The sequence below is a fragment of the Heloderma suspectum genome, chromosome 2 (assembly GCF_057233095.1).
Source record: "Heloderma suspectum isolate Gila_16-S chromosome 2, 16-S_ref, whole genome shotgun sequence".
NCBI classification, from domain to species: Eukaryota; Metazoa; Chordata; class Lepidosauria; order Squamata; family Helodermatidae; genus Heloderma; species Heloderma suspectum.
Window position 1 is genome coordinate 37,870,680 of NC_139459.1, and position 72,089 is coordinate 37,942,768.

Sequence of the window (72,089 nt, forward strand, 5' to 3'; positions counted from 1 at the left end):
TGAATTTCTCCCCCATCCCTTGCTGTAACTCATATTTCCCTCTATTGTAGTTTCATGGCTACCTTATTAGGTTTTCCCTACTCTTGTGTCCTCATAGCGTTAAAGAACATCCCTGTGAAATGTCAAAAACTTTTCCAGGCAGTTTCTATGTCTCAATGTGGATTTGGTAGGTATCACTGTGCATTGTGGGCATCCTCATTAGTGATTCTTAAGGCCAAGGAAGAATTAAAGCCTTTAATTGTCTTCTACATAGGAAATGTTTAACGGCAAGTGGCCCTGATACATTTCTGGCTAACTTTGATTTCTGCAGACCTCTGGACTCCCTGGATTATTAACCAGCTAAATAATGCCTCTTTAAGGAACCTGGTGCTGACACTGGCCACTAACCAAAGGAAAAACAGGGATGCTATTCAGCAGCCACATTTGGTGGCCTTAGATAGAAAGCTCTTCCTTCCTCTCTTAAGAATGAATGATTTATAAAATGAACAAGAACTAAGGAACTTGCAGCATGGCCTGTATATGGAGGCAGCAGCTGCAAGATTCCCTGGCCTTTACAGCATCTCTCACAGTGAATTCTCTGTTCTGGCAGGTGATGCTGGTGATTTGGAATACACTAGCTGCCCAGTAACAGGCAAACAACACAACACCATACTGGGATTTTTAAAAATCCCAGTTGTATGAGCAAATCAGTATGTTACCTGACAAGCCATGAGAAATCCCAGCAAAATCAAACTGGTGATTACCATGTGGTTGGCATTATCAGGGCCAGGACAGGGAAGTTCATGCCCAAATATAAACCTGAGAATGTACGTGTGCGTGTGTCTCCAGAGTCAATGAGGTCAGTTGCTGGAGCTGGAAGTAGGGTGGCCATGTCTCCTACATTAAAGAGGACAGTCCTCTGTGAAAAGCTGTCCAGCCAAATTCCGGTTTCAAGATAAAGAATCATAAGAAGGGTGAGCCGTGAGGTTGTCCATCAACAGCACATAGATAGCAGACTGAGCAGGCACTGAGGTCACCTGGTCACAATCTTCCCCACTATGGTGAGATGTATTGTATTTCTATTGAAATTATAGCCATTATTTCAAAATTTTCATCTATATTCACCCATAATTAGTATACGCACATTTTATGCAAATCTGTGCCCTCTTGTCCTTTTTGGGCGATGCATTTCCTCTTTTTTTGGTGCCGCACGAGTGGCCACTGTTAAGTGCAACAGGCAGAAGGAACAGCTCAGTTGCCTAGGCAAGGGCAAAAGGCCAGGCTTCTAGTATTTATAACAGGTCTGGCCAATCCATAAGCTTCATATTGCCTACCAATCACAGGGGATCATGTTCCACACTCCTATACTGTTCTGTGCGTGAAAAGAGCTCTGAGGCCTAAGCACACACAAAACCCCAGGTAGCTCACTAGGCCAGCCCCAGTCTCAGGTTCTTAGCCTTAACAGAGAGTTAAGTTACACAAGGCAGAAAGTAGATCTCCAACTGTTTTGGATTTAAACTCCCAGCATTTCTGACCACTGGCCATTCTGGCAGGGGCTTCTGGGAGCTGAAGTCCAAAATTCTGGAGATCTACATTCTGCCCACCGTTGACCTGGGGAACTTGAGTCAATGACATAAAATGCTCAATGCATTTCAATTTTCATCTTTCTCAGGGGCAAAGCATATAACTGATTAGAGTACTTGATTAAGGTATGTTACCAAGGCGGTGGGCAACTTTGGGAAGTCCAGGGGCCATTTTTGCCCCCTAGACCGCAGCTTCTCCATGCAATGCCAACAAAAATGGCATCTGGAGTGGCTACGGAGCACCAGAATGGTAAAACATTGCAAGCTAATATCGACCATGTTGGTGCTCCCTAGTAGCTTCGGTCAAAAATGGGTCAAAATGGCCACTTCTGGATGTCATTTTTTTCTTTTTAAAAAAGTTTTTTTTCTTTCTTTTTTTCCACAATTTTCCCCCCCACATTATTTCCCCCCACAATTCTTTTGGGCAGTGGGGGCAGCAGGGGCCACAGCGGCGGTAGCAGGGGCTGCATGCTGTCCAAGGATCCCATGCTCCCCACTGCTGTGTTACCAGAACACTGTGAACACAGTAACTGGTGGAAGGCGTAGCTGTCAGCCAAGAGAAGGACACGGGGGGAGGCAGATGGGAGTGTAGAGGAGCAAGGGCATGAAAGGAGAACGATCTGGCAGCATGCACTTTGCAAAGCCATGAGAGGTGGCCTAATCATTTCTGGGGAGCCCATAGAATAATGGTGGGCCAACTTCAAGGTTGCAGGATCATTTTTTACTAGTACCCTGACATCCACCAACCCAAGTCTGCTGCAAAAGATTTACAGTTAGAATTAAAGGATTTTGTGTCCAAGAATTTATTTTGAGAATCAGAACTGAACAGAGCTGACGATCCTACTGTATACACACACACACATAGAAACACACACACACATACACACACACAAGACTTTGGGTGATGACACAAGCTTTTTTTATTCTAGCTCTATAATTTAGAGCAGGGTGCAGGGGGTGTAATTTTGTTTCTATTGTTAAACAAATGGGAGTCAGAAACCCTTGGTGGTCTACTGCAGATCTATCGGTAGGTCTAGATCTACCTTCTGCCCACTACTGCCATAGAAGGAGGTCAGGTGGCAGCCAGAGACATTGGAGAAATCTGTTTGGGAGGTATAGTTTGATGGGATTTCCTAGGCTCGGTCCTGTAGACTTCATTTTGGTTCTTGCTTCGGCACCTGACTCAATATGCAGTGAGTCAGGCCAGTTCGCAGATTTTCTGGGAATTTTGCACATTTTTGAAGGTTTTACAATTTGTGCCCATTTCTGAGCAATTTGCGCAACTTATGATTGAATTTGCACACATTATGGAAATTACAGTTGAAGTGGTATAACTTGCACAAATTGCTCGGAAATTTCTGCAAATTGCAGAAACTCCCCCCTACACCTGCAATGCACAAAAAAGTTCCCAGAGTTTGGGGAACAGCCTGCAGCTCTTCTAGCAGGCACAAAGCTGTGTACATGCCGCAGAACTCTGTCAAGCCAAAACCCCAGATTTCTCAGTGATGGACATCCCTACTGGCAGCACCTGCTGCTGCTGTTCTTACTCGGGGGTTAGTGGTGTGTCCTGACAGACTGCTGGGTCCTCAGCAGCTCCCCACAGATGCTGGTCCTGTTCATGCTCTGGTTCCCATCTGCAGAACTGCAGGGGTGCTGGGATTCTTGAGTTGACCCAGTGACTGTCTCTACCTAGGTACTGCCTGAGTCAACTTCTTGCTCTCTTCTCATCTAAACAAAAGGTCACATAACTCTGCTGTACTCAGAGGGAATGTTAAACCTGCCCCCTACCCCCCACATGCCTGAAAGGAAAGAAAACACATAATACACAATATGGGCATGGGAAAAGGTCGTGCAAACTCTACCAGTGTTCTTCTGCCATAAAAGCAAGCATGGAGTATACAGACACTCGGATGCAAAAGGAGAGTGGGCTTTTCTTGGCGTCAGTCACAATGAAAGTGTTTGTCCAAGCCAAGTATGTGGGGGTAGCCAAGGGATAGAGTGGACGGGTGTGTTAAATGAAAGGGTGTTTCTTCATAATAAGACATTGTGGGGTATATTTTTAAAAGAGAGAGAAAGAGGCAGAATGGTGCCTATGAAAGGACTTCCACAGTGAAGCTGCCAAGAAAGTGAAATCTGGGGTTTCCATCATATGCTCTAAGATGTGCCAGATGTTATGGCTTGACCCGGACAGTTTGGGCTTGATCCTTCATTCCCAACAGAAGCATCTGTTAGGATTTGGGTCTGGCTACATCCTGCAAATTAAACCAGTTGTTTAATTTAGATGTGTGTGCATGTGCATGTGTGTGTGTATATAAAGGGCTTGGGCTCAAGTCTGTCTGGGTGTTGTCTCATTTGACTTTGAAAATCTGTACATTTCAATCTGGGTTCAGGCCCGGTTATGAGGCAGAGACTACTTTGGACACCCTGGTCAGTGATCTACACTGGGAACTGAACAGGGAGAGTGTGTCCCTGTTGATTCTGCTCAATCTGTCAACAGCTTTCGATACTATTGACCATGGTATCTTTCTGGACCACCTGGCTGGGCTGGGACTTTGAGGCACTATTTGACAGTAGCTCTGGCCTTTCTTGGAGGGGTGGTTTCAGAAGGTGGTGCTGGGAGACTCCTCTCTGGCATCATGACCTATGGCATCCCTCAGGGCTCCATCTTGCCCCCACCCACACCATGCTATCAAACATTTACATGAAACCGCTGGGAGAGCTTGTCCAGAGTTTTATGGTTTGGTGCCACCAGTATGCTGATGATGCCCAGCTCTATCTCTCCTTCACATCTACACTTAAGAAAGCTGCTCAAGTTCTAAACAGTGTCTGATGTTGGCAATGTATAGGATGAGGGTAAACACACTGAAGCTTAATGCAGGCAAGATGACAAGACAGAAGTGTTCCTGATCTGTCAAAAGGCAGATCAAGGAATAGGATTCAGCCTGTGTCGGATGGGGATATATTCCCATTGAAGACTCAGGTTTGCAGTTCGAATGTACTCCTGGATTCAGCCTGGAACCTGGATGCCCAGTTTTTGACAGTGGCCAAGAGTGCATTAGCACAGCTGAGCCTAGTGCACCAACTGTTCCTGTTCCTGGAGAGGTTGGACCTTGCCAAAGTTACACATACCTTAATGACAAATTAATACCTTAATTTGGACTACTGAAGTGCCCTCTATGTAGGGTTGCCCTTGAAAAGTCTTCAGAAACTTCAGTGGGTCCAGAACTGTGACCATCAGATTGCCAGCAGGCAGCAACCTGGAAGTGGTCCTTCTCTGTGGAGACCCCCACCTTATGGATTACCTTCCTCATCAGCAGCAACTGTGGCATGTTTTAGGCATCTGGTAGAGACCCATCTCTTCACCCAAGCCTTTCCGGAATGACTTGGGGGTTGGACTCGATGGCCTTGTAGGCCCCTTCCAACCCTACTATTCTATGACTATGCAGCCCATTTAAGTTTGTTTAGTACTTGAGCATTCGTATTTATTATGATATATTGTAATTTTTTATTTTGTAAACCGCTTAGAGCAGGGGTCAGTTATATGGTCCCCGTGGGCCAATACACTTAATGCTGCCGCCAGACCCCTTTTGACCCCCACAACTCACTTCCTCCTCCTCCCATCTGTCCACTGTATATCATCATCATCAACAACAACAACAACAGCAGCAACAATTAGAGAGGAGGAGGATCATGTAAGACACTTTGGGTTGCTTGCTGGGGCGGGGAAGGCAAGATACAAATGTTGATGCTGCTGCTGCTGATTATATCCTGCCTTTTTCCTCCTGCAAGGAACCCAAGGTAGCTTCTATGATCCTCCTCTTTTCCATTGTATCCTCACAGCAACCTTGTGAGAAAGGTTAGGTTGAGAGTCAGTGACTGGCCCAAAGTCACCCAGTGAGCTTCATGGCTGAATTGGGACTAGAACCCGAATCTCTTGAGTCCCAGTCCAACACTCTAACCATTACACCACACTGGCTCTTATCACAGTTGCTAGTTACCCGACAGTTTCACTTCCTCCCCTTGTCTCCTCCTTCCCAACTTTGCCTGCTAGGCTCCCTCTCCTCACTCTTCCTTACCTTCCCCTATTCCGGTGCCTGGCCAAAAAACGGCTTTGGGGGAAGTGCACCCCCCCCCCCATCAAGGACCCTTGGGGCAACTGGGTCCTTGGCAGTGGGTGGGCTTCCCCCCACTCAAGGCATTTTTCAGCAGAGCCCCTTTTCCCCAGCAATATTATTCCATAGACCTTAATAGAGATGGGGACAAAAGTCTCCTACCAAAACACAGCTGGAGAGGGGCAGAAAGAGTGAGAGAATCCAGGAAAGGGGTGGCAAGATGAGAGACTCCAGAGGAAAAAATGATAAATGCACTGGCAGGCCTAGAAAAAAATGACAGATGTGCCCATGGGCCTGAAAAGGTTGCCTACCCTTTGCTTAGATAGTTTTTTTTTAAGCGGTAAGCAGTATATAAATTAATTAAATAAAGAAATACATGCTGCCAGACTCCCGACCAGGGCCTGTTATAGGGAGCTTTATGACTCCCAGCTTTATGGGCTACCAGTCTGTTTCTGGGCACAATTCAAAGTGCTGGTTATGACCTATAAAGCCCTACATGACTTCAGACCAGGCTATTTGGAAGATTACATTCTCCCTTATGAGCCTGCCTGGGTTTTAAGGTCCTCGAGAGGCATTTCTCGCTGCCCTGCCACCATCAGAGGTGCATTTGGTGAGAACGCGAGAGAGGGCCTTCTCAGTGGCTGCTCCCAGGCTCTGGAACTCCCTGCCAAAGGAGGCAAGGCTAGCACCACCTTTGTTGCCCTTCTGCTGACAGGCAAATACATTTTTATTCAGGCAGGCTGTTGGTTGTTAAGCTGTCTTGTCCCTGAACTAGGGTCTTAACTGGCAGGTGCTGTTTATTCCTTATTTCTTTTTAGAAATATAAAATACACACATTAAACACAATGTGTTTAATGTGTGTGTTTAAACACACATTAAAAATACACACAATATATTTTTAATGTGTGTGTTTTAACTGATGTGTTTTAATGTGGTTATCTCTTACTTATGCAACGTTTTATCTGTATCTTACTGTTAGCTTCTTTGAGCACTATTTTTGATGGAAAAGTGAGAAAATAAATAAATAAATAAATAAATGGTCTTGCCATGGTTACTCTGTAGTAAAGGGAAGCCATTCTGTTTGTATATTCTCTGGCCTTGAAAATCTAGCTCTGCAGGCTATGTTCTCCAGCCCAACATCCCTGAGGGCAGATAGAGATAGGACTGGAGGCCTAAGAGATTTTTTTAATTTATTGTGTATTTGATTTATATTCCGCCTTTCCACCAAAAAATGACGTCCAAGGTGGCTAAGACCAAGATGAAAACATAAACATAATTAATATAATCATAAAAAATAAATTAAAGGAATAATAAAAATATAACAATAAAAGAAATAAACAGCACTCAAGCAATTAAAAAGCCATTCAGCAACAGACCAGCTTACTGAAGCTCATTCAGGTGTGCCTGAATAAAAATGTCTTTGCTTGCTGGTGGAAGGACAACAGAGTGTGTGCCAACCTCACCTCCCTTGGCAAGGAATTGCTCAGATTGGGAGTAGCCACCGAGAAGGCCCCGGCCCTCTTGCCCTCACCACCAAATGGGCTTCCAATGGTTGTGGGACTGAGAGAAGGGCCTCTCTGGAAGACCTTAAAACCTGGCCAGGCTCATATGAGGGAATGTCTGCTTTCAGATAGCCCACTTCCAAGTTGTATAGAGATGCCAGGGATTGAACCTACAACCTTCTTTACAGGGATGTCAGAGGAATCCGTTGGGGCCGGTGGAGCTTGCTGAGCTTTCATCAGCTTGGCCCCCCAGACTTTGGCTCGTTTCCCTGTGAGCTGGCCCGACTCGATCTGTACCCAGTTGAACCAGTTCGTGGATTTTCTGGTTTTTTTAAAAAAATGTAAATAGAATTTTACGCAAATTACAGCCATAATTTGTGCAATGTGTGCAACTTTCAGCTGCAATTTGTGAACATTCCTATTCACAATTTTTTAAAAAAACTGAAAACAGTTTCCAGGTTTTGAGAAAAACCTGCTGCTCAGCTCACAAATGCAAGCCAAGCCAGGGGCTCCACGGAAATCCAGCAAGCCCAAAAAAGAGCTGGATTTTCTGGCAACGGTCATCCCCACTTTTTTAGGCAAAGCATGTACTCTACCACTAAGCACTGGTCTCTCCCCAGATGGGAGACTATGGAGATATTACAAAGTACTAATTGCTGGCTCCACTGACTCCCTGCCTCCACTGCTCCACCCCCCACTGCTATTGGTCAATGGATCAATGACTGTATGAGAAATGGACATAACCAGGGATGTAGAATCCTGCACTTAAAAATCCTAAATTCTATAGTCATAAAATACAAATTAAGCTGTTGGATAAACCCATGTAAATGCTGAGAGATAAACTAGCTAATCATAGCGACATAGCAAGTTGTTTCGACTAGGAACAAAGCTACTAGAGAATTTGGAAACTTGAATCTCCCTTCCACCCAAATAAAATAAAATAAACATGATTTCACATTGTAATGGATCTTGCAAATCAAGGTCCCAGATTATATTGTAATTACATCACTTACAACAAAAGCAAGGTGTTTTCAGTACCATACCAAGATCCCAGGCAAGTGACAAATAGCCTCATCCATTCTTCTATGGTCAGGGAGACCTTTAACCAGCTTAATTTCATCATCATCATCATCATCGTCATCATCATTACCATTAGTTGAGCCTTTGGGGACAGGGTTGCTTAGAGGTTTGAACTGACAGATAAAGAAATTAATAATGCAGCTCTGAAAAATAAAAGTGCTACCCCCATCAAAATCATAAGCCTATTAATGCCTTAGAACAGAGATATTGTCAAGATGCCCATGTTCTGTGGGCATTTTTGGCATCATTTTTTATGGAGGTTAATCTAATATTCACAAACGCTGCTAAAGGATCACTTGTTGGGCAAAGCCATTTTGCCCCTGGCATTTATTGCCCATAGAACAGTTGCTCTGTTTCATGCCCACATTTTAGCATGTCATTAGCTTAACAAAGTCTAGCCAATACCTCGGAGTGCTGCTGCCAGCATTATGAAATCATGGCAGCGGCTGTAAAAATAAAAGGAGGCCATGACCCTTGCACAGACACACACGCAGGCCCACGCAGAGGCTGATTGCAAATAGCTTTGGTGGGAAAACGCAGACCTTTCAACTTTTTCTACCAAACTCAATGTATTCTGTATTTGACTTATACTCTAAAACAGTTTGCTTTAGAGGATTTTTTTTTTAACTGCCTAGAAGCATGGAAAAACAACATCAATTCTGGACTTCATTAGCATCTTGAGCCCAGCCTAATGGAAGCAAAACAATAGCCATTTCTAAGGGCTCACTATTTTCCCCCCAAATCATCACCCACATAAGCCTTCCTTAAAGTCAAGATTGGATCAAGCATCAAGTTGTGCTCCTTTGTTTTACATCTGGCAGAGTAGGGAGATTGTCGAGAAGTGTTGGGAGATGGACTTGGTGGTGGTGCTTCACATCACCGTAAGGCAAAAACAGCTCTGTTCAATGGCAGGATCAGTTCCTTTCGAAACACTTCCTGCCTTCTGTAGCACAATTGTGTTTGCTGTGGCTACACCAGTGTTTATATCAAGAGTGCACAAACCCAAGGGCACCATCAGGTGTTTGATGGTGTGGTGGGGGCTTCATATTGTACATGCATGTGCATGCATGTAAACACACACACATCCACGTATAACTCATATACAACACACAACTCTCACACACCACTCATTCACACAGTCATGCAAATACAACTTCCAGAAACCTCCATTCTCAAACCACCCAGCCATCCAGAAATCCTGGTTCCTAACCCTTCTCCCTTATCTATAAATAGCTACAAATCCCTGGGTTCCTTGTAATGGAATCAGCCTACCCCATGTAACAGGATCATCCTACCCAGGGATGTGACATCATCGTGTTATGGCTTTCCCTGTCTCTGCAAGCAGCAGGTAATGGCATGAAGTTCAGGGAACCACACAGATGATGTCACAGTATGGATCAAGTGAACCTTGATGATGTGGGAGAGGGGGAACGTTTGACAGAGGGATGCCATATTTGCTGACAGTCTCCCATTAAGCAACAGCTGTAGTTCTACCCTCTTGACAAGCATTTCCAAAACTGCTTCAGATAATGGGCAGTATAGAAATGTGATAAATGGAATAAATACATAAATACATAAATAAATACATCAGATGTAATAAATAAATAGATAAATCTCTGATGACTCATGCTATTCACTTGTACATTTGGACCCTAGCTTTATGAGTTACTTATTTATTAAAATATTTATGCCCTAACAGGGTCCCAAGGCAATTTACAAGACAACAAAACCAGAACAACAGCAAAAATAAGAACAGAGCTCACTATAGGCTATGTACTGCTACTTTATTTTCTTTTATACTTGCTTCCTGGCTTGAGTCCCTTCTGCTTTCCTGCCCCCTGCCAATAATTTGAACACTGAGTAGGGATGTGCAAATCAGCAAAACGCAAGCTCGCTGAAGTTCTCCGAATTCTATCTCAAAGCTTGCTCTGACTCAAGTCGGTAAAAGATTGCAAGCTTTATTTTTGTCTTTTTGGATAAAAATCTCTGTGTGTTTTTTGCATATTGTTCCAAATGTACGCATCAGTTGTGTGCATCTTTGAAATGTATGCATTGTTCTCTCATTTATCAAAGCTTATTTCTGCACATTTTTCAAATACATGAATTTTTAATGCACATTTTTCAAATGTACGCATGTTGTAGAACACATGGGGAGGGATTTGTGAATTACATTGCAAGCTTGAAAATATATGGACTTCAACTGCAGATTGTGTCTGAGTCCATGTTCAGTCCAGAAGGTGTGAACTGATAAAAAAAGAACTGAAACGAAATGGTCATTCATCCCTATCACTGAGCAGCCCAGAACAAACCTTGCCCATCTTGTGATAATGTGCTTTCCTAAATGTAGGGTTGACACATGACAGAGAGCTCCCTAGCATATGCCTCCATATTTTTTGGAAGGTGTTTTATATATTTATTTTAATTAATTAATTATTTGCGGGATTTATATACTGCTCTGCAGTCAGTAATATTCCCTAGTGGTGAACCATAAAGAGGAAGGGGGGGGAATCCAAATACAATATTAAAATCTTTTAAATCAAATTATTTTATTTATTTATTTATTTATTTATTTATTAAATTTATTAATCGCCCATCTGACTGGTCACCCAGCCACTCTGGGCGATGTACAACCCACCATAAAACAATTTAAAACAATAAAAATTTACCATAATTTTTTTTTTTTAAATACCCTAACCCACCCCAAATGCCTGCCTGAACAACCACGTTTTTAATGCACGACAGAAGCTCATTAAAGAGGGGGCATGACGGAGTTCCCTAGGGAGGGAGTTCCACAGAGTGGGGGCCACCACAGAGAAGGCCCTCTCCCTCGTCCCCACCAGTCTAGCTGTCCTGGCTGATGGGACAGAGAGAAGGCCATCTGAGGCTGATCTTGTTAAGCGGCCTGTCTGGTGTTGCTGGAGGCGCTCCTTAAGATAGGCTGGGCCGGAACCATATAGGGTTTTAAAGGTCAAAACCAACACCTTGAATTTGGCCCGGAAAACAACTGGTAACCAGTGCAACTCCTTCAGCATTGGAGTGATGTAATCTCGCCGGCGGCTGCCTTTAATCAGGCGAGCCGCCGCGTTCTGTACCAGCTGCAGTTTCCGAACCGTCTTCAAGGGTAACCCCATGTAGAGCGCATTACAGTAGTCTAAACGAGAGGAGACCAGGGCATGTACTACCGATGGGAGCAGATGGTCGGGAAGGAAGGGGCGCAGCCGCCGTATCAGATGGAGTTGATACAGCGCTGTCCGGCTCACAGCTGACACCTGAGCCTCCATGGACAGCTGGGAGTCCAAAATGACCCCCAGGCTGCGGACCTGGTCTTTCAAGGGTAGCCGTACCCCATTCAACACCAGGTCAACATCCCCCAGCCTCCTCTTGTCTCCCACCAAAAGTACCTCGGTCTTGTCAGGGTTGAGCTTCAGCTGATTCCTCCCCATCCAGCCACTCACCGTCTCCAGACATTTGGACAGGGATTCTACGGCCAACCTTGGTGAAGATTTGAATGAGAGGTAGAGCTGCGTGTCATCCGCATATTGATGACACTGCACCCCAAACCTCCTGATGATAGCCCCCAGTGGCTTCACATAGATGTTAAATAGCATCGGGGAGAGGATGGAACCCTGTGGCACCCCACAAGTAAGTGGCCACGGGTCTGAAACCTCCTCTCCCAGTGCTACCCTCTGGTACCTGCCAGAGAGGAAGGACCGGAACCACCGCAATACAGTGTCTCCAATGCCCAACCCCTCCAGGCGGTCCAGGAGGATACCGTGGTCAACGGTATCAAAAGCCGCTGGGAGGTCGAGGAGAACAAGGAAGGAGCATTCACCCCTATCCAGAGCCCTCCTCATATCATCCACCAAGGCGACCAAGGCCGTTTCTGTCCCATGCCCAGGCCTGAAGCCCGACTGAATTTTTAATAAAAAAATGCATGCCGCAGGCACCAAAAAGAAAACAATGTTTGGTGGCTCCCTTACATCAACAGGCAGAGAGCTCTATAGAGAGGGAGCCCATACTCTGAAGGCTGTATTCCAAGTAGATTCCAGACGGACCTCAGGTCCATGTGGACCAAGAATGCTTCATCTGATGACTTCAGTGAATGGGCAGGCTGGTAAGGGAGAAGGCACTCTCTCAAATATCCTAGTTCCAAGTTGTTTAGGGCTTACACGCCAAGAAATGTACACTTCTCCTTGTACAAGTTAGATTTTACTATGATAAATAGTGACAGAACACTGGTGTGGCCACTGCAAACACAATTGCCACATATATAGTGAAATAGCCCTTAAGGTATTATTATGGGAATTTTTGAGTGCAGTTTTGCAGATCTTTCTGCCATGTGGGCTCCATCAACCACACTGACCACAGAGAGCTTGCAGGATAAGGATCCACAGAATGAGCACACTCCAGCCTCCCAAAGCCTCAGGTGTGTCTACAGCTGTAAATCAGTCAAGATGTAAAGCAGAAGATAGATCTGGATCTATAGCTTTAGGTGATTTTTAGCAGACCAGGAAGTGTTTCTGATGCCCAGTTATTTAACAGTAGCAACACAAAATGCCCCCCCCCCCACACACAATAAATTAGACTGCTCTAATAAAGAAAGCATGTGGAGAAACCAGGAGTGGCTGTTGGTATGAAAGGATTGTGAGCTGTGTTCTGGTACTTGAAACGAACTCCTTCACTGAGCATATGCTTAAATGTCCTTAATTTTAAGCATATGTCTGCCCTCATAGCCACTGTTTTGTACCTTGATTCAGTTGGTGGACCTTGAGGTTCTAGGTCAAAATGCAGTAGACCTGGATAGAAGATTTACAATCCAAAATACAGAAGAAGTGGATAGAGAGTGGATGACAGAGGAGTACACAATTATGCTTGGTGTGGAGAAAGTGGATAGGAAGACGTTTTTCCTCCCTCTCCCACAATAGTAGAACTTGGGCTCATCCCATGAAGCTGTATGGTGGGAGATTCAGGTCAGATAAAAGGAAATACTTCTTCATACAGTGCATAGTTAAACTATGGAATTTGCTACCACAAGATGTCATCATCACCACTAACTTGGATGGCATTAAAAGGGAATTAGACAGATTCATGGAGGATAAGACTATCAGTGGCTACTAGTCATGATGGCTATATATTACCTCTGGTATCAGAGGCAATATGCCTCTGTATACCAGTTGCTGGGGGACACAAGTGGGACAAAGCTATTGCACTCATGTCCTACTTGTGGGCTTCCCACAGGCAGCTGATTGGCCACTGTGTGAACAGAATGCTGGACTAGATAGGCCTTTGGTCTGATCTAACACGTTCTGGCAGCCTATATTAGATCTGGGATGTCTACCCAATGCTCCTGTAAATAGTACTTGGCAAATGAACTCCAGCATAATCTCATCAAAGTGTCTAATGTTGGGATCCTGAAATCACTTCTAACTTCTGAAACTCTTGTTTGCTGGTATATTTTAAACAGGAATTGAGAGGGATGTGGCCAGGGAGCAAACAAAGGGCATTAGGATAAATCTAGTAAGGCTGAGTATATTGTGTCTGATGACCTCTTCCTGTTCTTATGTTCTAAAAATGCAGAGACAATTAAAAGCGTACAGTAAAGACAGTTGAAAAGTACAACTCCCAGCAGGACCTTCAATGAGCTGCATTGTAATACATTGTTTTTCTTCATTAAGGAACCTGCAGGGCTACTCGAAAATATTCCACCCGTCTGCCTTCTTCACTGGAAAACAACAAATAAAAGCAGCCAAACAAGGAGAACCAAGTGACAATGTGAAATCTACAGACAATTGAAGAGTGAGGGGCGGGCGGGCTGTGAATATGTAGCAAGAAATTGATGGAGATGCTGAAGGAACTAGGATAACAATGCAGGTAAGAGTAGGATAGGGGGTAGACAGAGAATAAAAGCAAGTTTATTATGTTCATTATTTTATTAAGTTCTGCTTTAATTGTCAATTCTTTATAGCTAGAGTTGTACTGCCATCTTCAAATTACATCTCCTAGATATGTTCAGGTGGCTTGAACTGGATCACTCTTGTCAACGGTTTGAAATGCGCAGGACTAATAATATACAACACCTTTTCTGAGTGCTGGCCTTTTGGATGTGTTAGTGTGGTAATCCTGACTACAGTCCTGCAAGGCAGACCATAGATTGCCTTAGGTCATCCAATGAGATCACAGCTGAGGTAAAAAGTTAATTTATTGGTGCACAGTGCACAGCTCCTCCTTTAACCACTATACCACAATACCTCTTCATCGTGTGCTTGCTTTTATAGTAATGACACATGTCATGAAAGCCAGTGTGGTATAATAAAGTGTTGGACTAGGCCTGGGGAGATACAAGTTCAAACCTCCACACAGCCATGAAGCTCCCTGGATGTCTTTGGGCCAGTCACTATAATTTATTATTTATTATTTATTTATTATTGCATTTATATCCCGCCTTTTTTCCTCTTGCAAGGAACCCAGGGTAGCTTACATTATCCTCCTCCTCTCCATTTTATCCTCACAACAACAACCCTGTGAGGTAGGTTGAGCTGAGAGTGTGTGACTGGCCCAAAGTCACCCAGTGAGCTTCCATGGCCGAGTGGGGACTAGAACCTGGATCTCCCAGCTCCCAGTCCAACACTCTTGCCACTACACCACACTGGCTCTCAACTGATAATCTCTCTCAACCTAACCTATCTCACAGGGTTGTTATAAGGATGAAATCAGGGAAGGAGCGGGACACAATGGATGCCACCTTGAGCTCCTTGGAGGAAGTTGGGATCAAAATGTAATAAATCAATATCACCATGTTTAGCTCTATTGCCCCAGAGGAGGGCAACAAAGATGATCAGGGGACTGGAAACAAAGCCCTATGAAGAGAGACTGGAAGAACTGGGCATGTTTAGCCTTGAAAGGAGAAGACTGAGGGGAGATAGGATAGTGCTCTTCAAGTACTTGAAAGGTTGTCACAGAGAGGAAGGCCAGGATCTCTTCTCGCTCATCCTAGAATGCAGGACACGGAATAATGGGCTCAAGTTACAGGAAGCCAGATTCTGGCTGAACATCAGGAAAAACTTCCTGGCTGTTAGAGCAATACGACAATGGAACCAATTCCGTAGGGAGGTGGTGGGCTCTCCCACACTGGAGGCATTCAAGATGAGGCTGGACAGCCATCTGTCAGGGATACTCTGACTTGGATTCCTGCAATGAGCAGGGGGTTGGACTCGATGGCCTTGTAGACCCCTTCCAACCCTACTATTCTATGATTCCAGGTACATTTTCAGAGAGCATCAACCTGTCCAACAGGTCATACTGCCATCAGTGTTGGGGCCTGCAGTGGGTCTTTAATGGGTGAGCTGAAGGCAGGTGGCAAGGATTTGGTCCTTGTGCTCCCCCTGCCCCCCAGCTCTGGCCAAAAGAAGGAACTACAGGGATATCAGCCACACCAGCCAAGGAGGCCTGCTTCTTATACCAATAGGCCCAAGGAGTGTGTGTCTGCCAGTTGATTCTCCAATGTATCTCATTGTTTTTAGATTATGTTTTTATGTTGTTTATTTCTATTTTTAATTTTGTGCTAATTATGGCTTATATGGGGGGGGGGTTCTGTTATATTTATTATGGTTTTTCTGAGATAGCTTATTGCATATGATTGAGACTTGGCATCTGCAGCATTGCTATGTCTGTAGTCAACCTATCCTTGTTACATAGAGATTCTGGAATTTATTTGTATTGGTTGTTGTATTCCCAAGAAACGATTGGTCCTATGTTAACTTGGGACCTTGTGCATTTACTTGTAATAGCAAGTTCCATTGGGTGTACATGTACCTTAAATTTTCAGTACATAAATTCTGTTTTTAAACTTTGAGTATCACTCACTTTTTGCAATATCTGTGGATCTACTGATTTGGTTGCTTGGTGAAACATTATTATTATTACCACTTAGAGATATTCTAAATATGTTTAGTGGTATGTAAATCTATCAAATAATAATTATAATAATTATTACACTGTGTGCTTTCTCCTGCCTATTATTGTGGGCACTCATCTGCTGTAAACAATCTCATCCCCTATATGTCCATGGATGGGAGGTTTAACTTTTTTTTTTTTTTTAAATGGAGATTCATTGTAGGAAACACTGTTGACACCAGAGGCTGACACCAACAGGAGATAAAGGGGGGAGGGGGATTTAAAAAAAAACTAGTCCTGAGAAAATGCTTAGAGATATAGGAAAGCAACAATTTTTCAAATCCCCCCTTCCCTGCCACTACCTTATCTGCAGTCTGCAGATGAAACCAGAAAAGAAGTTTGAAGCAGCAAATCTCCTCTCTTGTGCCTCCCAGGCATCATGCCAGTAGTAGATAAGGGAAAACAGAGAGGTGATTATTCATTATTCTCCCTTTGACTGTCTGGTACAGGTGGATGCGATTTGCTTCAGCTGTCTGCTGCCACTGCAAAAGTATCCATATGGCGGCATGATCTCATTTTCTGTAAATTCCATCCAGTTTCAAAAGAAACCTAAAGATACTGACAGACACCAGAAGAACCTTACACTCCCCAACCCATATGCAGGCAGGTGCTCAGATACTGCAGCAAGAGAGTTCATAGGCTTTTCACATCATTGTTCTGTCCATTTTCAGGACTGTATGAAAGTCCACCATCGTGCCATAATATTATCCATAAAACAGGCTTGAGATGGTTTTGCATAATATTGAGAACCCAACTTTTGTTTTATTTTCAGTTTTTATTTTGCTTATATTCTCTTTATAAATAGGTGGCTTAAAATCCTTAAATATCAATTAGAACACACACAGGCTGAATCTACACATAGCAGTTATACCATTATCATACCGTTATATAACTATTGGTGCCCATTGGTGTCATGCGTACCAATAGTTACAATAATGGTATAACTGCTATATGTAGATTCAGCCACACACATACCAGACCAAAGGAAGCACTCAGCATTTCAAATTGGACAGTAGTCTTGAAACCACTCCCTTCAGAAGGAGTCCAGTTATGTTAATGTCATTAAGTACAAACACTATTCAGAGCTGTTTTTGTGCAGTGACTAAGGTGGCCATGTGTCCTACTTTACAGAGGACAGTCCTCTATTTCAAGGGCTGTTTGGTCCAAGTCTGGTCTCAGCATAAAGAGAGAGCACAGAACCCTTAATGTTACCTATCAACAGTTACTAACTGGGCAGCAACAGACTGAGAAGGCGCACAGGTCACCTGGTCACAGTATTCCCTACTATTGAAATGATAGTTATTATTTCTAAATGTGCATCTATCTATCTATCTATCTATCTATCTATCTATCTATCTATCTATGAAAGACAGAAAGACTAGCAACAGAGTATTGAAAAATATATTTTAAGCTAAACGTTTCAGCTTCCACCCTCATCAGTAGCTGTGCTGTTAAATGAGTGGCAATTTGGAATGCCTGGAGATGAAAATTCTTTAGGAGAAAAACACGCTCCATAGGAATGAGTGGTATAAAGCCTACAAATTGTCCTCCAGATTAAGGCCATTTGGACTAAGAGTTCTCAGTCTATAGATCCTGAAATTTTCCCTTTTGTCAAGCATATCAGAGTTTTTTCTTTGTTCTATTGGAACCAACTGTAAATCTGAAAGACTATGTGCAGGGCTGAATCTACCTAGGGAGGTAGTGGGCTCTCCCACACTGGTGGTATTCAAGATGGCTGGACACCCATCTGTCGGGGATGCTCTGACTCAGATTCCTGCCTTGAGCAGGCTGGACACCATCTGTCAGGGATGCTGTGACTTGGATTCCTGCATTGAGCAGGGGGTTGGACTCAATGGTCTTGTAGACCCCTTCCAACCCTACTATTCTATGATTCTACACATAGCAGTTTTACTGTTATCATACTGCAGTGATAACTATTGGTGCCCATTGGTGTCATGTGCACCAATAGTTACCATTGCGGTATGATAATGGTAAAACTGCTATGTGTAGATTCAGCCCGGGAAAGTTGAAATGTCTTATTTTATTCATTCATTCATTTCATTTCTATACCACCCAATAGCTGTAGCTGTCTTTTGTAACAGGCTGCTCCAGTTTTTTGGTAAGACGAATTTGTGGTTCGGAATCTTGTTCTTAGGTCTACTGTTTTCCCTACATATTGCATACAACATCCTTTTTTGTTGTTACATTCAGTTAAATAAACTACATAAGTAGAAGTGCAAGTTAATGATTGTCTAATGCAATACATTTGGTTAGTAATTGTGCTCCTGAAAGAAGTGCTTGCTTGGAGGTAACTGCAGGTAATGCAACACATTGATTTACAATGATATGATCCTAGGTTGCAAATATCTAAATACAGCTTTAACTAACAATTTACACTGATTGGGTGGTTTTCTGAATGCGATGCACGGTGGAGAATTAATGGCTTCTGTTAAATGAGCACAATAGGATATAGTAGGGTAACTATCTTGTGGTAATTTGGGGCAGCAGGATGGTACTCCACAACAAATGGATGTGATTTTCTTTCAGAGAGTTAGCCTTTGCTTCATAAAGAAAGTAGCCCTGGATATTAATGATGCTAAATAGATGTTATAGTCAGTAATGTGACCACGGTATCCACGTTGTTGGAGATGGTCTTTAAGTTCGTTACATCTTCTTGAGAAGTTTTCTTTCTTATTACAAATGCATTTTATCCTAAGAGCCAAATTATATATAATGTTCTTCTTTAGATGGTTCAGATGACATGACTTGAAGGTAAGCTATGGGTGGGAATCTGTAGGTTTAAAGATGTCTAAATAATTTGATGTGTTTACACAACACACAGATCTGTAACAATTTGATGGCTTTCAGTGGTTAAGAGGACATCCAGGAAGGGCGATTTTGGATTTTCAGTATGTTTTATGCATATCTGCATCCTCTTTCATCCTCTTTTTTTTTTGGTGATGAATAAGTGGCTTAGCAGTGGCTAAGCAGGTGAGCTACGAACCACGAAGGGTCTGGTTTAAATCACATGAATTCCTAGGTGGCCATAGGCAAGTCACAGTCTTTCAGCTTTAGTCCTCTATCTGCAATATGGGGACAATGCTGATCTACCTTGCAGGGTTGTTCTATATCCATATACATTGTGATAATGTATATGAAGTGCTTTGGACACTCTAAAAGTCTTCTATAAATGCTTAGCATTGTTATCACTCCAAATCAAATAAGTTATTATCTCCCTGAGTCAAACAAGTTTAAACAGCAATCCTAAACTCTCTGACAGAATGCTCTGATATTGGAGTCTCCAGTCTATCCTGCCACACTCTTGTTGACAGGGCAGAAGAGAGTATGGAGCCCTTCCTTTCTTCCCCCCTCCCCCTCTGGTTTGTCGTTGTTTTGCAGGGAAGAAAACCCCATCCCACTGCAAGCAAGGGAAGGAATTCATTTAGACCTCCTCCAGGGCTCACCTAGATCAGGGACTGGCAATCTTTTTGGGCCATAGGCATTTGGCCATTTGAGATGCTGTCCTGGACACCACCAGAAAATGGCTGCCATGGGAGGTGTGGCAAAGGACAAATAACCTGCCCAAAAAGACTGAGTAAAAGACAGAGGTGGGGTTTAAGCCCAACACACTAAACAACTCCTTTGAACCCACAATTTTCCAGACCAACAGAAAGCTATTTCACAGCAACCCCAGCTGCCAGTAAGAAAATGTGCTATTTCTTTTAAGTGGGAAGAGGGTGCATTGGTGCCCCTGGACTAGATGTTCTCCATGTTGGAGATGTGGTTGGTGGTTGGGAGGTTGTGGAAGCACTGTTGTCCCCTCCCTGCCTACTACCTCCTCTCCGACACACCTCTTTCCCCCTCCCTGAGGTTGGAGTTCCAACCTCTGGGAGGAAGCCCTTGTAGAGGTTTCCATGGTGGCTGGGAGTGGGGATCCATAGTCAGATACCCACCTCCATGGGCAGACCTTTTTCTCTTCCCCCAGAGAGACAAATCTGCCAAATCCCATGGCCCCTGGGACACCCTCCCTGGGACCATAGAACTGTTCTCTCAGTATGTGTGAAGAAAGCTCAAAAAGAGTATTAATACATTCTGCTCCTCATTTAGAACCCAAAGAAGAGCTGGCTCCAGGTTTCCCTAGGCAGGAAACAAAAAGTGAGCTCCTCCCCACTCTCTCTTTCCCTGCCAGGCTGGGCACCTTTGCAGAGGAGCAGTGCGAGCAGCTACTTCTCCTCCTTGCTGCTGCTCACTCACATGCCCTTTGGACTCCCCCCCGCCATCTCTCTCTGGTCACAGTGGTATGGCAGCCACTGAGGAGGAGGAACAGAAGAGGATGCTATTGTCATAGCTGCTCCCTAGAATCATCTGGCCTACCAAGCATGGAGCCACCAAGCATGGAGTTGACCACCTGCTATAGGACCCCCCTGCCCCCCGTTCTCTATACAGGCTCAGTGGGCCACTAATAGGGATGTTCTGATTGTATTTAATCCATTCCACATAAGTTCCACAGACTGGGTGGAGTTTTGAGGTCCATCATTCGCACAACAGCAGATTGTGCCCACAGAAAGAGGGGAAAGGCTGAGGTGAACAAATAAGCTGTCTGTCATGTCCCCAGGCTCTGAGGCTCACCAGAACCATGAGGAGGACCTGATGAGTCACTGGTCACCCCAGTTCTGGAAGAACTGGAAGCCACCACCCTCAGGTACCTTCTAGGCCTGCAGACATAGCCCCCTCCTCAACCTCAGACTCTGAGGTTGACTCCCCCACAGCCACTCCTGTCCCTTACCCTTAGCCATGCTGGAGCATTAGGCTACAGAAATATCTGTGGGCCTTTGAGGACTATGGCTAGCATTCTGCAATGGTGGAGCCTCTGGAAGCTCTTGGTCAGCCTGTCTTCTTATTAAGGCCTCATTTGCCTGTAGAGATGTCCGTTGTGGGGAAATCTGGCCCTTTCTGGGCTTGTTGGATTTCCCTGGTGCCCCCAGCACAGCTTGCATTTGCGAGCCAAGCTGTGGGATTTTTCCTGAAAACGAGGAACTTCTCTCTCTCTCTCTCTCTTTCATAAATAGCAGTGTGCACAAATTGCAGGTAATTTGTGCACATTTGTGTAATTTGTGCAAATGTCAGCTGTAATTCGCACAATTTGTGCAAATTCTGCCTGCAATTTGCACAAATTTTGCCCGAAATTTGCACACATTGCTATTTATAGGAGGAAACCCCAGAAAATCTGCAAGCTGGCTCGACTCAATGCAATCAAGTCTGGCCAACTCGTGGGGACACAAGTCCAGGGGACTGAGCTGCTGGAAGGTCGGCAAACTTCACTCCCGGATGGATTCCTTGAACATACCTAGTCCCTCAGTCCTTACTGAGACAACAGCTCTCTTTGAGCCAACACTCCAGTGAGTATCCCCTGTAGTATGCTGTCCAGAGTCCTGACTGTTCTTTACTTTGTGGTGACCCTGCTTTCCTGGAACTGGCCATGCTTAATCGCATATGAACCTGTTGATTGGACCTGACCCCTCTATACCTGACACTGAATCATCCACAAGTGGCTTGCTATAGGCTCCTTCCCCTGGGCATCAAGCCAAGCCAGCACACATGCAGGTGGTGAGGAGGAGAAGGAGGAGGAGTAGTCATCTAATGGCAATTTCAGTGGAGCTCAGCAGGCCATCTTCTGGACCCCACAGGGGGCTGTCTTCTGCTCGATGATGCCAGTCTCTGACACTAAGCCATACCTTGAATCACTTTGTTAAGATGTGTATTATCAAATAGCCTTACATAAGGCAATATAGCTATTGTTAGAATGCGTAGTTTAATCACTGTGACCTGAAGGCTCTACTCTGTGTTAATGGGCATTTTCATTGAGAACAGCACCGCCAAGATCAGACTTTCTGAATACTTTTGCCAGATATCAAACTGATAGACTGCCTGCAGAACATGAAAAAATATGTCCCTTGGACACAGACATGAAGTACACATCAGTGGAATTGAAAGGTTATAGTACCATTGCCTGTGGTCATGATCTACTTCCAGAAAAGTAATATTTATACCATCATTATCAAAAAAAATTGCTATAGCTCTAGAGTTCTGTTATTCATAACTGGAAAGTATTAAAATTAAGTTACTCAGATGTTACAGTTGCAATTAGAGATGCTGGGGAAATCCCCTGCAGACTCCAATGAGGTCAGATTCCCAAGAATCCAACCTGTGGAGTCAGCAATAGACCACCCCCCCTTATCCGCGTGTCCTCTGGATTTCATGCGCGGCATCTTTTTCAGCTTTAAAATTGGCAAGATATGCTAATGGTAGCTGTTGTCAGCCTATCATGGGAAAATTATGGCTGTAATATGTGTATTTTATGCCAATTGTGGCCGTAACATGCTTACTTCTATGTAAATTGTGGCCGTAACATGCTTACTTCTATGTAAATTGTGGCCATAAAGCACTGATGGCTGCAATTTATGTAGAAGTGTTTTACAGCTGCATATGGCATAAAATACGTCATTTCCCCCTGATCGGCTAATGGCAGACACCATTAGTGTATCTTATCATAGAATCATAGAATAGTAGGGTTGGAAGGGGCCTACAAGGCCATCGAGTCCAACCCCCTGCTCAATTCAGGAATCCAAGTCAGAGCATCCCTGACAAATGGCTGTCCAGCCTCGTCTTGAAGGCCTCCAGTGTGGGAGAGCCCACCACCTCCCCAGATAATTGGTTCCACTGTCGTATTGCTCTTACAGTCAGGAAGTTTTTCCTGATGTTCAGCCGGAATCTGGCTTCCTGTAACTTGAGCCCATTATTCCGTGTCCTGCACTCTGGGATGATCAAGAAGAGATCCTGGCCTTCTTCTCTGTGACAACCTTTCAAGTACTTGAAGAGTGCAATCATATCTCCCCTCAGTCTTCTCTTCTCAAGGCTAAACATGCCCAGTTCTTTCAGTCTGTCTTCATAGGGCTTTGTTTCCAGTCCCCTGATCATCTTTGTTTCCCTCCTCTGAACCCTCTCCAGTTTGTCCACATCCTTCTTAAAGTGTGGTGCCCAGAACTGGACACAGTACTCCAGATGAGGCCTAACCAGTGCTGAGTAGAGGGGAACTAGTATTTCCCGGGATTTGGAAGCGATGCTTCTATGAATGCAGCCCAAAATAGCATTGGCCTTTTTTGCAGCCACATCACATTGTTGGCTCATATTCAGCTTGTGATCAACAACAATTCCAAGATCCTTCTCGCTTGTAGTGTGGTTGAGCCACGTATCCCCCATCTTGTAACTGTGCATTTGGTTTCTTTTTCCTAGGTGCAGAACTTGGCATTTGTCCCTATTAAATGTCATTCTGTTGTTTTCTGCCCAGCGCTCCAGTCTATCCAGATCACTTTGAATTTTGTTTCTGTCTTCCAAAGTATTAGCTATCCCGCCCAATTTTGTGTCATCTGCAAATTTGATCAGCATTCCCTGCACCTCCTCCTCCAAGTCATTAATACAAATGTTGAAGAGCACTGGGGCCAGGACTGAGCCCTGCGGTACCCCACTCGTTACCTCTCCCCAGTTTGAGAAGGTCCCATTGATAAGCACTCTTTGAGTCCGATTCTGTAGCCAACTGTGGATCCACCGGATCGTTGTTTCATCTAGCCCACTTTGAGCTAGTTTGCTCATCAGGATATCATGGGGCACTTTGTCGAAAGCTTTGCTGAAGTCGAGGTATATGATGTCTACAGCATTCCCACGGTCTACAAGGGAGGTTACTTGACCAAAAAATGTGATCAGATTTGTCTGGCAGGACTTGTTTTTGACAAATCCATGTTGGCTTCGAGTAATCACTGCATTGTTTTCAAGGTGCTTCCAGATGGATTGCTTTATGACCTGCTCCAGAATTTTCCCAGGGATTGATGTCAGACTGACTGGTCTGTAGTTCCCAGGTTCCTCCTTTTTACCCTTTTTGAAGATAGGGACAACATTAGCACTCCTCCAGTCATCTGGCACTTCCCCCGTCCTCCATGATTTCTCAAAGAGAATAGACAGTGGTTCTGAGAGTTCTTCTGCCAGTTCCTTTATGACTCTAGGATGCAGTTCATCTGACCCTGGAGATTTGAACTCATTCAAAGTAATGAGGTGTTCCTTGACCATATGCCTGTCGATCTCAAGCTGCAATCCTGCCCCTTCAGCCTGTACTTCGCCTTTGCCAGGGGGGTCATATACCCTCTTTTGGGAGAAGATTGAGCCAAAGTAGGAATTGAGCACCTCTGCCTTTTCTTTGTCATCTGTTATCGTTTTGCCATCCTTATTTAATCTGAACCACCATTTCTTTCCTCTGCCTTTTACTATGCACGTAGCTGAAGAAAGCCTTTTTGTTGTTTTTAACATCCCTTGCTAACCTCAGCTCATTCTCAGCTTTAGCCTTCCTGACGCCATCCCTGCAATTCTGTGCTATCTGCCTGTACTCTTCCTTTGTTACTTTGCCTTCTTTCCACTTCCTATATGTGTCCTTTTTTGTTTTCAGGTCATCCCTAAGCTTTTTGTGAAGCCACATTGGCTTCTTCTGTTGTCTTCCACCTTTTCTTCTTGTTGGAATTGCTTGTGATTGTACCTTGAGAATTTCCTTTTTTAAAAGCTCCCACCCATCTTGGACTCCTTTTCTCGCTAGCATCGCTTGCCATGGGACCTTACTGATCATTGTTCTGAGTTTATGAAAATCAGCTTTCCTAAAATCCAGAGTATGCGTTTGACTACACTCGGCTTTTGCTTCCCTTAGAACCAAGAACTCAAGTACAACATGGTCGCTTTCCCCCAGAGTTCCTGTAACTGCTACTTTATCCACTAAGTCATCTCTGTTGGTTAGGATCAATCAAGGATAGGATCTTGCTGTTTTTAAAGCTGGAAAGATGCCCAGTGAAATCTGGCGGATGAACCAGGGCTCCGGGGAACTCCATTAAGTTCCAAGTGGCCCAGATTTCCCTGCGGTGGACCTCCCTCCCAGACAGGATGTTGGGGAGTTCACCCATCCCTAGTTGCAATAGTCTTGATGGATTCTTGCTAGGTTTTGGGGGAAAGCCATACACTGTCATAGATGATGAAAATGTAAGTGACATACTGTGCATAATCCAATGGGGTACTTATGCCTCCTCTGATTCTCTTATGCACCACCAATTCTGTTGTGCAAGGGGCCCCCACTGCCTGAATAATGGTGCTTTTGTGCTTCTGGGGTTACCCAAAATGAGCAGAAACACTCATTTCTGGAAGGAGGCAGCTTTAGCGGAGCTCAGATAAAGGAGCTCTGCTGCTCTGCATCTTTCCAGAAATAAGCATTTCCACTCATTTGGGGGTTTCCCCCTAGGAAGTGCTAAATCTCCCTTGCATAAACAGTGGGTCCTGCTTTCACAATGGAATTGGCGGGACCCATTGCTTGTGGAAGGGAATCCACAGGGGTGCAAGTTCCCCATTGGATTCTGCCCATTGACATACTCTTTTAATGGACTACAAATTGGCTATTTTTGTATGCCCCTCCCACCCAGCTTTTGGCTACCATCATGGCAAAGAATGTTTTCAGACAATCTAGCTAATAAGCAGGAGGTTCAATCATAGGATATTCATTATGGCATTCATTATTATTCATTATGATGAAGCAAAAGAGAGGCTATATTTCATGAAGAACTTTACCCCTCCCTCATGCCATGAAATCCAACCTTCTCATTTCAACTATATGGGGGGAGGGATTGTGAAACAGGGCAAAAATGTTCATCCATTCAGAGTGGGGGCAGGAAGCATTGCCTTCTCTCTCCTTGGCTGTGTAACAATGTAGCATCACCACATCACCTATGTAATTCCTGATTGGCTAGTGTACCATTTCAGGCCATGGGGTCTGATGGTGCTCTGTGATGTGGCTTGGGTTGTAGGGTTCTGTTATGGATCAGATCTGAAGCAGCAGTCAGGTTTCTTAGGAAGCAAGATGAAAAGATATCAGCACCACAGAAAGCTCCAAGTGGGGTTGGGACTGGAAGCTAGACAGAAATGCCTGTATTCTTCTCCAACAAGGATCAGAGCAAGACTGAAATTTAAACAGGAGTGTTGCCGGATTTAGGCTGGTTGGCCCCGCCTCCATGCTGATTGAGGCTTTGTCTCTTCAAGAAGCCTCACTTGTTTTAGCAATCTCAGGCTGTGACGACGTGAGAGTAGCTGTGGCATGCTAGTTTCTTCATGGCAAGAGTCTTCAGAGTCTGAGGATGGTAATGCACCCTCTTCTGGAAGAAGGGGGGCTGGCCCCTGCGGTCTTTCTGGAGAATTGGGTCCTGGGGAGGTGGAAGCCTTATGAAAGCTTTCAGTAGTGGAGTCTTCACCTTGAATCATTAACTCCGGAGCGTCTTGCTCCAGAGAAGGTGAGGACATCGGGTTGGAATCCTCTTCAGCTGAGGGTTCAGTGTCCTGGTCCATGACAGCTAGGATCACCTTAGAAGAAGCTCTTTAAAAAAAATAAGAAATAAAACTCTTACTGAAACTGGAGATGGTGAAAAGAAACAGCTAAACGGGTGTTGAACAGCACACACAAAAGACTAGCAAGGGGGGAGGCATCATTCAAAGTTTCCCTCCTGGAACTCCTCCTTTTACCCCCAACATTTTGTGAGCTGAAATTTGGTACAGTCCTAATTGTTACAAACAGTATAGAATCTATAAAGAAAGTAAAAGGCTGGGGAAAAGTCTTCACACAGGCCCTAGGTATGGAAGGGGATACGTGCTCTTGGTAAGAAAGGGAAGCAGAGAGAGAAGGTGTGCAGGCAAGCTGAATAAAGAGGAAGAGGGGCCGGAAGAAAGCAGAGCTAAGGCATGGTTCTAAAGGCAGAGTGGATTAATGAAACTGCCGGAACCTGAGAAAAGACTGAGGACTGAAGTAATTGGGGAAAGCCAACGTGTCCAGGGAAGGAAGGACCAACAGCCAAGTGGAAAATAGGAGTTGGGTAAACCTCACATAAGATTTGGGGGTGAGAAAAGGGGTGTGCTAATGGTGGGGGTAGAGAGAAGAGACAGCTGAGGACACAGGAAGATGTTGGGCCAAGAAAGTGGTAGAGAGACATCTTAGACATGTCTACTCAGAAGTAAGATGTATTGGGTCCAATGGTACTTATTCCCAGGTAAGTGTGTATAGCAGGGATGGGGGATGTGTGCCCCCCCAGATGTTAATGGACTGCAACTTCCAGCATCGTTCACCATTGACTATGCTGACTAGGGCTGATGGAAGTCACAGTCCATCAACATCTGGAGGGCCACATATTCCCCATCTCTAGTGTATAAGATTGCAGCTTAGATTTGACATACTGTCTTGAAATAATAACCAGTTCACTCTGTTGCTGCAGGGATCTAACACTAGAAATATTGGATCTATTCTTCTTTTTTAACTTGGAATTTTATTTTGAAATGTTAAAAATACAGACAACAAAATGGAAGAACATTGCATAACAAACAATAAAACAATATCACTAACGAGAAAAGGGGAAAGTCACTTAATCATGGATAAGCTTGTGAGACTATTAGAGTAAAATAGCCATGAACATTTGAGTGTGTTTGGATGTGTAAGTTATGTAGCCAAAACATAGTCAGAAATAAAAATTATATGCATCTGCTTTTGATTGGAATGTGATCAAAAGCTTGAAGGGCTTCCACATAGGAGATAAAGAGAAACCATAATGCCCCAGTCACATCTTATTACAATTGGAGTTCCTTGGTGGTTGCACTTGCTGAGTAAATTTGCAAATAATCATCATCTCCCAAATTGTATCAATCCATTGCTGTTCGGTTCCATTTCCAAAAGCTCCAGTAAACTGAACTCTTGTCCATTTCTACCACCAATACACTTTAAAAATCCATTCCACACTCAGCAGTTAGATGTCCCAGAGTTACCTGTACTTTTCCAGGTGTACCAAATATACATTTGGACAGTCATTACTCCCATATAAGAACCAACCCTAAAGCAAAGGTCAGAATCCGTCTTCCTATATGTTTCATGTTTTCAGTTCCAAAATTTCTTGCGATGCGTTTTGCACAGGGCAGGATAAGACATGTCTACATACCACGAAATCACAAAGATGCCAGCGTGAACTGAAAGTGACCTTCTATGCATACAAAGCTTTCCATATCCATTCTTGCACAGGAACTGAAAACAGCAAAGCTTAGCAAAACAAAACAATGCCGATGAGGAGAAATTGGTGTGGGGAACTATTCAATGTAGCAACAGGTCTGAAACATCACACACACACACACACACACACACACACGAGTCTGACCTCTCATGGTGAGGATAAGGAAGAGAATCACACTGTCCCCACCTTCTGCCTTGGCTGGCCCAAGCAGATGGAGCTGTGCATGAGATAGTAGATATGCCTCATCGCTCTTCCTCCTCCGGCCCCACTGAGGATTGTGCTTCCAAGCTCTGGTTGGTGGACAGGATGCTACTAAAAAATTGGAGGGGGCATAGCTTAGTGGTAGAACTCCTGCTTTGCTTGCAGAAGGTCCCAGGTTCAATTCCCGGCATCTCCAGGTCGGGCTAGAAAAAACTCCTGCCTGAAACCCTGGAGAGCCGCGGCCAGTCAGTATAAGCAATACTGGGCTCAATGGGCCAATGCTCTGACTCTGTATAAGGCAGCTTCCTATGAAGCAGGTCCTGAAAGCTTGACATCTGTGGGCCAGTTCACACATGTGCGGTTCTTCAAGCAGCCACGGTGGCTTATTAACCACCCTTGCAAGTGCTGGGAGCGTGCCGCCTGATTTCCCTAATTACCCTGGCTGGGCACAGCTTGCCATTCCATGCAAACTCAGAGAGGGTGGGTGGCTCAGGTGGTTAACAAACCACCCAGAACCCATGGCCTGTTCTAGGGTTGCTGGGTGGTTTGTTAACCATCCCAGTCACCCACCCTTGCCAGGGTGCAAGCCACACCCGGTGAGGGTCATTAGAGAAATTGGGCACTACGCCCCTGGTACGTGCAGGGATGATTAATAAGCCACCATGGTTTACTAACTGCTCGCACACATGAAAACCCGCTCTACCTGTCCCTGGCCTAGAGGACAAAGTGTCTCCAAACTAGCAGTACACTGTTTTTTTAATTCCGTCGCTCACTCCTCTGCGATGCATAAAATATGGCACTCGTTTTTCCTCTGCCTTAGTCCAGTTTCTTGAGTTGACTTCATGGTGTACTTCTTGATTTGCCCCAGAACAAGCGATTCCCTTCCAAGGTCTCATAAGTCTATGTTGGCCGCTTAGGCAATGCTAGAAAAGCAGAACCGCATCACTGCAAAAGAGGCCAAAATTCACATAAGATGTGCACATGCTAATTTTAGGGCTCAGTGAACTTTAGAAATCATCTCTGTCTTTTAAATCGAAACACAATATATCTCACCATAGTAAGGAAGACTCTGACCAGGTGACCTGTGTGCCTGCCTGCTCAGTCTGTTGTGCAGGTGCTAACAGCTGACGAAGAACTTCAAGGCTCCTGCTGCTCTCCCTTCTGATGGTTCTTTATCTTTAAACCAGACTTGGACTAGACAGACTTTCAAGCAGCCTTCAAATATAGGGGTGTCCTGTGTAAAGTAGGGCACATCTCCCTCCACTATATTTAATTTCTAAAAAGACAGAAAGGAAAACCTGTTCTTACTATTTTGGTTTCGGAGCCCTTCAGGAGTAGATAATATAATACAACACAGCAACAACAAGCTTATTGAAAAGGTATTTGTGCCACTGGGTAAAAATGTTTGCAGTGCCTTTAAAGAGGAAAAGTCTTTCCTCTTTCAAAATATATCAATTTAAACTATGCAGGAATCTAAACCTTACAATTAATCCCACTATTTTGAAATATCTGAACTTTTAATATGAAACATCTGCAATTATAATGAGTGTGTATATGAGTGTGTGTGTGTGTGGGGGGGGGGGGCAAATTAAACAGCAAAAAGCCCTGGAGTTTGTAGTACTGTAGTTCCACTGTACTTGGGCCTCCAGAAAGCTAACAAAACGCCTTTATAGGGACACTCAGAAAAGAGCATCCAGCTGAAAGATGGACCTGTATGCTCTTTGTGTACCCAAGCAATTTCCCAGAATGGTTTCAAGTTTTACAGCTAGCTCTTGTTATGCAAAGAAAAGGGCATGATAGTAACTTTTACAGTGAGCGACAGTTGCGCATAAACAGCATAGTATGTGAAATCTTACTGTATGACATATTGCATCATCCCATTTTGTACAATTTATTGTACAATATTAGCATCTGTTGACATCAAATATTTTTGCTTTCCCAAGTAATCATGGACCATTTCACAATCAGAAGTGCATTTTCACCTCCCTCCCTACAGACCAAAACATTCTGGGAGTAGCCAAGTAGGTAGAGGACAGAGACAGAGAAGAAAGAGAGAAATTGTGACTTGTACCAATTTTTTATCTTCTGGGGTGCCCACTACTAGCTATAAATGTCTAGGTATCTTTGATATCACAATAGGGTTTATTTGTGAGAGCTGGTGTAGCAAAGTGGCTAAGCTAAGTATTAGGAAGTCCTCATGTTGTGGGATAGTGTGTCCCAGGGCTTCCAAGCATGCCTGATGGGCTGGAGGTGGGGAGGGGAGGTAGTCTGGGGTACTACTGTTGAATCTGGGCTCTATGAAGTTCTGCTTTGCAGGAGTGGCATCAGAAGTTGGCCCGTTTCCAGGCCAAATACAGCTTCTATAAGGAAAGGGTTTACGCTAGAGCTGTGTGCAAATGTCCTCTTGAAATTCTCCACCCTATGTGCGGGTAGAGAAATTGGGACAGTTTCACCAAATTTCCCCAGGGTAAAGAGAAATTCTCAAACAGTTTCTTGGAGGTGGAACTTACCATTAGCAGTGGTTGTAGCACAGCTTCTTTCTTTTTTCCGTAGGATTTTTGTTTTTTGTGCTGTCACTGCAAGTGGCAACAGCAGCAAATGTGTTGGCAGCCTGGGCACTTTTGGGATCCTTCACCATGCCCCATACTTGGTGTCATTCGAGGGCATTGTGTGGAGTGTGTGTATGTGTGTGCTTTATCTGTAATATATCTCTCCATTGCTCTGCATCCTCCCAGGAGACCTGCACTTCCTGATCAAAAAAGCCCTGTGGGGGAATTACCTCATGATGTCCTTTCCTGGGCTTTAATTGAAGTGTGGGAAGCTGGGAAGGGTACAGGCTGCCAGAGAGATGAATGTACAATGAAAGACAGGACACTCAGACACACTGCTCAGACACCTCCTCAGTAATGTCAGCATAAGAACGCTGAACCCAACCCATGAGAATTTCTCCGAAATTTTCTTCTCCTTTGAATTTCTTTGCAAAATTTATTTTCTATCAAATTGAATGAGAATTGTTGAAACAAATGTGGAATAATTTTTCAACCCAGAACTGGTTTATATAATACAATTTCGAGGGATCAGCAAAAACACTGGGGCATGGTGTGTTCACTAGGGTCTCCAGGGGTTAAATCCAGGCAAAACACAAAGTGCAAGAAGACATGCCTTATCCCAAGATGCCAGTTTCTAGGGCAGAGGCTGGATGGAAACTGGTGTTCCTCCTTCCTCACAGCCACGGTTGTCTATCTGGCGCTTAAGGAGATAGCAGCTGTGCTTCTTCCTGGGGCGTGTCTCATCCCAGCTGCTAGCCTTTGGCTACTGGGTAGCATAGATATGTAAATCAATCAATCAAAGAAATGGCTAGTAGGCGCTCCCAGGGGTTCTTCTTAGTGTCTCTTCCTTTGCCCAGGGGAAGCACTTCAGAGGTCAGGTAGCTGTGAGTGTCACAGCTTTTCCTTGCTCTTCTCTGCCCCTGCTATGCACAGGTAAGGATGCTTTTATTTATCCTGACCAAGAAGCCAGACCCTCCTTAGCTCATCCTTCCAGCCCTCATTCTGGTTGCCTTGTCTGGGTTTACAGTCATGGGGCAACATGGCTGCTGAGAGGGAGACTGGTGCTTCTTCATCCCTGGAGCAGCAGCAAGGCCCTGGTGGAATCACATACGGTGGTGCTGAGTCCCAATGCAGAAGAAGAGCCTGCTCTGCCACAAACTCACTAGGTGGCCTTAGGCAAACCATGTTTTCCTCAGTCTCAGCCCCCCATCTACAATATGGGGAAAACACTGACTTACCTTACAGTAGGGGTGCAGAACAATTTGACCCTCCAGGGTTTCCCAGAAGGCCGTGCTCCCTTTCCCTCAACCACTGACACTTTGGTGCCTTCCCAACTTTTGTGCAGTCCCCCCACCTTCCACAAATGTTGAAATGCCTCTCCTACGGCTCAGTTACTGGCAGGAAGAGCTTTAAGCTAAAATATGCCAGGGTGCCTGGGTTTGTTGGCCCTGCCCCTTTTGCCTTCAGCCAGGCCCACCAGTGAAATGTGGCCCCCAAGAGCTTCTCTGAAATGGCATCCGGACCTTAGACTGAAAGAGGTTCTGCACCCCTGTCTGATAGGATGGTTGTAAGGACTACAAACAAATAATGCGTGTGGAGCACTTGAACACTTGAACATGCTATACTTGTTGTTGTTGTTTTGTTGTTGTTGTTGTTGTTATTAATAATAATAATTCTTGTTAGGGGTAAAGAGGGTAATGAAATAAAAAGAGCTGCTCCAATGTTACTTTCCTCCTTCATCTCTAGCCATGGCTGAAATCGGAGCACAGTAGCAGCAAGGGGGAAAATTGGTCCTATTGCTCTTTAGAAATGGTTGCTCATGTACAGCCCAAGGCAAGAGACAGATAATAGTTTCTTCCGAGAGCTGAAGATGGTCTGAAAGAGGTATCATCACTGCTTTGGTTGGTATACCCATGCCACTTTTGCTTCTCTTAAATAGATGTGAGTGTTGTGGTTGCAAAAAAAGCTTGTTTGATCAGAATAACAGTGAGACCAACACACACACACACACACACACACACAACCACAACAGTGCTGAATCAAAATGAACGTCAGAACTGGTAAAATTTGGGGTCATTTCAGTGATTTTTGAGGTGGGGTGAGAGCCAGCTGAACCTACTGTCTCTGGTGGTGTTTTTCATGGTCATTTGCAGCCATATTTGTTGGCTCAAAGTTGCCTCAGAACAATGCTATGTAATGACATCACAGCATTCTGCAGTGATGTCGGCGGGGGGGGGGCAGGTGGTCACTTATGAATTGCCAAAAAAGAGGACACGCATCACCAAAAAAGAGGACAAATGATGACATCTATTTGCATAAAACTTGCATAGGTTAATTTATATGTATAGATGCAAATTTAGAAATTATTATTATAATTTAAATAGAAATACAGTGCATCTTACCATAGTGTGGAAGGCTGTGACCGGTGCCCTGTATGCCTAGTTCAGTCTACTGTTGATGGGCAACTTCAAGGCCCAGCTGTTTCTTCTGATGGTTCTTTATCTTTATATTGGACTTGGACTGGACAGCTCTTCAAAACAGAGGTCAGTCCTCCAGTGGCCCTTCCAATAGATGACTGCCCTCTGTAAAAGAGGACACATGGCCACCCTAGGCAGCCACCAGTGGGAAGAGTGGTATAAGTGTGAAATAGTCATCAACAAAAAAAAGTGATCTGGGGGTAGTTTTTGGTGTACTTTTTGCATCTCCTCACTTACACACACACACACACACACACAGAGTTTAAAGTTCTCTGTGGATAACTTTCTCTTTAGCCTTAATAGACATATTTAAGTACACAATAGGAAGTGATGCCTGTCTTATTAAACCACTTTCAGCTCTTAAAAGTACTGTCTCCAGCCCATGTCTCTGAAAAGCTATTTTCTGTACACAGCCACAGTCTCACCTCCCTTTTCTACCCCCCCCCCCACAACGATCGTTCCTTCTTAAAGAAGAATGACTTCTCCCTTGCTCTAGTTTCAGCTCTTACATAATTTGAAATACAAGAAATTGGTTGTTGGTGCTAGTAACAAGCATGCCCTAAGGCCTACCCAGCACTAAAAGCAGCTGCACTGAAATTTGACTGTGCTGGTAGCTGAGAAGAGCTAGTGAAATAATATTTGAGATGCAGTAATATTTGTACGTGTCCATTGCTAATCTCCGTGTTTTTCTTTTGCAGAGTATAAGTCAAGCTTTCACTAGTTTATTCTGTTCTATTATTTAGCTTGTTAAGTTAAGAGGTGTTTTTTTTTTTAAAGCCTGACTTTCTGGAAGTTATTAACATCCAGCTTTAAAATGCTTCTCAGTGATCCATACTGAGGCTTGACAAATGCTGACAGACAATGATGTGCATTGTTCCCATTTGCCAAGGTTGGGATCATTAAAAAAAACCCAACAACCCAGACATTACCTGCGCTTGAGAGGTTCCCACTTAACTTTTTCCTTGAGTCCAAATATAAGCTGCCAAGGGAGGGAAGGGAGGCCGTAATGGTCTGATAATGGTGGAGGAGAAGAGCTTTAGTTGATAATGGTGGTGGAGAAGAGGTTTAGTATTAGGGCCCAATCCTATGAATGTTTAGATGGAGGAAAAGGCATTGCTGGGAGTTGTAGGACTTTTTTCTGTCTAAACCTGTCTAAACCTGCATAGGATTGTACTTTAATTAATGGTAGGAGTACTGACCTCCCCCCCAAAATGTGTTATTTATTTGGAAAGTAGCGAATTTGTCCATATGAGCTCAGACGAGAGTTCTCCTTTAATACAAAATCTAATTCTGTATATGTGCATGTGGAATGTCAAGATGCATCTTGGGAAGGGAACCTCAGTTTGGAATCTCATAGTGCAGCATGATGTCATGCATCACTACATTGGTTTGTGGCCTACCTGCACGATGATGTAATGTCTACTTGCCATCACTGGTAAGAAGATGGAACTGCAGAGTCCTCTTCCTCCTCAGAGCCAGAGCAGTGACAGCAACAATGATGAGAGAAGCAGCTAAGGAGACTGCTACAAGTAAGCTTTTGGGGGGTCTAGGTGGTAGGACAATGGAAAATTTAGAGGAGGGATCTGTGTACTACATTACTGTGCATGATTCGAAGTTCGCAATCAATTCTGAACTTAATAGCAAATTTGTAATACATCATAGACTCATAGAATAGTAGGGTTGGAAGGGGCCTACAAGACTATCGAATCTAACCCCCTGCTCAATGCAGGAATCCAAGTTGGAGCATCCCTGACAGATGGCTGTCCAGCCTCGTCTTAAACGCCTCCAGTGTGGGAGAGCCCACTACCTCCCTAGGTAATTGGTTCCATTGTCGTATTGCTCTAACAGTCAGGATGTTTTTCCTGATGTTCAGCCAGAATCTGGCTTCCTGTCACTTGAGCCCATTATTCCATGTCCTGCACTCTGGGATGATCAGGAAGAGATCTTGGCCTTCCTCTCTGTGACAACTTTTCAAGTAGTTGAAGAGCGCCATCATATCTCCCCTCAGTCTTCTCTTCTCAAGGCTAAACATGCCCAGTTCTTTCAGTCTCTCTTCATAGGGCTTTGTTTCCAGTCCCCTGATCATCTTTGTTGCCCTCCTCTGAACCCTCTCCAGCTTGTCTGCATCCATCTTAAAGTATGGTGCCCAGAACTGGACACAGTAGTCCAGATGAGGCCTAATCAGTGCTGAGTAGAGGGGAACTAGTACTTCCCGAGACAGCGATCTAGGCTTGCTACAAAAGTGAGCATTATTATGAACAGACAAGTTTTGACCAACAAACTGACTAATTAAGACATTTGGCGGCATCGCTAGTATTAATATTATTAATCAGCTGTATTGTCCAATTGAGTTTATAATTTGGTAATCCAATGTAAACCAGTATAAAGTGCAGTCTAGTTCTACCATAGAAGCACCTAACCCCCAAATGAGTCAGACCAAAGCTGACCAGTACCATCTCCATGTTTTTGAGGGCCTTTGGGCAAAACACCCTTAATGAGTGCCCTCCCTAAGTGAGTCTACCTTCTCACTGCTGTTGTCACCAGCTACTTTTGCTCCTCATCCCTTATCATTGCTACTACTTGCTTGCTTGAAGCAAGTAGGCAGTGACATCTGCTCCTCCTCCTTGTAACCATCACCTTTGTCTGGGCCAGAGCAAGAGGTAAGTGAACAAGCAGGTTGCAATGGTGAAGAGCAGGAGCAACTGCAGGGGGCTGTTGTCAGTGGGTCCCTGCTATTTATGGGCCCTTGGTAGTTGCCCAACCATGCCTACCCTTGATGCTGCCCTACAGCTGACAGTTCATAGGCACAAGTCAGACCTACAGAGCAAAACAAGGAGCATGCTTGTGTTTAGTGTTCAAGTCAGCCAGCCTTGTCTTCATTTAGGAAACTCCATTTCATTCCCACTCGCCTTCCCCCACCCCTGCCAGCTTTCCTTCCCTCCTCCTCAGCAGTCAATCAGTATTCTGTGCCTACTGAGCATGCTCAGTCCTCATTGGGTTGTTTGTGAAGGGGAATCCCCATTAGGCTTCCCCACACACACATCAAAGAATCTGCCAACCTCAGGGTTCCCCTGAGCATGGCCCAATACATCTGGAGGGCACCAGGTTCGGGAAGGCTGCTCTAAAAAACAGAGAAGTAGGTGGCCCTAAATCATGTGTCATCAGTTTTCCACAACTCCACAGTCACCTCTGCATATCATATCCTGTCCACATAGTTTATCTGCTTTGGGAGAATGAGAATTTCACTTCACTTTCTACCTCCTTTGCGAGGAAGCTCACAATTCCCCTGCTTTTTGGTGCTTGGTTGAAAACTGTGTAGCCTTAACTCTCTCTTTTTTGTGGTATAATGTAGGATTTTATTTACTGAATATACATATGAGGATCCCCTGAGCATGCAGAGGCCTGTCTTTAGTGTGCGGACAGAACTGATTTGGCTGCATAAGCATCAGTATTGTTTCAGAGTTGATGGACTGCACCCCACAGACTCAAACAGAGTCTTCTGCCTTCCAAACCAACCTAAGTTTAATTTAAACCAAGTCTTTTCCACAGAGCTCTCTCAGGCTGCAGCCTCTCTCTCCTCAAGCCAGAAGCTGTGTCTGTTGCCTTCAACCACTTCCTGGTTCCTCCCAGGATGCACAACCCACTCAGTCTGAATCGCAGTTCTTTCACATTGTTACAGATACCTCCCCCTGCAGATTGGAAAGGAAGAGTGAGGTTTCAGACTATGCCTTAACACTGCAGGCTTAGCTCCTCCCAGCCACTTCTCCCAGTCCCCCCCACCCCAACCCCCCTCTCGAGGTGGCTTTTCCTGGAAATAAAAGAAGGGGAGACTCCCTGGATTCAGGTGCACACATTTGTCAGATGTAGTTAGGCCCGGACAAGGTGAAACTTGAGATTATTCTATTTCAGCTCCAGTACCAGACCCTTGTTTACAGGTGGAGCTCTTCCGCTCTTCTGTGCTGGAACAAGAGATGTCGGAGAAATCTGTTTGGGGGGTGGAGTTCGACAAGTTTTCCTAGGCTCAGCCCCCCAAACTTCATTTCAGTTTCCACTGTGGCGCCTGACTCAATCTGCAGTGAATCGAGTGCTGGAGCAGCTTTTCCGGGAATTTTGTGCATTTGGGAGGCAGGGAGGTTCTGCAATATGTGCAAATTTCTGAGCAATCTGGGCAAATTACAGCTGAATTTGTGCAAATTGCTCAGAAATTTGTGCAAATTGCAGAACCTTCCAAAAGAAAAAATGCACAAAAGGTTCCTGGAGTTTGGAGAACAACACACAGCTCAGCAAGTCGTACATACTGTGGAACTCTGTTGAGCGGAAAGAAAAACAGATTTCCCAGCGATGGACATATCTAGCTGGAACCCACATCCACCAGCCCTTTGAAAGTGCAGCAGGGGATGGGACCCGAGCATGCTTTTCCTTCACCTGTGCCACTGCAGAATGGCAGTATTACAGTGAGACCTTTGTAAACCTCCTTGTGTATTTTGGTAAGAAAGGTGATCAGTCCATAATTATCGTCAATGCCAGCTCCCTTGGAATTCCTTTTTTTTTTTTTTTTTTGGCAAAGTGGGCTATAAATATTGTTTAAAATAATAATAGGAGCATTGGAACCTGTCTTATTCCAGGTCAGGCGACTTGTCCATCTAGACCAGTATTGTGTACTCTGGTGGGCATCAGTTCTCCAGGATCTCTGAGAGAAAAGGGTTTTCCCCATCACCTGCTACCTGACCCTTCTAACTGGAGATCCCAGGGCTTCAACTTGGGACCTCCTGTTTGCCAATCAAGTGCTCTACCACTGAGCTATAGTTGTGTGTGTGTCCCCGCCCAATAAGGCTATCCCACCTTTATATGTGCATTAGATATTGCATCAGTGCCTTTGAACTGGGATTTGCAGGACAAAACACTAACCCAAGTTAAGCTCAGATGTGGAACTAATTATCGGAAGAGTCCCAAATGGCCCTTTGACACAGGCAAGGAGCCTTCTAATCATGGCTGGAGACTGCTAGAGCGCAATCCTATTCCCTGTGCTGGCTGGGGAATGCTGGGAGTTGTAGGAATTTTTTCCATCTAAGCATGCATAGGATTGCTCCCTAACTGTATGACTGTAAAAATATCAAATGAGAACTCCAGCTCTGGATACACTGTCATTTTGAGCTGGGTATCTTGGATGTCAAGAGCACAGGCTTGAACAGGAATATCCTGTTTTGCTCTATGTAGGTGCCGTTTCACAGGTCTCAATGGAATGATTCGTTTCATGAACTCCCTTCTTAATAATGTGACACCAGCACTGCCACTTACTTAGCATTTAATTTTGCCATGAAACACATTCTATATACAGCATGTCTACAGCGATCCTGTTAAAGACAGAAATATTGCTAAACCACTTCTCATTTTTCACTCACTTTGTTTCTGCACTCAGGAGCAGTTATGTGGTTGTTGTTTTCATTTGCCTAATCTGTGAAAAAGAAACCCTTGGGAGGATCATGTTGTTGTTGTTGTTGTTCAGTCGCTCAATCTGCTGCCCTCCAGTGTGACTGGCTGTGGGTGATGGGATTAGTAGTCCAACACATCTGGAGAGTGCCAGTTTGGGGGAAGGCAGCATTAATCCTTCCCCACCCTCCACCCCCATGACACAATTTATCTTACACAATATCCAAGTCAAAGGATAAACTTGGCCAAAGCATCTGTACAAATCTGTCATCACTTTTGCCAATGGCTGGCACATGTCCTTACCATTTCTTTCCAGTATAATTTAAGTGGTTTTCAGAGCAATTTGGAACTATCTGTACTCAGCCATCATCCAGTGTTTGGGTAATGCTGAGAAAACACCTTTGGTCTCATAGTGATTGAGAGGCTCTCCGAGCAAAGGCCCAGTCCAACACTTCCTCCCAAAAGATTTTTCTGACAAGATTTTTCTCTCCTTACTTTGCCCACAGATCTTTTTATCCCCCAGATGTTTTCAGTCGACTCACAGTGGTTTCAATGCCATAGCCTTCCCACGAAGTCTCCACTAATTAATATTTATAGAAGCATCATAGCTCTTGCTTGCTTGCTTGCAAGCTGGTGCCCCTGCCATTCTGCTAGAATGTAAAAGACAGGATCATATGGGATTACCAGGATTATATATAGGTATTACCCATACCAGCATCAGCTGCTTGAATGGAGATGGGAGATGCTGAACTGAGTAACCAATTCAGTCTGCTCATCCTCTAGCAGGGGTGGGGAACCTCTGGCCTGGGATTCCAATCTGGCCCTCCTGGGGTCCCAATCCAGATCTCTGGGGTTCCCCAGATGGCCCCACCCCTTCTGCTGGCCCCACCTCCTTTCACCCAACCACTGAGCATTTGGCGGATCCCTGGCTTATGTGCAGTTTCCCCCGCCCCCTTTTTTAAAGGTTGAAATGCCTCTCCTAAGGCTTAGTTACTGCCAGTAAGAGCTTTAAGCTACAATATGCTGGCAGTGCTTAAAATTTTGGGCCCACCACTGGAATGTGGCCCCTGAGAGCTTCTCTGAAATGGAATTCAGCTCTCAGGCTGAAAGATTTTTCCCATCCCTGTCCTATATGATTCTGTTGTTCAGACATTACCAGAGCAGTATATGATCCATCCATGGAGAAATAGCAATCAACCACACTGCTCCAGAACCATATGAACTGCAGCAAAGAAAACTGGAAACTATAGTTTTGTTGGGGAGATGAGCAGGTTCTTATTACTGATCGACTGATTTGATTTATATCCTGCCCTTCCTTACATAAGAGCCCGGGACAGCTAACAACCTATATGACAGTATATCATACAAGCAACATTAAAATCATGACTCTGAAAGCACAAATATATAATGAAATACAATTAAACCATCAACACAATTACTCTAACAACAACAACAAGAATAACAATAATAATAATAATAATAATAATAATAACAATAATAATAATAATAATAATGCACTTGCCTATACCCCCAAAGACTGTACAAATAACTTTATCATTAACTTGCACCTAAATGACAACAATGTGGGGGACAGCTGGGGTGCCGCCACCTGAAACGCCCCATTAGAGATCCCTGGGTGTGGGGTGTGTGTGTGTGTGTGTGTGTATATGAATGAATGGTGTGTGTGATGGCGGGTACTCTGGCTACATTCAGTGCTGCCATGTGGCTCTGGGGAGGCTTCTCTCAGGCCAGAAAAGATGGTTCATCCCTGTTCTAGTGTTTTATTTAAACTGGCCCTAAGTGCCAATTGGCTGGGGAAGGCGCTATATAAATCATAATTATTTATATTCTTTATAAATAGTAGTGGCATTGTACCGTCTCTTAAAAGAAAAACAACAGCCATGAACAGCCAGTCAAACACATTTATTAATTCATTTTCTACCCCACCTTTACTTCTCAATGGAACTCAAGGCAGCAACAGACAATAGAATTGCATTAAACCTTCTATTGTCCAGAACTTGCTCATTCAGCTCTCCCAGTTGTTGCTACATGTAGTAACCATCAGAAATATGAGCAGAGAGAAGCTGCTTGAGGGAACATGCTTGTATTTGTGTGCTGGTGTTGTTGTTTTTAAAGGTAAACATTTCAGTAGCCAAGATGGCCTTATGCTGGGATCTCTTCCATCTCCTCAGAGGAAGAAACCTCTGTTGCCCGCTTTGTGCTGTCTTGTCTCTACTGCTGAGGCTCCAATGGGAAAGGGAATTGGATGAGGTGGGGATGGAGAATAGGTCTCACTGACTGGGTTCACACAACATGGTAACCCACACTCAAGGTTGAGTATGGGATGAGTGTTGTTGTTGTTCAGTCGTTAAGTCGTGTCCAACTCTTCTTGACCCCACGGACCATAGCATGCCAGCCCTTCCTGGCCTCCGCTCTCTCCCGGAGTGTGCTCAAGTTCATATTCATTGCATCGGTGATGCTACCTAGCCATCTCATCCTCTGCTGTCCCCTTCTCCTTTTGCCTTCAGTCTTTCCCAGCATCAGGGTCTTTTCCAGGGAGTTTTCTCTTCGCATTAGGTGGCCAAAATATTTGAGCTTCAGCTTCAGTATCTGTCCTTCCAATGAGCAGTCAGGGTTGATTTCCTTTAGGATTGACTGATTTGACCTCCTTGCAGTCCAGGGGACTCGTAAGAGTCTTCTCCAGCACCACAGTTCGAAGGCATCAATTCTTCGGCGCTCAGCCTTCCTTATAGTCCAGCTCTCACAGCCATACGTTGCTACTGGGAAAACCATAGCTTTGATTATACGAATCTTTGTTGGCAAGGTGATGTCTCTGCTTCTTACTATGCTGTCTAGGTTTGCCATAGCTTTCCTCCCAATGAGCAAGCGTCTTTTAATTTCATGGCTACAGTCACCGTCTGCGGTGATCTTGGAGCCCAAGAAAATAAAATCTGTCACTGCTTCCATTTCTTCCCCTTCTATCTGAGGTTGTTGATAATTCTCCCAGCAATCTTAATTCCAACCTGTGATTCATCCAACCCGGCGTTTCTCATGATGTACTCTATATATAAATTAAATAAGCAGGGTGTCAATATACAGCCTTGTCGTACTCCTTTCCCAATTTTGAACCAATCGGTTGTTCCATGTCCGGTTCTTACTGTTGCTTCTTGTCCCTCGTACAGGTTTCTCAGGAGACAGGTAAGGTGGTCTGGTACTCCCATGTCTTTAAGAATTTGCCACAGTTTGTTGGGATCCACACAATCAAAAGCTTTAGCGTAGTCAATGAAGCAGAAATAGACGTTTTTCTGGAATTCTCTTGCTTTCTCCATGATCCAGCGAATGTTGGTGATTTGATCTCTAGTTCCTCTGCCTCTTCAGAACCCAGCTTTTACTTCCGGTAGTTCTCGGTTCACATTTATTTATTTATTTATTGCATTTATACCCCGCCTTTCTTCCTCTTGCAAGGAACCCAAGGCGGCTTACATTATCCTCCTCCTCCTCTCCATTTTATCCTCACAACAACAACCTTGTGAGGTGGGTTGGGCTGAGAGTCTGTGACTGGCCCAAAGTCACCCAGTGAGCTTTCATGGCTGAGTGGGGACTAGAACCCAGATCTCCCAGCTCCTAGTCCAACACTCTTGCCACTACACCACACTGGCTCCACATACTGCTGAAGCCTAGCTTGTAGGATTTGGAGCATAACCTTGCTGGCATGTGAAATGAGCACAACTGTACGGTAGTTTGAACACTCTTTGGCATTGCCCTTCTTTGGAATTGGAATGTAAACTGACCTTTTCCAGTCTTGTGGCCACTGCTGAGTGTTCCAAATTTGTTGGCATATTGAGTGCAGCACTTTAACAGCATCATCTTTTAGGATTTTAAATAGCTCAGCTGGAATACTGTCATCTCCGCTAGCTTTGTTGTTAGTAATGCTTCCTAAGGCCCACTTGACTTCACTCTCGAGGATGTCCGGCTCAAGTTCAGTGACCGCACTATCATGCCTATCAGGGACATTCAGATCTTTCCTGTATAGTTCTTCTGTGTATTCTTGCCACCTCTTCTTAATCTCATCTGCTTCTGTTCGGCCCCTGCCTTCTTTGTCCTTTATCATGCCTGTCTTTGCACAAAACGTTCCCTTGAGATCTCTGATTTTCTTGAAGAGATCTCTAGTCTTTCCCATTCTGTTGTTTTCCTCCATTTCTTTGCATTGCTCATTTAAGAAGGCCTTCTTGTCTCTCCTTGCTATTCTCTGGAACTCTGCATTCCGTTGGATATATCTTCCCCTTTCTCCCTTGCTGTTTGCTTCCCTTCTTTCCTCAGCTACTTGTAAAGCCTCATCAGACAGCCACTTTACTTTCTTGCATTTCTTTGTCTTTGGGATGGATTTCGTTGCTGCCTCCTGAACAATGTTACGGACCTCCGTCCATAGTTCCTCAGGCACTCTGTCTATCAGGTCTAATCCCTGAAATCTCTTCCTCACCTCCACTGTATATTCATCAGAGATATGATTTAGGTCATACCTGAATGGTTAAGAGGTTTTCCCTACGTTCTTCAATTTAAGCCGAAATTTTGCAACAAGCAACTCATGATCTGAGCCACAGTCAGCTCCAGGTCTTGTTTTTACTGACTGTATGGAGCTTCTCCATCTTTGGCTGCAAAGGACATAATCAATCTGATTTCGATATTGACCATCTGGTGATGTCCATGTGTAGAGTCGCCTCTTGTGCTGTTGGAAAAGAGTGTTTGCTATGATCAGCGTGTTCTCTTGGCAAAACTCTATTAGCCTTTGTCCTGCTTCATTTTGTACACCAAGGCCATGCTTGCCTGTTATCTCGGTTATTTCTTGACTTCCTACTTTGGCATTTCAATCCCCTGTGATGAAGAGGTCATCTTTTGTTGGTGTTAGTTCTAGAAGGTGTTGTAGGTCTTCATAGAACCGATCAACCTCAGCTTCTTCGGCCTCAGTGATTGGGGCATAGACTTGAATTACTGTGATGTTGAATGGTTTGCTTTGGATTCGTACTGAGATCATTCTGTCATTTCTGAGATTGTACCCCAGTACTGCTTTCCCCACCCTTTTATTGACTATGAGTGCTACTCCATTTCTTCTAAGGGATTCTTGCCCACAGTAGTAGATATGATGGTCACCTGAATTAAATTCGCCCATGCTTGCCCATTTTAGTTCGCTGATTCCCAAGATGTCGATGTTCAGTCTTGCCATCTCATCTTTGACCACCTCCAGCTTACCTTGATTCATTGATCTTGCATTCCAGGTTCCTAAACAATATTGTTCTTTACAGCATCAGATTTTCATTTCACCACCAGACACATCCACAGCTGAGTGTCCTTTCGGCTTTGGCCCAGCCGCTTCACTCTTTCTGGCACTACTTGGAAATACCCTCTGCTAGGGATGGGGGAGAATTTCTCCCCGAAACTTTGGGGGGCTGAGTGCCAACGTATTCGGCCCCCCGAAGTAGTTTTGGGGAGAAATTCTCCGCCCCCTGCCCCCCCCGGGATGGGACTTACCTTTCCCGAATGTCCCTCCCAGTGGCAGTTCGGCAGGTCTTCGACAGGGGCAGAGGAGGCAGCCGGTCTTTTGACCGGCTGCCGCCGCCGCCATTCCAATAAAAGTAAAAAAAAAAAAATGCCCCCGTGATAGGCTACGTGACGATTGATGTAGCCTATCACGGCTAGATTTGCAAAGTCAGCTGTGATAGGCTACGTAAATTGTCACGTAGCCTATCACGGGTGACTTTGGGGGGGGGAAGCGCGTACGGCTAATGGCGGCCCCCATAGGGAGCCGCCATTTGCGTTCCTTATTTGGTCGCTGTAGTCTACGTAAAGATTACGTAGACTATGGCGAAAATAAGGGCAACGCTATTTGCGTTGCCCTTATTTTCGCCATAGTCTACGTAAAGATTTACGTAGACTACAGCGACCAAATAAGGAACGCGAATGGCGGCTCCCTATGGGGGCTGCCATTTGCGTACGTGCTTTTTTTTTTTTTTTAAGTCACCCGTGATAGGCTACGTGACGATTAACATAGCCTATCATGGCTGACTTTGCAGATCTCGCCATGATAGGCTACGTTAATCGTCACGTAGCCTATCACGGGGGCGTGTGTTTTTTTTTAACTTTTTATTTCGCGGCCGGGCGAGGCGAGGCGCCTCCTCCCCGGCCTGAATTTTGGCCGGGCGAGGAGGGAAGCCTCCCCCCTCCGGCCTGAACTTCGGGGGGAGCAGCGAAGCGCCTCCCCCCCACCGCGAAGCAAGCTGCGAGACCAGGTAAGTGGCTTTCGTGCACCCCTACCCTCTGCTCTTCCCCAGTAGTATATTGGACACCTTCCGACCTGAGGGGCTCATCTTCCAGCGTCATATCTTTTAGCCTTGTGATATGTCCGATGGGGTTTTCTTGGCAAGAATACTGGCTGGAGTGCGTTGCCATTTCCTTCTCCAGTGGACCACATTGTGTCAGAACTCTCCACCATGACCTGTCCATCTTGGGTGGCCCTGCACGGCACAGCTTATGGCTTCACTGAGTTATGCAAGCCCCTTTGCCACAACAACGCAGTGATCCATGAAGGGGAAGGGATGACTGTAGGTTATTATTCAACCATGTGTTGAACCATGGGTTGTTGTGTTGTGTGAACCCAGCTGTGCTAACAAATCATGGTTTGTTAACCACAAACAATCACAACCATGGGTTTTCTTCATGGGTTGTTTGTGGTTAACAAACCATGGTTTGTTAGTGCTGCTGGGTTCACACAACATGACAACCCACGGTTCAACAGCCCACACTCAGCCCACACTCAACTTATACTCAGCCTTGAGTGTGAGTTGTCATGTTGTGTGAATGCAGCCAGTATTATGCTCCTCTTTGCCAGCACCAGCTGTCAATACCTTGGAAGGTTCTGCCAAGTCGGTTGGTTGAGTTACAGATACTGCATCCACTACTTAGGGATGTCAGAGAATTCTGCGACGGATCTCGGTGAGGCCGAATGCCAGTGCATTCGGCCCCCTGAAAACCGTTGCAGAATGAAGCCCCGCCCCCCCAACCCACGAAAGGCACACGGGACAAAGTGCCCGCCACCCCCACCCCACGAAAGGCACGCGAAACGGAGCACTTAACTGCTCCCGTCTGCGCTGCTGTGCGAATGGCGGCCATCCTGCGGCCCCCATTCGCTTCCTCCTTCTTCAGCCATGATAGGCTACGTAAATACTTACGTAGCCTTTCACGGCTAATGCAGGGATGTCATTTGCGTCCCTGCGGAGGCCGTGATAGGCTACGTATTTACGTAGCCTATCATGGTGGGGGGGGGAAACCCCAGCGTACGCAAATGGCGGTAGTCGCCGCCATTTGCTTGCGCTAGGGTTTTTTCCCCCCTGCCGTGATAGGCTATGTAAATATTTATGTAGCCTATCACGGCAAGGGGGGAAAAAAACCCAGCCTACGCAAATGGCGGCGGCTACCGCCATTTGCATATGCTGGGGTTTTCCCCCTGCCGTGATAGGCTACGTAAATATTTACATAGCCTATCACAGCTCACTACAGGGACGCAAATGACGGTGGCTACGACAGCCGCCATTTGCATCCCTGCAGGGCTGCCCAGCGGCCGGATGTTTGGCTGCGGGCGGCCGGACCTGGTCGGCAGCTCTGCGGCTTGGCCGCAGAGTGGAGCCGGCCGGCCAAGATTCCAGGGGGAGGCACGGAGCGCCTCCCCCCCAGCGAGGATTCCGGGGGGAGGGACGGAGAACCTCCCCCCACCTGCAGAACCCGGCGGAGCCAGGTAAGTGGGATTTCATACACTCCTATTACAGATGTTTTGTTGATGATGTTTCAGGAGCTCTGCCCAGAAGTAGGCAGATCTATGTAGAGGTTGCTTTCTATAGCTGCTGGTCATTCAAGAGGAATCGCATGTAACATATTTCACAATACACATGATTATAAGACCGGCTGTTTCACATATCTGATGCTAATAAACCTGGTTTTCCCAGGGAGCACACAGGAAGCTGAAGGCAATTCCGGATTTCTGATTACCATACCTGTGTAATGCCTGTGTTTTCAAATGCTGGTTTGCCACATTTACACTTATAGTTTAGAGGGATGTTTAAATCTTGAAAGTACAACTCTCAGAAAAATATCATGTGTGAATGGGCCAATGCTGTTGATCCCAATGTTTGTAATCCAATAAAGAATTTTCATGTCATGTTTCAGCCTTAGATCTTAGCAATCTGGAAACCCAAAGCTTCATTTGGTGCCAACACCAACTATTTGCCTGTTCTGCTTCCTGACTCTTACCTAACATGATGAGGATAGATGATGGATGTTGGTAGCAGAAAGCCAAGAACTCACTTCCTTAAAAAAAGATACTCCGTTAAACTGCTGATGCATTGTGACGCTGTGTCAACCTGCATCAGAGCGCTCTCTGTAAGCTGATTCTCCATGCCTCTTAGGCCTTGTCCACTCTCGGCTTGGAAATTAAGAGTGTTCCAATACTTACAAAATGGTATCCACCAACATTTTCATTTTATCCCTTAATAATGGTCCATTATTCAAAAAAAGGATGGTATCCCTGTCGCACTTGACCATTAGTGCTTAAGGCTGCACACTTACCTGGGAATTAGCCCCATTGGAAACTGTGGGACTTACTTCTGAGTAAACCTGCATAGGACTGCAATGCACATGTACACCCTCCACAGCACACATAATTTAGTAAATTTCTACTGTGCGCCACCTTAAGCCCAAACTACCTGCATCTTTTGCCCCATTCAGAGAAAAGCAGCTTTGGGGGGGGGGGTGATTTGGGGTGCAAAAATGGCTGGGTGGAAAGTTTAAGCAGCTGCTTCTCTCTCTCTCTTCTGTTCCAACTATAGCCAGTGTTCCAAAGTTGTTCTACAGCACATATATCTTGCACCAGTTCTTAAGATAAAGTAAAGGGTAATCTCCCCTCTAGTTGGCTCTATGCCGAGGTGGGGAACTTGTGGCTCTCCAGATGTTGGATTGTAACTTTGGTTGGCCACTTGTGAGTCACCAGAAAAGAGGGCATGCATTACCAAAAAAGAGGACAAAAAGATGACACCAATTTGCATCTGCTACTTTATATGTAGAGGTGCAAATTTGGAAAGAATCCTTATAATTTAAATGGAAGCACAGTCCATCTCACCATAGTGCAGAAGACAGTGACCAGGTGACTTGTCTGCCTTGCTCAGTCTGCTGTCGAGGTGCTGTTGATGGGCAAGTTCAAGGTCCAGCTTTTCCTTCTGATGGTTCTATATCTTTAAACTGAACTAGAACAGGACAGTCCTTCAGTTAGATGACACCTTCAAAACAGAGGATAGCCCTCTTGCAGCCCTTCAAATAGAGGACTGTCATCTGTAAAAGAGGACACATGGTCATCCTGTAACTACTACCATCCCTAACTATTGGCTATGCTGTTAGGACTGATGGGAGTTACTGTCCAACAACATCTGGAGGGCTGCAGGTTGCCCAGCCGAACTCTATGACTAACTTTTCTAAGGAATGGTTCTTTATCATATTGAGAAATCTGGACTCTTTTCTACAGAAATTCTCCAGCCAAAAAAACAAAACAAAAAGGAAGACTGTGTGTGAGCTTTAATTTAAATCCTCTTTGCTCACAGAAGAGCCAGGGAGAGGTCAGGGAGTTATAAAACTCTGTGATTATCTTCAAAGGATGATTGCCAAATTGGTGATGCCTTCTTGCCAAAGATAATATACTTGGCAGTGGTACTATCATTTGCATTTTTCCCACTTTCAGGTAGAGATAAGAGTTATGGGAATGGAGGGGGCAATGTTATGCTCATCCCTCATAGAAAGGAATGTGTGCTTTTCTTTCCAAAAATTAAATCTATCACAAACGCTAGACTTTGGGGGCAAATTCACATGACCCTTTTGTGCTTGACTGGCTGCCTCTTTTCTATCTCGCCTGCCATTTCCCCCCACTAATCCAGATTTTGATGTGATGGTGGTGGAGTAGTTTCCTGGGCCCAAATGGTGAGTCAAACCAGATGTGACATTCGTCGCTTAGTTCGGTCCTACATTGCTGTTTTTTGTTTGCATCCCAGTCTATCTCACCCCGCCCCCAGACAGAATGTGACTATGGCACAGGGAGAGGGGAGCCTTAAGCTGTTGCCTCTGCCATCCTGAGCAGAATTCCCCCCCCAAAAAAAAACATTGGCTATTTGCAATGGGAAGAAGCACTCATTAGTGCTAGCCAGAACTTTCCACCCATTACAAAGATCTGGCGCTAGAGGGAGCCAATTCCAACTGGGACTGTGGCCTAGGCAAAAGGTTCAAGCCTCTCTACCCCATGCCACAGTTCTGATCTGACTTAGCGGCTGTGTGTGTGTGCGCACACCAGCTTTTTGTGAAATAAGAATCAGGGCCCATCTACACTGGGCTTTTACTCTGGGGCAGGTGCAAGTCAAGGTCCCTTGTGATAGATGATATAGTTGTAACTTCGCAGCCCTCTGTGGTTTTCGCCCAGAAAATGCAGAGTTCCAAGGAGTCTTTTTGCTGCGATGTTTTTCATTTGCTATGGGTTTTCCTGCGCTTGTGAGCTGTCTGTCCCTTCCCCAAAGTGACTTCACATTTTGCAGTGGGTGTGTTGTAAGCGTGCGTAGTGCCTGCGTCACTCTGTGATTCCCCATCCCTTCGCAGCTGTGCAGTTACAGAGGCACAGAAGGGTGTTTTCATATATTTAATCACACTTTCGCAGCTTCATATCTTTGCAATGGTTGCTTTTGGACTTAGTGCCCAAGGGCCGGGGGGGGGGGAGGGTAACATCGCTCTGGCCACCATTTCGGAGCGATGGCTAGGCATGTAGCACTCACACTTATGAGTGCGAACCACTGTGCGAGTCTCAGGCTGGGGAACTGACAAACTGATGCTGCGGAAATGAAGGAGCACAAAACACCCACTTTTTACCTAAAAAGGGACAGCAGAGCCCCTCAAATACAAAACAGCCACTGAAGTCTTGCACCCCCACACTCACGGGACTATACAGCTGTGCATTTCAGTATAATAGCAAAAAAAAAAGGGCACAGCAAGTCTGTTAGGGAAGCGTGCAGTACATCGGGAGTGTATCGCAGGGCTTGCTGATTTGAAGCGGCGTTGCTGCGCAGTTGTGATGAGGTGGGAGGTCAAAGCGGTGCCATATAGGTGAGGCCTCAGCCACACAAACATCACATGTAGTTTAGCCCTGTGATACAACTTATCCACACAAACACAACACACCTCTTGCACACCCCTTCATACATAGCATTAATATCCTCAGTTCAGCAAGTGCAGTGTACAAAGAATGATATTATGGCACCATGGTTTCCATTCGTTTCCTATGGTGAGGCACTTCAACCTTTTGATGAAGGTCCAACAAAATACAGTTGCCTATATTTTTTCTGATTACTATGCACAAACACACAAAATGGCATACACCTGCATACGTGCTCCTTTCGCATGTTGTAGAACTTGCACTTTTGCTTGCATTAGAAATTGAGCTCCTACTTAGATTTATAATTAATGCATTCCTTTACTTCTTTAGTGATTGTGATTTATTATTATTATGCACCTTCTTTTTGTTGATAAATTTTGTTAAACTTGTTTCAAAATAAAATAAAATTTCATGACTAAAAACAAACCCTCTGTTCAGATACATGGCGGTTATAGATCACTTTCACACATTCATACATAGACCGCTCACCCTGATTCTCCCTTTCTCACTCACAGATGGTGCATGCATTCCGATCACGTATTCAACCTTGTATCTGATATGCAGATGATACCACTTTGATGGCTGAAAGTGAGGAGGAGCTGAGGAACCTCATGACGAAGGTGAAAGAAGAAAGTGCCAAAACTGGGTTGCAGTTAAACCTCAAAAAAACTAAGATTATGGCAATCGGCTTGATTGATAACTGGTAGATAGAGGGAGAAAACGTGGAGGCAGTGACAGACTTTGTCTTTCTAGGCGCAAAGATTACTGCAGATGCTGACTGCAGCCAGGAAATCAGAAGACATTTACTTCTTGGGAGGACAGCAATGACAAATCTTGATAAAATAGTGAAGAGCAGAGACATCACACTGACAACAAAGGTCCGCATAGTTCAAGCAATGGTATTCCCCCGTAGTCACCTATGGCTGCGAGAGCTGGACCATAAGGAAGGCTGAGCGAAGGAAGATAGATGCTTTTGAACTGTGGTGCTGGAGGAAAATTCTGAGAGTGCCTTGGACTGCAAGAAGATCAAACCAGTCCATACTCCAGGAAATCAAGCCAGACTGCTGACTTGAGGGAATGATATTAAAGGCAAAACTGAAGTACTTTGGCCACATCATGAGAAGACAGGATACCCTGGAAAAGATGCTGATGCTAAGGAAAGTGGAAGGCAAAAGGAAGAGGGGCCGACCAAGGGCAAGATGGATGGATGATATTCTGGAGGTGACGGACTCGACCTTGGGGGAGCTGGGGGTGGCGATGGCCGACAGGAAGCTCTGGTGTGGGCTGGTCCATGAAGTCACGAAGAGTCGGAAGCAACTGACCGAATAAACAACAAAAAATCTGATACAAGTGCCACGGTACTGACTGCTTGCTCCTCTGCCCCTTTAACAGCTCACACCCCCTTCTGTCTTTAAGCCTCATCATTTAACTCCTTGGCAGTTTGAATGTTCATGAGTATTCTACAGTTCCACAACAATCCAGCCAACAGTAGGGGAGTTCTTCCCACTGACCCCCAGGCTTCTGCAACATCACAGCAGTTCATCCAATGGCTAAGGAAATCAACACACTGCATTTATCTCCAGTTTTATCCTTATGACATATGAGGCAAATCTGTATGCTCTGTGCTTTAATTTTAATCTTTCTACAACCACAGTTAAGCGCCCTAAAATGGTATCCCAGCTGACTGCAGGGGGCGGGCAGGGGTAAGGGAAGACGTTGAGAGGAAATATATGTATATATTGTATTGAGAAATTCAAATTGTAACCAGCCATTATATTATCTGATAATGCCACTAATGTATGTGCCACTGCTTTTATCTTTAATAAATACTGTGTGTCCTTTCAGTGAATCCTGAGTGTGTACTTGTTTTGATTTTGCCTGTGTTGCAGCAATCCCTTAGGAGCAAATCCAACTCTTTGCTTGAAATATTTTATGAATGCATTAGCTAGAAATGCTAAGGAGGAGGAGGAGCTTCTAGCAATTTCTCCAGATTCTTCATAATGAGCACCATTGTGCAGATTGCCTGGCCAGAGTTTAACGAGTTTTAATAGCATCCCTCGAAGGAAGAGCGGCTCTGTAGCATTCATAGACACTTCCTTGTGAATCTGCACAGAAATATCCTATTCTTTCTTGTGTGAACTGAGGCCTTGGTTAAAATCTGTTTCAGCTGTGCATTTTGAGGCATTAAATATTCAGTTCCAACTCAGCAATAACGGACAGGGAACATTGGCTTCCTGCACGGTGGCCTGAAAATTAATTCCTCAGGGTCAAACGCCATAAGGACAAAAATCTTCTTTGGATGTGAAATCTCTAGAGATGCATGTCAACACATAAAAAGGCACAGTGCATCTTGGTAATAACTACATGACAGGCTTTATATTGCTAAGATGGTAAGAACAATTTTGTGATTAGAAGCCAAAGCTTCTAGTCCCTTTCAGCTCAATTTATATGAGTGACAAATAGCCTATACCATTTGCAGCCTGCCTGACCCAACCAGCTCAGTCTTGCTTCACAATTATCATGGGATAGCTTGGTCATATGACAAAGCATTTCTGTTCTGGACCTCTCTGCAACTTCTTGAGCAAAGTGTTCCTCCTTTCTGTTGAACCACCCGGTATTTTAAGGGCTGCCCAGGAAAGCGTCTGGATTCAATAAGTCTGGTACCGAACAAAAACAAAAATGGTTGCTGATCTTTCTTTTAATATGATTGGTAGCAAGAGGCAAGGCACCACAGCGGATGAGCTGAGTTGCCTGTTACGTGATATGAATTGAAAGTTAAAATATATCTTGGTAGGGAGGGAAGGGAAATGACATTGTTTCCATTTCCTTTACAGGGACAATTGTACAGAAACAGAAATGGCTGCCCCTATGAACAGGCCATCCCTCCTCTGAACCAAAAGAAGTTGCCTGACCCAGGCTACAACATGGGAAGGGGACCTCCAGCCCAGAGGCATAATCCAACCTGTGGATCTGTCCTGGATTCCTCTGAGCCCTGTCCCCTGGAGGAATTCCCACTGTTACCTCTGATCTGTGATTGGAGATAACTGTGGGGTTTCCCCTGCATGTGAGCACCGTGCAGAGGAATCCTCACGGTTATCTCCGATCACAAATTGGAGATAACAGTGGGAGACATAGGTGGGGGACATGCCCATGCAGTGTCCCTGGCTGAGCCAACAGCTGGAGCACTTCTCCAGCCACTGGCTCAGTTGTGGCGTGCACCAGCCTCCCCCAATGGGGAAAACTGGCATGTAGCAAAGCAGGGTCTAGGGTGACATGCCAGCCACATCGTGCATCGCCCAGGAACCAAATGATGCCAGAGGGCATGGCCCCACCTCTTGATGCCATTCGGCCCACAGAGGGCTACAGGGGTCATCTAGCCCCCACCCCAATTTACTTGCTCACCCTGCTGTAGATGCCAGGGGGCTCCTTCATCTGTAAGCTGCATTGCCAGGTTGAATCCTGGAGGATGTGCATACGCCTCTAAATTCAACCCTGACAAAGTGGGAGATGAGAGCAGTCACTGCTTCTCCATTCCTGCCCCATGCCTTTTGTCTGCCCCCTCTGTTGTGGCTGTTTGGCATGCCCTAATTCCTACTCATTACAGCAGATGCAGGAGCAGCTCAGACAAAAAAGACCAGCAGTGCTTCCAGATGAGGCTTTTAGCATCCCATCGCCCTGCCCCATTAATGGAATTTTACAGGGGATCTACATCATGTCACCTTCCACTTGCAACCCTGCCGTATTTCCCACCATTTCCTCCATTTTTTTCTTACCACAGAAAATCCATGAAGGAGGGAAAGACAGAATGTCTATAAAATGCCTTCTGATTGATAGTGCTGGGAGCCCTCCGTCTAGAACAGGGGTGGAGAACATGTGGCCCTCCAGATGTTGTTGGGTTGCAATCCCCATCAATCCTAACCAGCATAGCCAATAGTGAGGGATGATGGGAATTGTAGTCCAACAACATCTGGAGGCCTACACAGTCTAGAAGCACCTCAGGAATGGGTGGGACAAACTGTGGTTGCATTATCTTCCACTTCATTGGGGAATGTGGGGCTACATTCCCCAAAGGTAGACATTTGGTCTCTGAGATGCAAAATGGCAACCCTGCTTGTGAGAGAAGAGAGCAAACAGCATTTCTTTCCCAAATCCATAGTGTGACCACACATAGAATACTGTGAACAGTTCTGTTCACCACACCTACAAAAGCCTATTGTAGAGCTGGAAAAAGTGAAGAAAGGGGCAACTAAAATGATCAAAGGGCTAGAGCATCTCCCCTATGAGGAGGTTAAAATGTCCAGGACTGTTCAGCTTAGAAAAAAGGCAAATGAGAGGATATATGATAGAGGTGTGCAAAATTGTGAATGGTGTGGAGACCATGGATAGTGAGACATTTTTCTCCTTCTCTCATGATACTAGAACCTGGGGTGATCCCATGAAGCTGATTGGTGAGAGATTCCAGACAGATAAAAGGGAGTATTTCTTCAAACAGCGCATAGTTAATCTACGGAATTCACTAGCACAAGATGTAATGATAACCACCAACTTGGATGGCTTTAAAAGGAGATTAGACAAATGCATGAAGGATAAGGCTATCAATGGCTATGAGACCTCATGGCTATATGCTACCTCCAGTAACAGAGGCAGTATGCCTATGTACACTAGTTGCTGGGGAACATGGGAGGGAGGGTGCTATTGCACTCGTCCTGCTTGTGGGTTTCCTGTGAGCAGCTGGTTGGCCATTATGTGAACAGAAGGCTGGACTAGATGGACCCTTGGTCTGATCCAACATGGCTCTCCTTATGTTCCCTTGACCACCACCCAATCTAGAGTGTCGGACTAGGACTCCCTCCTTCTCCCTCTTTCTTTGTGTGACTGCAGTTGTCTGCAACTTTGCAGTGCATGTACGTGGCAAGCAATTTACTGACACATAGGATCATCACCCCTGACAAACTAGACAAAGAGTTTCAAGTTAGTCCTTGACTGGAATTGTCTTCCATGTAGAAATCTAATAATGTGTGAAGGGGTCCTTAGATTTCTAGCAGTCAGTTCAGCTCACAATTGATTTGCATGTTTTTTCTTGTTTCAGGCTATGCATATACAGAAGTCAGTTGTGCAGCATTTACTCCAATAAAACATAATGTGATGTTAACAGATGACCCACAACTGCAGTCAGATCTGTGTACTGAAATCAGTTCTTGAGTACATGAACTGAGCTTATGGGCAAGAGCCATGTGTTGCTGTGCCTTCATTTCCATTTGCCAGTCTGCATTTAGTCCATTCCAACATGAAAAAGACACATTCCCCTACCCGCTGCCACATTTTAATTATTCATACCCAGCCATCCTAATTTTAAGCTGCCTATTCTTATACACAGAAATGTCAGAGTCATTTATAATCACAGTCAGACCTAGCTGATTCTCTACCAAATGGGTTCCCATGCATAATTTTACGAGGAACTCTTGCCTGCATAATTAAAAGTTCCACAAACAAAAGAGATACGTTAACAGCATGATCCTAGGCATGTTTACTCAGAAATCAGCCCCGCTGTATTCAATGGGACTTACTCCAGGGTAAGTGAGTGTAGGATTGTACTAGAATCCTATACCCACTTACCTGGTAGTAAGCCTGATTGAACTGAGTGGGACTTACTTCTGAGTAAATATGTAGAGGATTGCCCTGTAAGGCTGCAATTCTATACATGCTTATCTGGGAGTAAGCCCTATATGAAATCAATTGGACGTACTTCTGTGTAGACATGCATAGGCTGGAGCTGTTAAAATAAGTTATAGTAACTAGTGGTGGATAAACGTATCACAAGTGAATTTGATATTTACTCAGAAAGATGTATGTATGTATGTATGTATGTATTTAAAACATTTGTATCCCGCCCGATATCATTATGATCTCAGGGTGGCGTACAGATAAAATCAATTTAAGCAGTATAAAACAATAAATAATTTAAATAGCTAAAATATATATTAAACCAAACCAGTTAATACCAATTTAAATCTAAAACAATAAAATAGGTCAAACAGTGTTCTACTTTAGGGAATACATTTTAGCCCTCAAAGACTTTGGTAAAATCCATGTTTTTACTTGGCGTCAAAGTGAGACCAAGGCCTGCGCCAATTAGGCCTCCAAGGGGAGGGCATTCCACAACCAGGGTGCCACAGCAGAAAAAGCTCTCTCCCACGTCCCACCATAGTGTATGTCTCTCACTGGTGGGATGCAGAGGAGGGCCCCTCTTTTCCATGTAATAACTTTTTCCATGTGAGCTCAGACGAGACTTCTCCTTTAGTATGAACTCTCGTTCCGTGTATACGAGTTTTTGCACATGGACAATATGAAGATGCATCTCAGGAGCTATAGTATGGAATCACCTCGTGTGGCATGATGTCATGTACCACCATGTTATGCCCCCTTTCTGATTGGTTGTTTTCATGTGGCCTGCCTGCATGATGATGTCATGTGATGCTTACTCACTGTTGCCAAGCACTGGTATGATGGCCCTCAAGTCCTCCTCTTCCTTGCAGCCAGAGATGGTGGTGGCAATGCGGGAAGCAGCTAAGGAGACTGCTTGAAGTATGTTTCGAGGGGATCTGCATACTACCTTGCTGGGCATGCTCTGAAGCTTGCAATCAACATTCACAATACATCGAACCAGGCTCACTACAAAGGTTGAGTTTCAACCAACAACCTGACTAATTACAAACTTCAACAGCATCACTAACTGTAACAAGGAAGGAGAGCTTTCCTGGAATCAGGTAATGCAAGAAGTGAGAGAATGCAGCTGGTTAGCCACATGAGTTTTCTAGAGAAAGATTAGCAAGGGTTTGAGTATCATATGACATCTTTATAGGACACCAAAGGGAAGAACATGAAGGTCACAGAAGCTGCAAAACACACTGAAGTAAGTATTCCTGAATGAAAAATAGGTTTCTTGAAATATTGGCAAAACGTGGCACAGAAGCGGAGATAACCATCTCCTCAGCACTGCTCTCTCACAATTCCTGTTCGTTTCAGTTAGGCTTGTGCAAGAGACATGGCAGTTGGTGGGCTGTTCCTGAAGACAGAAAAATGACACTTCATAGTTGTGCCCTGAAGGAAATTAAGAGAATGTCACAGTGGGAATGCCGTAGCTTCAAAGGCCTGGCATTGTTAAAGCTGGAAGAAAAATAATCACATGACTAAGTAGCATAGAAAGCTACTTATAGAAAGGTCAGTAGAATATGTGTGTGTGCGTGTCTGCACGCGCACATGAACACGCACACACGCACAAATTCTACAGTAGATTAGGAGCAATCAAAATAGTTGAGCCAGCTTTTGAGTTTTCCAGAATGCTTCATCAAGCTAGATACTGAGCAAAACAGGGGGTGGGGGGAGAAATAGCTGACATGATGTTGCTTAAGACTGTTGCATTCTGCAGACGTGGTTTTAACATTTAACAAGCCACCTTTTTCTGATCCTTTCCCCCTGCCATTTTCATTAACATTTGATCTGCTGAAGAGTTCTAGAGAACTTGAAAGCTTAGCTTATTCACTATTTTGTGACATTTTGGTTGTTGCTCTTAAGTTATGGCTCAACTGTGGATTAGGGATAAATAGGAAAGACAGGCTCATATGGGAGAATGTGGCCTTTCAGATAGCCTGGTCCCAAGTTGTATAGGCCCTAGGGCTTTATAGATAATTAAACCAGCAGTTTGAATTGTGCCTGGAAACAGACCGGTAGCCAGTGAAGCTGTTGTAACAAAGGAGTCACATTCTCCTTATAACTGGCCCTAGTCAGCAGCCTGGCTGCAGCATTCTGGACCAGCTGAAGTTTCTGAACATTTTTCAAAGGCAGCTCTATGTAGAATGTGTTACAGTAGTCCAAACAGGGTGAAACTAAGGCATGTGTCACCATGGCCAGATCAGATATCTCTACAAACAGGCACAGTTGGCGCACTAGCCTCAGCTGTGCAAATGGATTCCTGTCCACCATCAAAACCTGGGCATCCAGATCCAGGGCTGAATCCAGGAGTATACCCAAACTGTGAGCCTGAGTGTTCCAGGGGAGTGTGCTTCTCTTTTATACACTTTATGTCCATTCGACACAGGTTGAATCCCTCTTCCCTGAATAGGAACCCCTCTGGAGAAGTTTGCTTTTTAAAAAAAAAAATCACTTCCCCAGAGTTTCTCAGATGCTTCACCTGAGCAGGAGCCTCCAAGTTCACCTTACATTAGATAAAATGTAATAGTAACTTAGGCACGAGTGAAGCCACATGATAACCAACAAAGCTCTTTGCTTCCCTAAACATTCTTTAGATTTGTGGCCTCAGCAGGAACCCCTAAACTTGCTTCGAAATTTAATGCTGTGTCTCGTGAGGCCAATGCCATTTTTCCATTGTATCAACATTTCCAAGACTCAGGAATTAATCGCACGCTTCTACTCAATAGCGGTAAGACTTCACCAGCTTTTGAATCTGACAAACGTTAAAAACAGTGAACAGGGAAGTACAGGTCAAATCATTTTTTAAAAGATACACTAGTCTCCATTTCTGGCATGTTTATTACAAGGTAAATCCGTCAGCTCTAATGAAATGGCTACTGTCTGAGGAAGTCTGTGTTCTCTTTTATATACGTTATGTCCTAGAACAAAGTGAAAGTGAACTTTATCACAAACCCTGACATCGTAACACATATGCTAATGTGGTGAGCTTTGCTTCCTGGCTGCCAGGGTGGCTGCCCCTTGGATTCAAGAGTGTCTATGTTACAAAATACGCTGCATGAGGTCTTGGATCTCCTTTGAATGCCTTAAATAGTTACGTCACTCTGAAATTCCTTTGAATGCAAGGGAATTTCTCTGACGAAGCCTGGCAACTGAGGGAGGCACGTTGACATAACTAACCATCTAGATGGGGAAACAGACACACACCCCATGCAAAGCTTTGGTGCTCTACTGGCCTTTCAAAAATACTTTGTGGAGTTACATTTTTGAGATTTCCATGGACAAACTCAGCAAAGCCATGTAACAGAAAAGATATCATTCAAAACATCCTCCAAGGAAACGCAGGCCTACAAGGCTAAAGAATATTATTGCCCTGTCGCAAATGCCTACCCCTAACTCTACTGTGAATTGAGGTGGAATTCATTGATGCATAAGCCAACTGGCTCCCTTTCAGAACAGTAGCTATCAATAATTCCATGCTGAGGGCCATCTGATAGGAAATCAACTACCGGCGTCCGGAATACTCGCATTCCCCACTGCTCTGTTTTCCCAGTTGTCAGCTCTGTTTATAAATTGTCCATTTATAGCAAATCCAACACCTGCCATCAACACCTCATCCTGCCAAGTGTAATGAGTGCAACTTGGAAAGAGAGCCAACATGACAGTCTCTAGCTACTCTTATAACTGTTTACCAATGCTTGAATTGAACCACGTCCTTGGGATTTCCGAGGATACGTGAGGGAACGCTGCAAAAAAGAAAAAGATAGCTGGCAGCCTACTAGTAACAGGCTTCCCTATACCACACTGGTGATATGCTTTGCTGGGGTTATATTATAATACATAACAAGCAGTAATGTACTTCACGTATGCACACCTAGAAAGCACCACATAGGGCCAATGTATATATTACATGGCAATGAATAAGGGTTTGTTGCATAGGGAGCTGCAGCTAATGGCTTGCATGATGATACATGTTTTTGTGGCATTCACAGTTTACCTTTTTTTACATCTACATTTCAGGGGCTTATTTCAAAAACATTAGGTGTACAGTTTAAAAAAATGTTACAGCCTGGATCCATAATCTTACTTCTGTGGACAGAAGGGCTATAAGAATGGCTTACAATCCAGTGGAACATTTCTGCTGGCAGAATGGGAGAAGAGATGATCTTTGTCAATACCCCTTCCCCTTGCTGTCCTCTATCCCCGCTTCTGCCTGGAAATCAGCTCTGGGGGGTTGGAGGACTCTTTGGAACAGTGGAGGAGGTGGTGCTGGGGGGCTGCAAAAGGAGGGAGAAAGGGTAAGGACTGCCTCCTCCCTTTCTGCTTTTGGAAGCATAACTCTGCTCAGGGAACGCTCCCACTGGTGGAAAAGAAGGTGGATCCAACCCAGTGTGTAAAGCTGCACAAAGATGGGGGAAATAATGGCTAATACAAAGGAATGTAGTACAAAAAGCTGTCTGGATCAATTCCTTCTTTACAGGTGGGTGGGTGGCCTGGAAAAAGCCATGCAGTGTGAAATGCAGAGCCTTTAGAAATGTTGCTTATATCTTCTGTTTCTTTAAATGGCTGTATGGTATGACCAAAGTGAAGTTTCCATTCAGGAGACATTGGGCAGAAGGGTCTGATGAATATTCTAGAAAAGGCTTTGCCATTCTAGTCAGAATATCTCTAGAGACCCACTGCCATCCCCTATGACAAGTGAGGAATATCTTTCAGTATCTCTGGTAATGCAGCTTTTAAACTAGTGTTTGTAAAATGGGGACAGGGGGAGACAGGAGGGTGTGGGATACCAAGAAGGAGGGACCTGCATCTGTATCTATTCAAAGCTCTAGTTTGCCAAAGGGCCTATCTACATTGCGCCTGCCATTGCAATGAATTTGGTGTCCTGTTGGGTTAAACGCTCTCGCATTAAAACGTGATTATTCACACTCACCCATTTTCCCCGTTGCAGTCCTTCATCAAATGCGCAAGCTCAGTTCACACTCGAGCACTGTGCTGTTTTCCTGCTGTTTTCCTGCGCGCGCTTGTGTGATCTTGGATGCTAAGCAGGGTCGGCCCCGGTCAGTAGTTGGATGGGCGACTGCCTGGGAATCAGGCTTCCTGCATTGAGCAGGGGGTTGTTGTATCCCTTCAAATGAGACTAAGTTTTACCCCCTCCTATCCCTCGCTCCGGATGTTTTTTTTAAATTAAGGCATTATCCTCGCAGAATCGAGGCTTCTCCGCAATTTTTTTTTTCCTAATTCAGGCATGAATTTAGGGATGGACGAAAGTCCCTTACCTGGTCCCGCAGCTTGCTTCACGGTGGGGGGGAGGCGCTCCGTTCCTCCCCCCGAAATTCTTGGTGGGGGGGAGGCGCCCCATCCCTCCCCACCAAAATTCTGGCTGGGGGGGAGGCACCCCGTCCCTCCAGCCAAAATTCTGGCCGGGGGGGAGGCGCCTCGTCCCTCCGGCCGCGAATCTTGCTGTCCGGCCGGGACGCAAATGGCGGCGGCCGTAGCCGCCGCCATTTGCATCCCTGCAGTCAGCCGTGATAGGCTACATAAATCCTTACGTAGCCTATCACGGCTGACTTTGAAAAAAAAAAAAGCGTGGAGATTCGTGGAGAAATTCTCCGCCATCCCTAGGCATGATCTTCAAAGATTCGAAACTGTGAAGCTTCCAGTTCCAATTCGAGGCGGGTGCTGCGTAGTGTGAAAGGCAGGTGGTGAAACCTCATTGGAAGCGAAAAAAGGCGGTAAGTGTAGATCCAGCCAAAATGTGAGTCTTGATCCCATTGCAACTGCGGATAGGGAGGTGTCTACACCTTGACTACAGCAGCCCAGCTACCTCCAACAGTTGGGAGGAGGAAAGGAAAAGCCCATGAATCCAAACATTTTACTACACATGAAGCTATACTTCTTATATCACATTGGTGGTTGATGTTTGGTAAACATCACAGGGCACGAGGATTTGAGCAACCAAACTATCCCAGTGTAAAACCCTGGCATAGTTTGGTTGTCTATATGGGCTTTGTGTGTTTAGAGTGGGGGCATTGAACCTTTTTCTGTCCAAGGGCCAAATTCCATTTTGGAGAAGTTCTCAGGGTGGCATGTTCCAGGGGTGGGTGGGGCCAAAGACAAAGGGGCAGGGCCAAAATACAAAAAAAAACCCAAACCCAGTATATTTTAGCTTAAAGCTCTTACTGCCAGTAACCGAGCCTTAGGAGAATTGGGAAACAACTGCACAAAAGCTGGGAAACCACCAAACAATCAGTTGTTGGGGAAAAGGGGAAGGATGCATGGCCATCTGGGAACCCCATAGGACTGGATTGGGATCCTAGGAGGGCCAGATTTGGCACCCAGGACTGAGGTTCTGTACCCTGGTTTAGTGAAAGAAATGGCATAAGGGATGGGAAGTACATGGTGGAGCTGGAGCAAATGGCATAAGAAGAAATACGAGTTAGGCAAGTGGGGATGTCGAGCAAGACATCTACGAACTGGACACGTACACTCAATATTGCTAAGATTTTCAAAAAGCCATAGGGTTGGCTGTTTGTTTGTTTGTTTGTTTTAAGGCAGTCTATTATCAAGAAATTAGGAATTAGTTCATCTTACAGATCATTGTTTTCCAAATGAAGTACAATCAATTAAATAGGGAAAATACACAATAGCATATATAGCTGATGAACTATTGAACTGGTACCTGTAATATCACAGGAAGCCACACAGCTGTTGTCTGAAGAACATAAGAAGAGCCCTGCTGGATCAGACCAAGGGTCCATCTAGTCCAGCATTCTGTTCACACAGTGGCCAACCAGCCCACAGGAAACCTCAAGCAGAACGTAAGTGCAACAGCACCCTCTCACCCATGTTCCACAGCAACCAGTGTACATATGCATACTGCCTCTGATACTGGAGGTAGCATAGAGCCATCAGGACTAGTAGCCATTGATAGCCTTCTCCTCCATGAACCTGTCCAATCCCCTTTTCAAGCCATCCAAGTTGGTTGCCATCACTATGCCTTGTGGTAGTGAATTCCATAGTTTAATTATGTATTGTGTGAAGAAGGACTTCCTTTTATCTGTCATGAATCTCCCACCAATCTGCCGATCAGGACATAAATGCAACAGCACTCTCCCACCCATGTTCCCCAGCAACTGGTGTACATAGTCATACAGCCTCTGATACTGGAGGTAGCATATAGCCATCAGGACTAGTATCCATTGATAGTCTTGTCCTCCAGGAATTTGTTCAATCCCCCTTTAAAGCCCTCCAAATTGATGGCCATCACTACATCCTGTGGAAGTGAATTCCATTGTTTAACTATGAGATGTGTAAAGACAAACTTCCTTTTATCTGTCCTGAATTTCCCACCAATCCACCTTGACAAATGCTAAGAAGATACAGGACTTCCAGACTGGCTTGTCTGATTAATGCTTGGAAGGCAGAGGGATTCTTTGTCGACTACTTTATCTCAAATAGGATAACTTGCGGGTGGGTGAGAAGGGGTGAGAGATGAGTAGTTATAGATCCACCTCTCCCTAATTTGAGCTGGACATCACAGCATGTGTGATGACCCCCATGATTGGACTCCCCACAAACCGGAGATGAGGGGGAGGCCTCCATGGAGGAGGCAGATTGGAGGAGAGAACTAGCACATACCCCCTTCACCGGAAATCCCTCTGCCAGGAGAGCCCCAGTAGCCAGTTCTACCATCTCCTCTACTGTCTGAGGAAGTCCCTCTTCACCAGATTCCAAGGACTACATTTCTGGACATGCAACAGTCTTCTCCCACTCCCCAGCACTGACAGAATCAGTGCCTGCAAAACTGGCCAGGGCTCCCCACGAAACACAGGAGGATTCCCTGGCGTAGAGCAGGAGATGGAGAAACCCCAAGGCCAGCCCTACTATTAGGCAGCCTCAGGCATCGGATGCTGAGGGGTGCAGAGCAGTGGCAAGGTGTTGGAGGACAGAGCTGTGTGTGTCATCCAGTCTGCCTTGTACCCTTAACCTAGCCTATTGCCCTCAGGTGTGGTTGGTGGATGCTGTCCTGTCTCCGGTGTTAAAGGAAGATTCAACTGCTTCTGGACATAGAATGGGGATAGGTGGCATGTTGGCCTTTGTCTCAGGCAGCAAAATGTCTTGGGCCAGTCCTGAGGCAGCCACCCTGACTAGGCTGCAGCACATATCAACTCCCAATGAGCTCCAGACTGTTGTTGTTGGAGCAACATCTGAGCCTGTTCTGCTTGGATGCTTTTATCAAGTCTGGAACTTTGCCTAGCTCCATTCAAGAGCTCACCAACAGCCTACTCCTTGCTTAAATTCCTCCTCTGCTCTCCTGACCCAGCCTACAAACTCCATCTGGACCAGGACAGCATTTCATTGCCACTCAAAATGGCAACTCCTTGTCAAGTTATCCCTCTACCTTCATAGTACACAGTAAAACTGTATGCTGATGTCACCACACTATGGCCACATTTGCACATAACAAGAAGCCAGGATATCTGGCTTTTCATGCTGATGTACACCACCCATTCACTCCTACTTTGTGAAAGGAGGTAAAAGAAACCAGGAAGATATAGTTTATCATGACATCTGAAACAAGGATCCTTGTTTGTTGCTCCCAAACAAGCCAGGATTGTAAGACAGCCATGATACAGGGTTACAAATCCTGGCTTGTTTGGGGGAAACAAACCAGGATCTCGGGTTCAGACATCATGATAAGCCAGCCTTCCCCAACCTGGTGCTTTCCAGGTGTTTTGGACTACAACTCCCATCATCCCTGATCGTTAGCCATGCTGGGCTACATGCACCATGCTTGTTCATAGTATAAATCAGGATAAGCCAGGAATCCTGACTTATTGTTATGTGCAAACATGGTCTATATGTGTCCCTGCAATTGTTCCACATCATTGGCTATCACTGGTAGAAGTGGGGAAAACATAATGACAAAAGGGCATGCAGAGAGCTGTGGTGACACACAGCTGCTGTTCTCAGCTACAGCTCTGTGTATGTTATAACTCAGGGGTGTTGAACCTTTTCCAGTCCAAAGGCTGAATTCAGTTTTGGAGAAGCTCTTGGAGGGTGCATTCCAGTGGTGGAAGGGGCAAAATACATATTTTAAAAAGCATATTTTAGTTTAAACCTCTTCTGCCAGTAACTAAGCCTTAGGGGAGGCATTTCAACCTTTTAGAATGGGAAAAGTATGCAAAAGCCAGGAAACTACCCAATGATCAGTGGCCGAGGGAGAGGGGGTGGGGCCTGGGGAAGGGGCTGTGGGAACCCTGGGTGGGTGGGTTGCAACTACAGGCAGACTGGGTTTGGCCCATGGGCCTGAGTTTCTACGTCTTTGTTATAATATAATTCTGCCTGCTGGACATTAGGCCTGACGTGAAAGTGGGGTCATCAATATACAACAACTCCCCTTTCCAAGTTGCAGCCCTTTGCACTACATTGAATGGGGTTCCGGAAGGTCCCAAACTCTCAGGAACAGCTTTTGGGGGGTGCATCAAGAAGGAGGAGACAGGCTCGCCCTGTTCCATGTACGGAATTCCACTTACCATTCTCTAGATCCCAAGCCATAATGTTCTGCTTTAGGCTTAATGCATTCCAGTGAAAGCAGTCCCATTTGTACCAATGAGCTCATTTTCATTGATCAACTGCATCTGTAGGGAAAGCTACGCCTAATATTGCTGACAAAAATAGCCATTCCCTTCTCAACAACAATGATGGCTAGTATGCAGTGATGCTGATGAAGTGTTCTGTGCAACTCAAAATTTCGCACACTGTTTTAGGGAGCAATCCTATGGGGATAGTTGGCCACCTCCGAATTTGGAGGCAACCGACTATCCAATGCATGGCAGGAGGAGCATGCAGGGGATCGTCTCCTCCATGCTCCAGCTGCCCTGCATTTGCGGCTAGATGGCCCATTTTGGCTGTTTAGCCACAGGACATCGTCGCGTGGGGTGAGGAGCCCAGATAACCCATAAGAAGTGTCATACCAGCACTTACGAACTGCCCCCCTGGGAACGCCCCCTTTCTCCCCGCTCCGTGCAGCTCTTATGAGTGCAGAGCATGGGGACAATCCGCGCTGCCTACGAGGCAGTGGCGGAGGGGATGGGGAGGTTGTTCTCCAGGAAACGACCTCCGAACGCAGACTCCGAGGTTGGTTCCCAGGAACCGACCAATCCTACGGCCATCTAGCTACTGTCTAGCGTGAATGTCTGGCATGAAGACATAAACTGGTCCAGCACAAGAGTATCTTTCCAACTCTGTTCCTCCTAGAAGAAGACCACAAAGAACAATTAAGACAAGAGTTGTTTTTGTTTGTTTTTAGTGGTGAAGCAAAAATGTAGCAATTCACCTGAAGCTTTTTGAAATATGGTTAACATAAATGTCTTTTCTCTGCATTTATTACACGATGCAAATTGGAAAATAAATAAATCCAGAAATCAGTAAGGCAGCATGTCAACTTTGCAGTTCTAATTTGCCCTTTATTGAATTTCTTTCAAGCTAATCTTTGTGGCATATGAAATTAATCACTCTGCTCCAGCTTCAAGTCTTCCTCATTCATGCTGCTACAGTAAGTAATATAACAAGCTGATTGTTAAACAGATCTGTCACATGTGTATCATTTTTTTAAAAAAAAATTGCATTCATAAGTATAAAAAGGAAACTTAGCCTCTTTAAAAAGGGCATAACTTATTTCAGAGACTGGATTAATGGTGAAGAAAGATAATGCAGATCCAAGTTCATATTCTGCTACCAAATATAGAAAAGAAGGAAACCTTTGAAGACAAAGTACAGCTAAGAATAATTGTCAGCTTTTTTAAAAATGGAGTCACATGGAGAGGAAGAAATAACCAAGCTGAATGTGTCTACTTATTTGCTTGCTTCCCCTCCACACCCCTTACCAATTCACAGTCATAGAGTAAGCAAATATTTTTTCCTTCATCATTTACTCTTCTGTGGACCTATGTGAAAACATGACATCGATGACTATAAAACAATATCCAAGAGAAGAGTTTCTTAAACAAATTTCCAATAGCTGCGCCAACAATTGTTTTCTGAATTAAACCTGGAGACACAGTTTAACCTTATACTCTGAAGGGTTTAATTTTTGTGAATCTAAGAGCACAAATTGCCCACTATCATAGGTAAGATGGCCATTTATGCACACACAAGAAAGATGAGATGCATCACATGCAGAAAGAAAGGGAATGAAAGGAGGGCAGATTTGTATAAAAACTGCATATGCTAATTTATATGTATAAATGCAAATCAGAATCCCTACAATTTAAATAGAAATATGATACACCCCACAGAGGACTGGATGGCTGCTCTGGTGGAGAGGAGTCCTGGGAGATCACCTGTAGTAGCACAGGCAATCTCCTGGAATACCTCTTCAGCCAGGCAGTGCCTGGCTCTGAGGAAGGACCCCCTTCAGGTGGCTTTCTGAAGAGCTGCACCAGCCACTTTCTCCAGTCAATGTGGGTCTCCAGAGAGCCCACCTTCTCTCTGGCTTGTGCTGAGAGGATTTGCAGGGCAAGCCAGAGGGCAGGTAGCTGAGAGCAGCTGCCCATCCTCTGTTTTGCTCAGAGGGTACCCTTAGGGAAAAAAGAGAGAATGGTGAGCTGCTCCCAAGAGCCCTGGCAGCCACATTCTCACTGTGACATTTGCCACAGGACAGCAGGATTACTAGTGGCTGCTCCAGAGAGCCCCACCAGCCCCACTTTCCTACTGTGGGAAACTCCACAGCAGGAGAGCAGCCTCCTTCCATTCCACTGATTGAGGCAGAGGATTCACCCCACCTCATGGGAGAGCCGGCTCTGCTTCTTGAGGTTCTTTATTGTTAACTGGAACTTGGGCTGGGCAGCTCTTCAATAGAGGACACCTTCAAATAGTGGGGTATCCTCTGTAAAATAGGACATTGACCACTCTAGTCATATGAGCCCTCCCCCCCCCCCATGTTTCTGCATGAGTCACTGATCTAGGCACGCTTCCCAATTAGGCCTGAGCTGAAATGTTTTCCATCTCACAGCCTGATTTGCAGATGGTAAAACTAGGGGAGGTATTTTGGCCATTTTCAGGGGAGGAGGATTTGTGGAGGGGAAATTCTCTTCTGGAACTCCTCCCAGCGGCCCACCAGCTGGAAGGTGCCTTTTCCCAGAAAGTCCATCTGAGTGATGTGACATCATGTTGCTCCTGGAGGCTTTTGGGAGAAAAAAATGGTGAGGGACCAAAGCAGAGAAGGTGCTGTGGGAGAAAGGGCTTCAGGTGGAGGGGATATTGTTGAAAATCACACACACACCCCAACTTGGCAAAAGCTGTGCTGGATCCAAGCCTTCTCCATGAGTGTGAATAGAAGGATTTGTTCCATATGTGAACAGGCTCTGTGGGATCCAAGCTCCAAACTCTCTTGAAGACTGAATGCTATTATATAATTTAACTCATCATCAAAGCTCATTTATTTGCATTTAAACTTCTTTGCCTATGACATTTTACCTATATAATAAACATATGGGGAAAATATATATGCTTGTGTGCTCTGTCTTGAATACACTGTCATGCGTGCATATTTTCCCATGTGTTCTTTTGTTGAAAATCTGCTCCCTGTCATGGCTTCTGTGTGGACACATAATAAAAACAGACACATACACAACTATCACAGGTGACACAGTATGCATCGCCCCCGACCCCCATACTTATGTTCCCCCACGCAAATAAAATACATCATGAGTAAAACGGCCATGATAGTCTCTTCAAACTGTATGCTTTTCTGGTGGAAAGCAGTGAAAAAGACATATGCCTGTGAACATAGCTCAATGGTAGCACACATGTTTGGCACACAGAAGGTCCCAGGTTCAATCCTTGGTATCTCTAGTTAAAGGTGGCAGGTGATGGAGAAGTCCTCTGCCTGTAACCCTGAGAGATGATGTCAATCAGAGTAGCCCAGGGGTGGGCAGAAAGCAGTGGAAGCTGGTGGCTTCAGTTTTAGTGGGACTGTGAATCCATTCTGGGTTACAGTCAGAACCAGCCAGAACTCTGAAGGAGCTGTCCAAGGTTCTGAACCCTACCCCCAAAATAAGTTCCGCATCTTGGATAGCTCATTTAGAGTTCCAGCTGGTTCTGACTGAAACCCAGAATGTATTTACAGCCCCACCGAAATTGGAGCCACCAAGCTCCACTGGCAGAAAGTAGATTTGGCTCTACCGGTAGATTTCTGAGCAATCTGCAGTAGATCAGCAAGAATGTCTTGCTCATATTTGTTTAAAAACAGCAGCAACTGAAAAATGGAAACAGAAAATTTGGGTCCTTGCACTAATGGAGAAACTCACCAAACATCTCCAGGTACAAAGAGGCCAAGTAGAAATTGACACATTTCATGGAATACAGTATCCATTTATTGAATTCACTAACACTGAGAAGAATACTCGAAGATCTCCTAAGACACATGGAACTCTGTGGTGTGATCTGTTAGGATGATGAGTGATCCCCTGTATTAGATAACCTTGCTTGCACCAAATAGAGACCCTGAGTGATCAGAAAGACTATAAAGAAATTGACTCACATGTATTTGGATACATGTATTTGGTGTATTTGGATTTGTTACTGTTCATTGTTACTTTGAAAAATTCAAGAGAGAAAGACAGAAAGAAACCCAATAGCAACAAAATTACTCCCCCACCCCTCCACTACCCACCTTAAATTATAGTGCTGAAATAAAGAAAGCTTGAGGCAATCAAGAGTGGTTTTGTATGTGTGGAAGGGCTGTGAGCTGTGTTCAGTTCTGGCACACAAAACAAATTCCTGGGCTCAGATTTCTTTACTTCTGTGTGTATGCCTCTTGTACCATGCTCCGTGTCATGGATCTCAGAGTTCTGGTAAAAACAAAAGCAAAGCGGATCCGACAAGCCTCACGTCCGCCCATCCCTGGAGCTGTCAATACTGGGCTAGAAGAACAGTTTGACCTGAATAAGGCATTATCCTATTTTATTTTTTAAGCTTGGCTCACATCCTAGACAACTAGAAAGTCATTAGAACCGTACAAATGGCACAAATCGGTAATGCAGCAATCAAATGACAGGCAGCCAAAATTCAATTGGTAGGTTGCAGGGTTAACAGGCCCAGTAAATTTAGGACATCCTTTGCTTCCCATATTGTGCTGACACAGCACAGTAGCTGCTGCTTTGACTGCCCTCCGTTCAGCTCACACGGGCATGGATTCCTTTAACATAGCTGCTCTTGGTTTCAGCTGAGCATATGTGCATTTTGAAGCTGGCCTATTGCCTCTGGCTTGGGCCATGAGCCCAGCATCTTAAGTCATGGAGAGGATGTATCACCCAGAAAAAGCTTTCTCCTTCTCCGTCATCGTCATCATCACCATCATTAAAGTTAAGAGGCTTTTTCCCCACCCAAAGTTATGTGTAACTGAATTTATGATTCACTCCATGACAAGGACCATTATGCTGTCGGTTCTATTACGAGCAATATGTTAACATTAGGAGCAGAAGCCCTTTTTCTCAGTGGAGGAGGAGCGGGGAGATTTCAGTGTATGATGTGGGGGAGGGGCATGATCCTTAGCAAGGTTTAATGCAGCTCTCCCCAACCTGGTGCTCTCCAGACGTGTAGTCCAACACATCTGGAGGGCATCAGGTTGGGAAAGACAAGTTTAATGGCTAGCTCTTGGTTGCATCCAAGACTAAGGATGTGTCTACATTAGCCCCAAACCCGCAAAAACCCTCTGCATCCTTACCCAGACTTTCTGCTTTCGGTTTCTTTGTGGGATTATGATGGGCTCCTTTACATGGCAGACTCATTGTTTGAATCGAGGGAGTGCCTCCGTTCCTCCCTGGCATGTGAGCAAAGGAGCAGTGGGGGGAGTCTTGTTTTTGTGGCTTAACTTGTGCTGTACTGTTTTCTCACAGGAAAGCTATGACTTACTTCTGAGTAGACATGAGATTCTGCTGTAAGTCTGCAACCTTAGGCACACTTACCTGGGAGTAAGCCCCATTGAAGTCAATGGGACTTACTTCTGAGTAGACATAAGATTGAACTGTAAGTCTGCAACCCTCAGCGCACTTACTTGGGAGTAAGCCCCATTGAACTTAATGGGGTGCTCTGAATGAACAGAGGATATTCATTCTGAGCTTGGTGGAGTGGGGAATAAGATCTGTCCCCCTTCATTGCAGGGAAGCATTTTACCCTCTTCTCCCTCTGATCGAGAAATGTGCTCAAGCATTTACATGGCAGACACGAGGTTGGAATCGAGGAAAGTCCTTCCTCTGCAAATTCATAGCACTATGCTGGCATTTCACACTGCCGATACCCTGCTTTTTACAATTTCAGCTCACGCCAATCTTTCTGAAAGCAGGATAAATGGAAAAAGGTCTGGGAGATATCCTGGAGGTTGACAATGTCGTGTAAAGGACCAACAAACTTCCGTGGATGGCCAATCATGAGTGTGCAATAAATCACTCATGTAGAGACACCCATAATTGTAAAAGGCAGTGTATTGTAAGATAATCTGTTGTGGTTATTTCTTTTAATTAGTGTTATCGACACAGATCTTTACTCTTCTTTAAAAAAAGAAAAGAAAAAGGAATTGTGCTCTCAGCATGTATACATAATTTAATAGGGGACCCCTGAATTGTGTTTATATATCATATATACTGGCCTGCACATGTTTTCATCTTCCAAGCACAGCCCACTAAACATGTATTGTGGGAGCTGTAAACAGCTTAACATTTTTTCAGTGTCTTGTAGGCAGCAAAACCAGGAAGTTTCTTGAGCTCCAGCTGTGTCAAATATATGGCTAGTGGGCTGCTTTACGTTTGGTGGAACTTGGTATGCCGCGACTTGGGCAGACTTTGCTCTATCTGCCACACCTCACTGGCTCTCTGATTTAATTTAGCAGTGTTCCTGTCTAAAATATTGCTATGATTTAATGTAATGAATACAGGATTAGAGAGGAAAGGGGAAACATTCTCAGGCTGTGAGTTGGCTTTAGAGTGCAGAAGGAACATGTGTAAGTTTGTCTGAGAGAGAGAGACAGAAGGGTTTATAAAGTGCTTCTTATGTAACATTTATCCCCAGATGGAGATAAGAACAAAAATCAAATTTTGCTACGAGGAAGATAATTGGATCATTACAGCAGTATTGGGCTTTAAATACATCAACTCTTTTT